Here is a 72,089-nt window from a genome sequence, read left to right as displayed (position 1 = left end):
TACTGACTTGAAGAGCAAAAATCAAAATCCTCTGCTACTACTATTGCTTTTTTCATAGTTTCTTCAAATCCTTCATTTGAACGTCGATTTTGAAGGATATTGATGATAATACCACATAAATTGTGGTTTTCTTGTGATCGCCAATTTTATTCAAATACCAGCCTTTTTTACAGTTCCTTGCGTGTTTCACAAGGTATAATAGCCCCCCTCGCATCCTCAGCTAACATATTTTAAAATTACAATAGATTATACAGCATGCATGTTGACATTTATATTAAAATTAAAGTAAATATACCAGAATACATACAGTGCTAACCCAATAATTCTTGTCAGGTTCTCCAACAAATCTGCATTGTTATTTTAACATGTTTCAGCTGAGGGTGCAACAGGAGTATAAATTAATTTTCCCGCCAGCCGTTCAAAGACCAAATTCCATGAGTGAACATTATTTTCTCAGAAGTTGCCGGCATCGGACTTTGCCGGTGGTGTTGAATTATGTCCACAACTGTTGTAGTAGTTCCTTCTTGAAATTCGACACGTGCAAAGCACTCGTAATATCATAGGTGTTAAAGTTCGCTGAGTCTATTCGAGTCATGGTGTGTATCCCTGCCTATCACTTGGAGACGGGTAGCTTTTTTACACTCAGATTCCAATCTTCAATGCTTTGTGTGAGAGCTTACATAACTTTCAGTTTCTCACATTTTCTGACGACTATTCCAAAGGGGCACCCTGTCAATTCCGAATACTTTTCAAAAAACTGCCTGCATGTTTGATTATTGTCATTTAATTTCGAAAAAGTTCAATATTGATCATAACTAAAGAAAATAATGATCACGAACAAAAAAGGGATAAAGATGCGAGTCGATCTTGAATCACAGCTGGGTGACACGGGCTTCTGTTCTGATATGGCTGTATGAGAAACAGGAGGAATCGCCAATCTCCTATAGAACATGAGTTGAATCAGGAGTGAGACATTTCGTATACTCGTGCATATGTCAACGCCTGACCTACATCGTAAAACTAACATTAAGTTGTCAGAGATGTTCATTTATATACAAACAAGAGACAGACCAAGTAATAATTCTACATTAGTTCAGGTGGGTAAACCTGAACTAACTAACTAATAAACCTATTAATAATTCTACATTAACGTGTCCTACACTGATCAGACTAATTGACATGGTCTGATTCAGAGCCTGTGCAGTTCGTGCTAATTACAACAAGGACAGTTCTGAACCCTCATCACCGAACTGAGCACAAGTTCAGCTGTTCTCCAGTTTTGTTACGCATGGTTTTTCATTGCAATTGAGTTCAGAGCTGGAGCTGAACTCCAGACAGTACAGTGTTTTGGGTAAGTTGTCGAAATTCACATGAGGCTGCAGACAACTTACCTAAAGTGTTTTCTATAGCTTTCAGGTGCAGTTCATTTATATAAAAGAATGTAAGTGGTATAAACTCAACAAGCCAGACGGCAGTCGAACCTATAATTTTCTGACACGAGGCCTGACGCATTATTCATTACGTCACTGACCCTAAAAAAACACGTTTTCTACATTTTTGTCTGTTTAAAAATCACTCTCTAAAAAAGACGAAGGGTTTGTGTGTCACGCTAAAATTCCGCTTCATTTCGAATGCAAATAAAAACCATTTTGTTCCAAGAAATCATAAATTTGTCACATCCTTCATACTACTAATAAGTATACGAATAAATACTCGGAAGAAGCCGCTCAGGTATTAGAGAGATTTAAAATCGGATCGGAGGATTTAGAGTCCAGACTGCAAACCAACAGCTGACACAGGTCTTTTATAGAACCGTTTTGATTTCCTCTACTTTGTCCCCGTGACGTCATTGTCCTGCTCACAGCCGAGCCCGAAACACATCTGGTTTCTGTCGCTGGGCGCACACACTGCGGTCCATGCGGGTCCTAATACCCCAGTACAATGACGGGGACACTAAACTGTAAACAGGTGCCGTCCTTCGGCTGAGACGTAAAACCGAGGTCTTGTGATCATTCAGGAGAATGGTGGTGGTGGAGGGGAGTCCCCATTACCTGTAAAGCGCATTGAGTGGAGTATCCAGAACAGCACTATATAAGTGTAAGCAATAATGATGATGATGATTATTATTATTATAATGTAAAATGCAATAAAAAAAATCAAACTTTGATTCAAAATAGATTAATGTAAAAACTGATAAAACTTATGCTTTTTTCAGGACTATATCTACTTTTTTTTTTAAAGCGAAGTCTGTTGCGATTGTGAGAGTTAGAGAATGTGTTCCAGCGGGTGCCTTCATATCATGAGCTTCAGTCTCGCCCGTAGCTGCGAGAAGGTTAAAAGCGCACAAGTGATCTGTAGACGATGTTCGGGGAAGAAATAATTCTGTTTTCAGCACAGGGAGTGAGAATGAGCTCAGCCCGGCTCCCAGCAGAATCCATTCTGGTTTGGTTATTGTTAGACTGTGCGTCTGAGGCTCTTTGGATCGCAACGTAAAAAAAACAATTGCTCACATCGTGTGACTTCCACGACATGAAGAAAAGATATCACTTTAAAAAATCAGAACTGAAGATTTGGATCCTGGGCCTCAACTTAAAAATAAACAGAGTTTAACGACAGGAAATTGATTCCAGTTGTCAGATCACGTATACGCATACCTTAGCTTTGTGCAACAACCTGAAACTTTCAGGTACCATAAATAATATTATTGCTAAACATATGCCATTCTAATCTGCAATCGACCAGAATATAGAATACAAATTTTTGTATAAAAATGCATTAAGTCCTGTTCTACACCTGCATGCTTTGGAAGCACTGGCCTACCTGTATCAAAATATCGGATTGTGTTTCTGCAACATTTCGTGCATAGTACGCCATTTTATCTAAAACAGTCACAACGAGGGCTTTACATGCAGTCTGGGGTATTTTCCCCTTTTATATTTTTGCCACTTTATATCGAACCTGTTATACTCCCAGAAGTGCACAGTAGCTTGTACTTAATAAAAATGTACAATTCACCACTGGTATAAACAGATGTGTGCTGTATTTGCCTTTGTAAGCATTTGTTTAAAAAATAAGTTCACAATACGATAAAAACACAGAAAGCACAAACTTTATAATACAACAATACAAAATCAATACCAAATCAATATGCCAATTAAGAAACTATCCTTTGAAAACAGAGAACACCTTCGTATCTACAAAAAACTTGACATTTGTATGTATTTTTGAATTAAAAAGCAGACAGTGTAGTCGCTTAATTCAAAGATCAGATCTTGGCCAAAACAAGACAATCAGACGTGGGCTGAATTCGGAACAGGAGCCTTTGCTTAGTCGATTATTGAGCTTTTGATCAATGTCTGAATGAAACAGATTCGCTTTTTTAACTCTAAAAGCACCTTCTATAAAGCTGGAATCGAACCCGCGACCTAAGGATTCCCTGCTGACTCCACTACTCCGCTCTATCAACTGAGCTATCGAAGGGATCTTGTGGCATTGCTCTCTGGCACATACTGCCCAATGAAGTAAAATGTGAAATGGGTGATTTAAATCCCACTTCGACATCAAGTTTCCAACTCATTTCCTTAGTCTCATTTACCTTGAATTTAAGCCACGAACCAGGATTCTACTGTATAAACTTCCAGGGATATTAGAAAATGTTTGATGGGGCATCAATCATTCCAGGCGGAAATTGATTCCTTTTTTTTCTCGAGGGATCATATTAAACATTTCATTAGTATCGAGAGGAGGATCACCGTGAGACACAAAACAAACAGTTTATTTCTGTCTTTATTAGAAAGTAGTGTTTGTGCTACATTAATAATATTTTTGTGGAAATAAAGAAGTTGTAAATTTTAAAAATTTATATTTGAATCGAAATGTGGTTTTGAGTTAAATATTAGCTTGTTCATGTAATTAGTTTGTGTTTGTCATTACTATATATATTGCCATGCTACTAGAATTTGTAACTGAAGTTTACTAGTTGTGTTTTTATGATGATTAGCCATTTGTTGATTACAATATTGTATATAATGTGTAGCGGCAATGCTTGTTAATAAGACAGAATTAAGTGTTGGTATGCTCCTAAAAGAGGCCCCATCTCACCCTCCATCTCTGTGGTGCAGCCACAGAGAAAGAATTCATGCAAGCTGATTTAAGATGTTTTCTTGTGATAAGAAACCAGCTCCCAAAGGGGGATGCACTTAGCTAAGCCTGGCTATCATGATCAATGGTCAGCCATTGGCGCCTATCTGTCTAGGGAGTGCGAGTTGGACATCTGGATTGCATTCCTAAGTGTCAGGACTAAGTGACTCATATCTCACCTTGACCAACCAATCAGGGACTGGCAGGGCGTGGTAATACCACGTGGGTCTACAATGCCCGCCAAACTCTCAACCAATCAGCACACATCTGGGTCTTGATCAAAAAGGGAGCGCAAGCTCAGTTCTGGGCTCTCCTTGGCCATTTTCGCGCATCCTCAGAGACAATCACGTGACAACTGCTGTTGTCTGCAAAAGGACTTGGACTTTGTTCAAAGCGCGAGGCCGAGGATCCCGTACGTACTCAGAATTCTACCAACGTGAATGCTCCGCTTGATCAACGGCAGCCTACAGTTGGACCCTCGTCGACAACCTGAATAGCTTATTCAGAAGCAGCGCTGGACCGGGAACGAACCAGTTTCTTCCCAGGCAAAAGAGTGACTTGTGAGGACTCGCGGTCACACTCTGTGCATAGAGACTTTCTACTAGCCAGCCGGACTGCTGGTAGATCCCCTCGGAGCAACGACTGCCCTGCGCGCCGCAGTTAGATTCCTCCGCCCGTCCTACTCCGAGCTGCACCTCGACTGGTTGGCCGGTAGCCAGAGGACGCCGTCACAACGCCCATTGGACAACCGCTGCAACAGAGGCTGCAACAGAGCCTGTCAGCTGGTTTGGTGTTCGTGCCGGGAATTCCAAATCCCAACACAGTGGATAAGTAAACCCCATGTTCTACATTGCGTCTCGAGAATTCAATTGTACCTCAACACAAGTTGTTATCAATTTAATTCATGAGTAATGTATTTACTTCCGAGTCTAGAGTAACAGTGGGTAATAACACTGATTAGCGATTTGGTAACCGAACGATATATATTGACATATATTCTCTGTTGTGTATCTCTTTGTGTTTGCATCTCTTCGAGATTATATACCTTGTATATTGATAACCCTCACCGTAAGGTCTGCCGCTCGTATCCAGGCAGACTAGTATATGTTTGTTGCACAGTTATATTAATAAATGTATCCCGTGTATTGAACCCGTGTGTGTGCGTTGTTAGTTGTTCTGACGATTGATTTTCTAAAAGCCCCGACGAACAACCTCGTGATTACTGCTACAATTAATAATTGTCTTAGTAAACCCATCAAAACCACTACATTTGTATAATTTGAACTACATATTGTTCAGGTGTGAATAATTGTATATTTTAAGAATACATTTCTAAAACAAATCATTGGCTTTATTTACTAGTTTCTACACCTATAAAAATCTTTCTTTGATGTATAATAGACATCAAAGAAAGATGTCTATTATACATCAAAGATGAGCAGTGTGTGTCGTGTTCACAGCTGATAACTAGAAGATGTCTGGAAGAGGCAAAGGCGGGAAGGGACTAGGGAAAGGAGGCGCTAAGCGTCACCGTAAGGTTCTCTGCGACAACATCCAGGGAATCACCAAGCTCGCCATCTGCCGCCTGGCTCGCCGTGGGGGAGTGAAGCAGATATCCGGGCTGAACTACGAAGAGACCCGCGGGGTGCTGAAGGTGTTCCTGGAGAACGTCACCTGCATCGAGCACGCCAAGCACGCCAAGAGGAAGACCGTCACTGCCATGGACGTGGTGTACGCGCTGAAGCGCCAGGGCCGCACCCTGTATGGCTTCGGAGGCTAAACAGGAGCGGAGCTTCACTACCGGACCCCGACGTATAAACCCAAGTGACCCAGTGACATTTGTCACTGCTGAAGTTGCTTTATGAGTCTATTTTCTATACTGTGCTGATCAATTTGAAATCAAATGGCAAAAAAGACCCGTTCCCACACCTAAGGTCAAATATTAGGAATCAAAACTGCTCGAGTTTATGGAAGGACACAGCTTTATCAAGATTTCCAAGTGCAAGATCTTTTTATTCATAAAAGACCCTATTTATGTTGTATGAGAAATATTAATATTAATACAGAATCTTTTTTCACCAAATAAATGGGCTTCCTGACTTCAGAAAGCCTTCTAAGAAATACTAAAAGAGAATACTAAAATTCAATTTGGTAAATGAAATGAAAACACATACCCGACCAAACCTTGAGTACAGGCCATTCAGGATGATAATACAAAACCATTTATAATTCAACAAATAAAACCTGTAAACTGGTAATCATCACTTATCATAAAAAAATAAGTAGCAATACACAGTAGGGGACTCTTGTGTGCAAGTTAAATCCATGCAAGAAGGGGTTTAGTGTTATATTTCCAAATCAGATATGCAAATGAGAGATCTGGCCCAGCCAATCTCAAAGCTCCCTTGGTCTGGAATGGAGCTGCTCCCCTCTTCTAGTTATTCACACTGGAGTTAGGTTACATATTAGCACATTTCATCTAACAGTTGCTCCAGAAACAAAAAACGTAAACAAATGACCTGGAATGTGACCACACCTATGAGAATGTAGTTCAACAGATAACTTGTAAACCTTGTCATAAGATTTTTTTTGTTCTACAAAATATACTTTATTCCGCAAAAAAAACATCTCAAAAGGAACATCTCACACATATTAACACTCCATGTAATAAAAAACAACGGCGGAGCGGAGATTGATTGTCCGTTATCAATCTTTGCAAGTGGGGGCGGATTTGTGCAATTAAGAGAGTCCCTCCAAACCTACCACTCGCTATTGTCTTTTAATCCCTGTATAGGGCCCAAAGTTCTTTCCAGCGCTCCCTCACCGTGGGGAAACCCCATTTGCCGACGTTGCGCTTCGTCTTCCTCCTGAGGTCCACCAGGATCCTCTCCTGCATCTCCCTCGCCCCCCACTTTATGTTGTGCCAGATGAGAGTGTTCCTCGCCTTCCACAGTCCTTGTTTTGTGAGGGACAGCAGCAGCCCCCGCAGGTCCTGTGTCCCCTTGTCCTGTCCGGTGGGTGCCACCCCCCAGCAGAATGTACTGGTAACTGAGCACCGCACCCGTTCCCAGGAGTTGCATAATGTTGGCGAAGAGGCAGCTCCAGAACACGTGTTCCTGAGTCTCCTCGACAAAACACGTGTCCCGGGGGCAATGTGGATTCCTGGAGATCGAGTGTCTGTAGATGACCTTTCTGGTAGCCAGTCTCTTGTGTACAGCCATCCAGTTGAGGTCCTTCAGTTGGTTGTCAAGTTCTTTGGGCTGTGTCCTTTCCCAGAGTTGTCTGGGAACCTGCAGCCTTTCGTCAGCGACCAATGCCCCCTCACCTCTTTGTACAGGGCTCTGTAGTTGGTGCAGAGCTCTGGCTGTCTCGTGGCCTCGTACCTCCTGCTCCACTTGACAGCGTGGATGTAGAACTCCAGTTGCATCTCTGCCTTGGGCCCAGTGTTTGACCACTGGACCAAGTGCCTCATTGGGACGGAGAGCCACAGCCTGACAAAGTACTGGTACTTGTGGCCGATGGGCTCCCGCAGCGCCCGACAGAGCTTGTAGTAGACGATGCAGTCGAGTTTCAGGGGGAAATGTGGGACATCTCGACCCCCTTCCTCGACCGGCTGACACATCCGGTTTCTCGTGATGTACTCGTACTTGCTGCCCCAGACGAAGCCAAAGATCATCCCTTGCAGCGCTCGTCTGAGTCTGGCCGGCAGCGGGTACACAACCGCCAGGTAAACCAAAGCCGGCAGGATGTCTGCTTTCAACACCATCACTTTCCCTGTGTAGGACAGCGACCACGTTTTCCATAGACCCAGCTTCGCGTTCACCTTGGCGATCCTTTTGGTCCAGTTGTTGGTCTCGTTGTCCTGGCTCTGGAAGGAAACCCCCAGTATTTTGAGGGGCTCCGTGCGGAGCTCAAGACCTTCCGGCGCCGTCGTCCTGTGCTTCCAGGGCCCGAAGAACTTCAGTTTGCTCTTTCGGCGGTTGAGTTCCGACCCCAAGGCTCTGGAGTATTGCTCCATGACCTGCAGGGCCCTCCTCAACCCCCTGTCCGACCTCAGGAACAGTGTCGTGTCGTCGGCGTACTGGGAGATCTTCAGGGTTTCCCCCGTGCCTCCCGGTATCTCCAGGGTCCTGTCTCACCGTCTCTGCTAAGGGCTCTTGAAGAGCAGGGAGATGACGCCCTCCCTCATGGTGTCTCCGAGTTTCCCCCGGCGGAAGATCTCCTGCGCCACTTCCACCAGATCTGCCGCCAGGGTGTCCCAGAAGCAGGTGTAGAATTCCTTGGGGAGTCCGTCAGGCCCTGGCACCTTGCCATTCTCCATGGACAAGAGTGCCGCCTTCAGCTCCTCGGCTGCGATCGGACCCTCCAAGTCCTCCCTCACCTCCTCCGGTACTCGTGCCTTCAGCTCCTCCAGAAAAGCATCGCCTGCCTCCACCTCCATCTGCTTTTCTGAAAAGAGCTCTGTGTAGAAAGCTGTGGCCGCTTCTACCTTGTCGCTGTCATCCAGCACTTCCTCTCCATCTCCCCGTCTCAGGCCGTGGATCACCCTCTTTTTCTGGGCTCCTCGGACCTGATTGAGTTTGCGGAGCCTCTCCTTCAGGTCCCGTGCCCGGGCTGAATTGAAGGCTCCTCCCCCGTTAGCCGAGCTGTACTCCTCCTCTAGTTCTCTCTGGAGTCGTGTAGCTTCCTTCCTCTCCCTGGCCGCCTTCCGTCTGCAGTACGTCTGCACCAGGGTTCGGGTCCTGTCTTTCACCGACTCCCACCATTCCACCATGGAGCTGTAGCCATCTCTCAGATCGACCCAGCTCACGTAGTCTTTAAGGAACAGTGCCTTGAAGTCGTCTTCCTCCAGTATCTCCCGGTTCAGCTTCCAGTACCCACGACCAAATGCCGGCAGGTTGGTGTTAGTCACCACCGTCAAGCGCTCGTGGTTGGAATACCACTCCGGGGACACCGTCGCCGACTCCAGGGAGCAGGTTGTGTGCAGAAAGATGTAGTCCAGGCGGCTGCACACTCCCCAGGCGGCTGCACACTCCATGTCGTTCCGGCGTCGTTAGGGTGGCACCGTCTGAAACCGTCTACCAGGGAGAACTGCTTGAGTAGCGACTCCTGCTTGAGTAGCATCGCTCCCCTTCTCCCGGTCGACGTTGAAGTCCCTGCCAAGCACCACCTGTCTGTTGGTGGTGCAGCAGCTGGCCAGGTCAGCAAACACTTCCTTCAGGATAGAGGGTTCTGTTGGAGCATAGACGTTAATTGCTCTCAACTTCTGCCCCCTCCAGTCGATGTCTGCGACCAGGATCCGGCCCTGCACCACCGAGAAGGAGGAAACCAGCGTCATCTCTGGGTTTCCGAGGAGGATTCCCACTCCGGAAGAGTGGACCCCTCCTACACTCCAGCATGATTCTCCCTTCGTCCATTCCCTGGTGAATGTCAGCTTGTCGCTTTCATCCTTCAGGTGGACCTCCTGTAAGAAACAAACTGAGAAAAACTTTGAGGACAGATCATGAAAGACTCCCTGTCTTTTTAACGGGTCTATTAGCCCTCTCACGTTAGTTGTTAGAAAGGTAAGTTTCACAATCATTATTAAACAAGTGAAAGTTGAACCTCCTCTATTTGTGCTTACAGTGGAAAACTTGGGAGTCTACATCTGGGTACTGTTTAGCCTAGATGTAACTCCTCTCGTTCGGGTCCTGGGGGGAATATGCTGGGCTCCCTCCAGGTCTCGCAGGGGACTGAAAGGTAAACATGCTGGACAGGTCCAGCCCTACCATCAGTCCCGGCTCCAGGGCAGCTTCAAAGTAATCCTCGTCTTCCTTGAGGATACTCTCCACCACCGCTTCGGGAAGGCTTTTTTCTTCCCTTTCTCCAGGAGTTTCGGGGACCTCCAGTTGTTCCTGGGCCTCGGGGGAAGAAAGTTCCGTTTCCTCTAGGACTAGGAAACGGTTCTCCCTTACCACTCTTTTCTTTTGTCCTTCCGAAGGTGGATCCGCCCTGCATCTCTTCTCCCGCTTTCTCTTTCCCTTCTTGCTGGGAGTTATTAGGGCCCTTTCTCCGGTCAGCCATTTTGTCCGTCGTCCTGGCAGCCATCTTGTGGCACTGGTGCAGCTGGGAGTGTGGCCTCTGCAGTTTCGGTTCTCTGCGGGGGAGGTGCGGGTTCTTTGTTCTCACCTCTCTCCCTTTGTCTTGAGACCGGTTTCTGCCCGCCGGCTTCCACCACCTGCGCAAACGAAGGTTTGCTTACCTTGCATTGGTGAAGGAGGTGTCCCTCGGCGCCGCATCCGTCGCACTTTTTGGCTGCCCGGCAGGTTTTTGCCAGGTGCCCCTCTTTGTTACAGTTGTGACATCTGACGATGTCAAACGTGTTCTCCTTGTGGCATCCTGGGGTAGTAAAGGTACCCCCTGTCGGCTCCGATGTTGAAGCGGGCGGGGGGGTGCTGGAAACCGTCGACGCCCTCTGGGTCCTCTTTCAGGAGGACTCGGTACTGGCGTTTGCCGTACCAGACGCCGCAACTGTCCCTGATCTCCGTCGGTTTGCCCACCACAGTTACATACCTCCCTAGGTACGCTGTTACCAGTTCCATTGGTTAGTAGGGGTTGTATGTGAGGACTGTGATGGTCCTCTGGTTTGTCTTCCTCATAGGCTCCGGCCTGAAATCAGAGAAACCGGGGTGCTTACCTTTTTCTCTGATCATTTTCGTTGCCTTTTCATATGAGACGTCTGAGGACATGTTGGCCTCCATGTATCTCTCTGCCTTGTTGTCTTGCAGGCAGTAGAGATCTCCGGCCATCTCCGGCAGGATCCCTCTCAGGAAGGTAATGAAAAAGGATTTCGCAGTTGGCATCGTCTCTGTTTTCTTGGTCCAGTGGAACCGGATCAGTGTCTTCTTGTCTGCCATCTGGAAAGGAGAAAAAAGAAAAAAGGAGAGAAAGAGAGAGAGCAAGGTCCTGTGGAGAGGAGGCGCAAGAGGAGAGAGAGAGAGGGAGCGGTCTCGAGGAAGAAAGTAAGCACTGCGGGCAGGCCACGAGTACCTACTCCCAGCCAAGAGGCCAAGGAGGCGGAGCAAGAGAAAGGGGGAGGGGAGAGGAGAGAGCAGGATCCCACCCAGCTCAGCTGCTGCTTGGCCTTAACCCCGTAGGCTCAACCTAGGGCGATACCAGCTCAAGCACTCTTCAGGATCTTCGATCGCCTTCTAGAACTTTGGAAAGACAGGAACTGCGGGCATGCCACTTGAACTTGATCTTAGCCAAAAGGCCGATAAAATTGGATTCCAGCTCACTGGCCCTGCAAAACTTAGTTCAAGACTTTAAACTCTCAGACACATATAGATGTATATATCCCACAACAGCAGGATATACATGGTCAGGGAGGAATAGCAGCTCCAGATTTGACTATTGCTTTGTCTCAGAGAGCGTGAAAGTTGTTGGGGTCACTCTTCAGCCTGTTTTCTTCTCAGATCACCAAGCTTTAGGGTGTAGAGTGGAACTCCAGGGCGGGACTGTCTTTGGCCCAGGCCTCTGGAAACTCAACACAAAGCTGCTAGAGAACGAGGGGGTAGTATCCCGCTACAAGGAGAAACTATCACAGTGGCTGTCCTTGCAGTGTCTGTACGGGTCAGTAGGAGAGTGGTGGGAGGAGGTGAAGGTGAGGACAAAGGCCTTTTTCATGGCTGAGGGAAGGAAGGCTGCTGCCAGACGGAGAGGAGTGCTAGCCAGGAAACAGAGGCAGCTGCAGCGTCTCTACACGATGCTGCACAGTGGCTTCAATGTGCTCGAGGATATCACCCTTTTAAAAAAGGACATCCGGAGCATAGCGGAAGAAAGCAGTCGAGGAGTGCTGTTAAGAAGCAGAGTGCAGTTCTTGGAAGAAAATGACAAGTGTACTCGCTTCTTTTTCAGGAAAGTGGTAGGCTCCAAGTCTGTCATGGAAAGTGTAGTTGATGAGGAGGCTGAGTGCTATCCTCTCCTGCATCGAGGCCTTCTTGTCACGGACGTCCAAAGGGACTAACCGTGGGGAGCAGGAGGGCAGAAAAAGACCCATATGCGTAGCGGCGAGACGGGAAAAAGGCCCGGGCTCATTAGTGCAAAGAGTTCAGGAATGCCGTATAGATACCTGTGCCCTCAGGGAGCGGACGTGGGGCGCCCTGGTGCTAGGCAGGTCTCAGGACATCCGAACGTCAGTGCTGAGCGAGGACAGAGTGCAAGACCCGGAAATATATAGCCCAAGGGAAAGAGAGGGACAGGAAGGACAGCAGACCAGAAACTAGGGACAGGACAGAGAAGGACCGCCCTCTGGCTGCAGAGGGCGTGACACTTCTACTCAAGACTGTACAGCTCTACAGAGGTAAAGGATGAAGAAATTCATTTTTTTACCTCAAAGCTAGAAAACGTTTTGAGTGAAGAAGATAGGGAAGTACTTGAGGGGGATTTGACAGTAGAAGAGCTGAGAGGCTATGGAGAGCTTACAGAAGGGGAAAACTCCGGGTGCTGATAGGCTCCCTAAAGGGGCGTCTGCTTTTACTACTTGCACGAATGAAGGCAAAAAAAAGCCAATCGATGTGAATGAACGGCACTTTACAGAGGAGTACTGCCTGACTGGATGGTTGATGAACGACAGAGGCCACTCCAAGCTCTTCTCGGTTTTCTTCAATGACTTACTAAGGATCTTCTTCACATTCGCCCATGCAGGCGAAGCCAGTTACACCAAAGCAAACGCAGGAAAGTGCAATTCAAGCAGAGACCAGGAGGGACTTGTTTACACCGAGAGTGGTCGGAGAATGGAACAATGCGCCCAGCCCTGTTGCTGGAGCCGATTCTTGATGAGATCTTGGGCTCACTAAGAAGCCCCCGCTGGATGCTAATCTTTCTGTTGTTCTTGCAGGTCCTGCGCTGCTTTTGAGCCGACAGAGCTCGTCCTGGTCTGTGGGCACAGCCCAATTGCAAATGATCGGCTCCGGTTACAGAAGAAACGTGCGTTTGGTACTGTTGTAACAGAAGGAATAAGGTTCTTGATCCCAAGATGAAGTAAAACAGATGAGTTTATTGCATGCAAGGAACAATATAGCCGAAGTCTTGTTTCCCGCAAGAAACAACAAAACCGAAGTATTGTTCGATGTGCCGATACAAACTTTTAGGTTATATAGTCCTTGCTTGCTGCTTCAGACGTCATTCGATGTTATGGTAAGGGGGGGGGGGTCATGATATTTGGCCAGTTAAGAGGCCCTGGCCAAATGGTCAGTTTAAGATTATGCCCCCATGGGGTTCCTTGTTCGCATCTGGAATCCTTATCAGTTAACCCCCTTTCCTGCCATAAACCCCTGTTGCTTAGAAGTCTAATTTTCAGGCAGAACTGACTTAAGTTAACCCTTTTTACATCTTATCTCTTACTTCATTCCCCCCTTATAAAATATGGCATACGTCAGGACTGCCTATTTTTACACATACAATGTCAGGGCAGATCTTTCCTTTTTAGATGTACAGGCATGCATTACCATGACATTGTGCGTTCCACGGTTACAACAAGATGTTATTGATGTTTTTGTACAAGTGATAGTTACAATTATACATATAAAACAACCCTAATCCTACAAATACATAAAGTCCTACTCCAGGACCCAAACACAGACCTCAGCCATGTGGAGATCTATCGTCAGGATCTTGGAACAGCAATATTGACCCAACTCCGATTATAATTTTTTGGCTGACAGATATGCCAACACCCGGAATGTATTGATACCATATCCCCAGTAATGCTCCTCAGGCCTAACAAGCACACTGTTGGTCTTAGGAAGCATCAGACACAGAAATGGTAACAACATCCTTCTTTCTGTTCACTCAGTCTCTGGTGCCGTGGGTCGGTGCAAGTGCGATGCGCGGATCCAGCGATCTCATCCTGTCATTCAGATGGCACAATCAGTAGTTGGTGGCACTTGATATGGTCCCTCCCAGCAGGATTGCAACGTCTGGCAGGGTATCTCTTCTTCACCTACACCCACTCGCCAGGTATACAGTCGTGTCTCCCCTCTACTGGAGGTCCCCAAGCGTCCGGCATCTGTTCACGAGCCCTGTGCACCGCTTCAGTTAACAAACCTACAATACTTTAATAGAGAGTTAGTTAATTCATCAGTGCGTTAGCCAAACTTGGCCTCCAGGGAGTTTCTTTGGGTGCCCGTGATGATCTCAAATGGGCTCAGTCTCACAGTTCTGTTTGCTCCAGCCCGCAAACCGCACAGGACTGCAGGTAGACCATCTACCCACGGTGTTCCTTCAGTTGATATTTCCTTAGTTGGTCTTTCAGACTGTGGGTGATGGGAGCAATGTGACTTCTAACTTACCCCTAGTGAGGCAATTACAGCCTGGCACACCTTCCCAGTGTAGTATGCCCCTAGATCAGTATCCAAGGGGCAGGGCAGTCCGTACCACGGGATAATCTTTGTCATACACTTGGGTATGTGCCAGCCCACATCCCATCATTATACAACCCCACATTCTTTACACATTTGTTCTAACCACTATTAAACATCTATTAAAGCCCTCAACCTGAATTCTCCCCTTTCCCCAGTAGAGGTTTCACAGGGGTCTCAGACTCCTGCTCTCCCTGTGGCGCTCGTCTGGCATCTGCATCTGCATGGTTGTTACCTTGAGTTACTGGAATTCTTTATTTATTGTGTTATTTACACCTTCCTCAAGCTGCTTCTGTCAGCAGCTGTAAAACTACAAATCAGTTCAGAAACAAGCCCAGTATTCTTAACTGGAGTCCCTGCCGTTGTGAGAGAATCCTATTTCTCCATAGCCATTCAGAATTGTGGCCTACATGCAACAAATACATACAGATGCAGCCATTCAAAGTGAGTGGTACAGACACGTACCAGAGGTAATTGGCTGCGGTGTCGCGCATCATGACGCAAGATGACGCGGGGTACCGCGGTACGTGATTGGTTGACCGACAGGGGCACTTGTGGTCCGTTGGTCTGTCGTAGAAAGATTTACAGTACAGTAAACGTCTTTACTGTGCCCGTTGTAGATATTGAATTTTACCACTGAAGGGAAATCTTAGTAGCTGAGCATAAAAAGAACAGGAGCATACTGTAACGCGTGTGAAGACCATAAACGATATTAATTTTGGAACATAAACATACAGTACTGTATATGGCTGGTCTTGGTACTTTAAAGTAAAAAATACACACCAGTATTCCATTTCTCCCTAAACATTTTAAGCATCGAAGTCTTTAACTAAAGAGATACCGGAGTCAACAAGCATACTTTTAGAATTTGATTAATAGGGAATATAATATGGAATCGCGTATCTAAAGAATTTAATAACGGTATGATTATATTCGTGTACTGCGACAGGGCTGTGTAGGGCTGTTTCGCCTCCCTGTTCATGTGACTTCCCCTGTAGCCTACTGGTCTACGTGCCTGACCAACAACTCACAGATTGGGTGTTCAAATCCAGCTGGTGCTGTACTTTCCTTTTAACAAACATTACTTCGAAAAAATAGAATAGCGATATTATGGACAATCAATTGACTTTTATATTTCAAAATATCACAACATGATCAATTTTAAGTCATTTTTGATAACAATGAATAGTCACCTTCTTCCCTTCTGACAACGGTCCCTGCTTCTGCTTCCTGCTTCTATTGTGTGTGTGTGTGCAATAGAATACATTTTTATAGAGAAATGGAGGCTGGACAGTATGCGTTACAATATAAACATTTATATTGATTTAAATCGTGTTCTGATTTAAATCGTAAACGCATGTTTAATTATATGTGTTTTTTAATCATAATCAGGCTAATGCAACATAAATTGATACAGTATCTTTGTCTTCTAAGTATCTTAATAAACTTTCAGCATAAAAGTGGCATCTCAAAGCAATACAGTAGATCGAAAAACAGTTAAAAGGGACCAAAGTAAATACCAGACAAACACAAACGCGTTTTTAATAAAATGCTTTTATTCATTCAGCAGAGAGTGAGAGGGACATCCAGCAGAGAGAGACACAAACACCGGTTTCCATTGACAAAATTGTTTTTTTTTCAATTCTTCTTGTCTAACAGGAATGTTTTGTTTGTGGACAGACTGTTAAACTAGAGGAATCGGAGATTCTCAACCCTCTCAACATTATCGACAGACAATGTACAGTGTGTACTATTCTTGTGTTACGGTACATTAATATAAATCTTTATTGATTTCTTTAGATACGCGATTCCATATTATATTCCCTTTTAATCAAATTCTAAAAGTATGCTTGTTGACTCCGGTATCACATTAGTTAAAGACTTCGATGCTTAAAATGTTTAGGGAGAAATGGAATACTGTTGTGTATTTTTTCTTTAAAGTACCAAGACCAGCCATATACTCTATATTTATGTTCCAAAATTAATATCGTTTATGGCCTTCACACGTGTTACAGTATGCTCCTATTCTTTTTATGCTCAGCTACTAAGATTTCCCTTCAGTGGTAAAATTCAATATCTACAACGGGCACAGTAAAGACGTTTACTGTAAGTCTTTCTACGACAGACCAACGGACCACGAGTGCCCCTGTCGGTCAACCAATCACGTACCGCGGTACCCCGCGTCATCCTGCGTCACGATGCGCGACGCTGTAGCCAATTACCTCCGGTACGTGTCTGTACCGCGCACTTTGAATGGCTGCATCTGTACATCCCTCTTAAATCCCAGAAACACAGAAACTCCGGGGTGTTTCTGTGAGTCAGTACTGGGTTTCTCTGTTCGAGGTTACAAGCAGAAACAATAAAAGCGCTGAAAGCAGGAAGTTATTTCTGCTCGTAGGCATAAACGTGTAAAAATACATTTTCTGATTCCTAAAACCTCATAAAATCCATGTAAGTCTCCCTTTTGTTCCCAATGCATATAACTGAATATAAACCAGTCAAGTTCAGGTACTTTTCTGATGTACAGTATATGAATACACTAGTTCTGGTGCAGCTGTTACAACAAAGATACTTACGAACTTTTTTTTCATACGAGCTCTTGCCGTTTTTAAATTGAATATTTTTTTCATTTCGGTAAATCACACCAAACACCAGCAACACTCATCGTAAGCATCTGACCAATCATATTCCTGAATGTTAAACCCATTAAGTACTTATTTTTAACTTGTTTTAATTATTTTTTAAAAACAATTACACTCCTGTTTTAAGTATTCTTGCCATTTTTAGCATATTGTAAGTGGATTTTTTGCAAACATTTTATTTTTTAAATCATATGAAACACAATCAACCCATTGTAACTTCACATTGATAATTCCTGAGCTTTATAACTGTGTATTATTTCTTTTTACCTTGTTTTAATATTTCTTTTATTATCTTTGCATTTTACAGAGCTTTTTAATATATTGTGAGCATTTTAGTGTCATTTTAAAATAGGACTATCAATGCTCCTGACTTTTAAACCTGTATTTATTCTGACATTATTCTCTCCACCTGCAGATGAGGGAGGTATTTGATTTTAAATTTGTTGATTTGGGGGGGAAATATACATTCATTTCCTTGTATGTATCACCAGTGGGAAGCTTGGCATTTTTGGATGAATTGCAATCTTTACTGCAAGGCCTTCAGACTGTTATAGAAATGACTGTAGATTTAAATGACACATTTGATAAATCAGACAGGAACAGCATAACATCTAAAATGGCAGAACCCTCTAAAGTACTGAAAAATTTCTGGCACATTCATAATAAATACAATTTATTTAATTTAAAGCATAAAATTTGCTTTAAAAAGAAAACCACAATTTGTACGATATCATATTTCAATATTGACGTTCAGATGAAGAATTTGAGGATTTGAATATCAATGGAGAGTACATTGATTTTGGGACAATGTTTGCATCTGAATAATCCTTCCTCCTGGAAAGAAGGAAAAAAAAAGTTTTGAGTCTCAGTCTTCAGGATCCCCCCCAAAAAACGTGCAAATTTGTTTCCGATGTATTTTGGATAAAGATATAACTCTCATAGAAGATACATTTTATCAGTTGAATGCAGTCGATACTTTCAACTTTTTATATGATGATAGGACCTACATTTAGGGCTCAGTACTGATAACACTGCTGCTATTGATGGAGTAGAAATAACTGATGTACTGGCAGTTTTTTTTTTCTGAGGCAAGAAGTCCTAGAACACCTCCTAAAAATGTTAAGATTCAGAGCAAGAAATATTTTTCCACCTCACCTAATGCTATTGCATTAACGAGGCTGAAGTTGGCTTCTTATTCGCCAGCTGCTGCTTTGCGTTTTTCGTTCCATCTTAAATGCTGCTGCTGTGATGTTATGTCGTCTTTCGCCTGTAGATGGCTCTCTACAGTCATTTTTAAAAATACTTATCCGGATGTATTACTGGACATTTCCTCGGTAAAGGGGAATATGTAAGTAGAGACTGTCCAAATTGCATTTTTGTATGAAACACATTTCAGAAACACAACTCACAATAAAACAAACTGGCATGTTATACCACGAGTAAATAAGACAAAGGCAAAACGTAAATTCACTTTCTGCATTTTTTCCACGACCTTGCCTTCTGATCATAAAAAGTCTCAAACTCTTGCATTTTACAAGAAATTTTAATATAGTAGTTTTAAATGGAACATTTAGAACATGGCATATGAGACTATATGGTTAACTGAGGATGAGCAGAGGGTGATCGAACCTACCTCCTGGTTATAAAAATGTCTAAAAATTCTGACACAGATGTGTGAGAGACAATGGAAAAGACTATCAAAATCCTGAACTTCAGGACATTGTACTGTACCGTTTTTTAAATACGACCCTCTGAGCATGGCATGTGAGAAAATGGCATGTGAGAATGCATTGGGAAAAAGTGAATGCAATTTCTGCTGAATTGCTATGGCCCACCCTCCTGATTACAAACTCGTCTCACAATTCTGACACTGAGGTGTGAGACACAATGTAACAGACACTATTAAATTGTGAAGTACAAGAGATTATACTGTTACATTTTTTTTATATTGACCCTCTGGCATGTGAGGACTTGTAGTCAACAAAATAGCACACATTCTGCCAATTTGCTTTGTCCCTCCTTCCTCGTTACCAAAACATCTTAGTATACCGACACTAAGGTGAATGTCTCTAAATCCTGAATTAAGTTGTCAAAGTATATCGGAGTCAATCGATACTGATCAGGTTCTGCTGATGCTGAGCCCGCAGCCTTCACCATAAGGTCCAATTCCCCAAGCCTGCTGACCTTATATGTCCATCCCTTCTCGTCAAAATTCGTATTTTCACAGGGTACCTTTCAGAAATTGCAGTATAGAATGAAAAAAACTCCAATAGATATCGGCCACTGTTGGTGATTTTCCTTTAAGATAGATAGATAATACTTTATTAATCCCGTAGGGAAATTGACAAATGATTCTCCAGAAATTTTACCGAGTGTATCACTTTCACTGAGACTGAGAAGTGTTAAGCTGTACGTGAGTCTTTGTGGTTTGGTTGTTAACCAAAAGGGTGGTGGTTTGAGACCTCCCAGGGACGCTATGAGCCTTTTAATGAACACACCCTCTTCACTTCATTTCTCCATGGCCGGTCTTGTACCGCAATCAAATACAGAGCCCGTAGGGGGCAGTAGGCCCGCATATATAGCTCACTGTGTATATAATGAAGAAGCGGAGGTTAGTTTCTCATCTGCATGTTGCAGAGCCTTACACAACTCGTACCAACAGTTGGGGTTTGATCCCTGCACGGGCTATTAGTTGAAAGACCATTGTAAATGACGTGTAACAGATTTATCCAGCTGGCTTTTATGTTTCATACTAAATTGCTATCTTGAAACCAAAATAATTAGAAATATGGAACACAACTGTTGTTCCCCATGAAGGAAAGCTGTTTTACACTGACGTCACTCCTTTTTATTTAATCCAGATTTTAAAAACAACTCCGCCCTATCAAAGGAAAATGTTACACAAAAGTTGGAAAGCACACTCTGAATCCATCTGTGTATTTGATTTACGCAAACCGTTCAAGGCTGCCTATGTTAATCGTAAGTGTATAGATGAAACATTTAATATATTGATCAGTTTAAATCAAAATGCTTTACTACTACAAGAGAGAAGTATAGTATGGAGGATGCGACAAATGTGTGATTTCTTGGAAGAAAACTACTTTTCTTTGCGTTCGAAATTAAGTGAAACAGTTGACACACAAACCCTTTGTCTTTTTTAAAGAGATTATATCTTTAAACAGACAAATGTATAAAATGTGTTTTTTTTTACCTAGAGATTTTGGACAGGGGCGATGTATTACTAGTAGAGGCTGCTGACTAATTAACACTGTACTGTCTGGAGATCAGCTCCATTTGCAATAAAAAAAACGTGCGTAACAAAGCTGGAGAGCAGCTGAACTTGTGCTCAGTAGTCAGTATGGTGCTGAGGGTTCAATACTGGCGTTGTTGTAGTAGCACGAGCTGCACAGGCTCTGAATCAGACCATTTCAATTAGTCTGATCAGTGCAGGACAAGTCAATGTAGAATTATTGCTTTGTCTGTCTCTTGTTTGTATATAAATGAATGTCTCTGACAACTTAATGTTAGTTTTTAATTTAGTTTTAGTTTTACGATGTAAGTCATGCGTTGATATATGACATGTCTCATTCCTGATTCAGCTCATGCTCCATAGGAGAGAAGAGATTCCTCCTGTTTCTTGTACTTATCCCTATCAGAACAGAAGCCCATGTCACCCAGCTCTGATTCAAGATCGAGTTGCATCTTCAACATTTTCTTTTTGTTTCTGATCATAATTTTCTTTAGTTATGATCAATATTGAACTTTTTCTAAATAAAACAAAACTAATCAAACATGCAGGCAGATTTTTGAAAAGTATTAGGAGTTGACAGGGCCCTCCTTTGGAATAGTCGTCAGAAAATGTGAGAAAAGGAAAGTTACGTAAACTCTCACACACAGCATTAAAGACTGGAATCTGATCATAAAAAAACTAGCTGTCTCCCCGTTGGTAATCAAACCCCGGTTTCCCGCGTGACAGGCAGGGACACAAACAACTTTACTTACTAGGAGCACTTGCTAGCTATTAGTACGCTGGGCAAACGTTCCGAGGTCAAATTCTTCCAGCACGGGGGTACCTTTAAAGCGGAGACGACGGCACCGAAATTTTTTGGCGCGCCTTCTCTTTAAAGGCCCTGGCCAAATATGAAGACAGTACGTACAGTTATAATTCAAACGGAATTAAAAACTACACATCCCAGTTACCATGGTGGTGCTTGTGATCATTGCGTTTAACCAACGAAACAGGGCGAAAAATCAGTCACATGACTTTGGGGCAGAGTTTCGAAAGCTTAACCTATCAGCAACAAAGCGAAATTTACACGATAGGCTACCTCAAACTGTCAGTTACACGACTGTGTATGTCGCTTAAGCCACTCCTATTTGGCATTTTAGTTATGGAGGCGAGAAGATGCCCCCCCCCCCCTCTCTGGGTGTCTGATTTGCCGCCATCTTTAACCGCTTCGTGTCCGAATGGTAGTAGCTACGCGTACGAAATAAAGTTCATCCCAGCTACAAAACATATATATTTTTGTGGTAAGAGGGAGCAAAACATCAGTATTTACTGCTATTAATTAGTGTACGATTTATAGTTGAAATCTGAGCCTAAATATAAAGTTAAAATCTCGACAAAGCAATGTAGGAAATACAGAGAAAAGAAATCCTTTCTGACATCTAAAATCAGTTTCGATCAAGGTCTCTAAAACGAACAAGAAAAAGAGGATTTTCGGAGGGCATACGCTGTATTTATATAGGATAAGTGATTTATGAGCAATCTAATTTCTTGTTCGTTTAAAACAGTGAAATGTCAGCTGCAAAAGATCACACCAGAAACAGCACTCTCTCTGCCTGTCATAGACGTTCAGGAAAGGCTGAATGAAGTCATGTCAGGTACAATAATTCGGTGATCAATAATAACAGTTATAGGACAAGAAACAAAAGATAGTAAAAACTTAAGATTTTTAAGGCTAAAACTCAAATTCATTCTACAAATTAAGGCAAATGAAAATTCAGAACGTGAAAGTGCTAGAGGTGTAAAACAATACAAAAATGCACATGAGCAAAACATTTTAGAAATGGAGCAAACAGAAAAAAAGCCATGCCTATAGTGCAGAAGAGGGATGCAGGAACACTTGCTTAGATATACAAAAAAATCACAAAAAGGTGTGTTACAAAAGAACATGCAAACATGCTCATCATGTACATGAACATGTACATCAATTTCCCTTCGCGATCAATAAAGTCTTATCTATAAACATGAAACAGAGTGAGGAATCAGAAAATTAGCATGCATAAAAAACAGCAATTCTGTCAATGAGCCCTAAATGAATTAATAGCAACCATGGTTTCATGGAGGGCTTCTCAGATAGTTGGGCATTCAGGTAGATTGCCAGGTGAAATGATTTGTAAACATACTTTGTTAAAGCAAGTCAGTTTTTTCCGCAACACATAAAATACATTTTTCCAAGAAAGTTTAGCCTTTGTCACTAATGAAACCACTAAATAAAGACATAAATATAGAAATCATAAGATTTTTTTTTATTCAATGTTGGTAGCAGGATGAACTGTGCTAAGTGTATATTTTGTCGCAGATTTGCTGCAAGATGTTAACAGTGAAAAAAGGTATTTAGAAATGAGTTATTTCAAGAAGAAAATTTTCAGAATAATTGCAAATCTAGCAGGATAGAGAAAGCACAGAAAACAGGCAGTTAGATTGATCAGATTAGTATGAAAAGTCATTTAGCAAAGGGAATGAGAAGAGTGACAAACTAGTATACTTTAGATCTTTTTTTTCTGAACCAGGGAAAATCTGATCATGTTTCTCTAATTTCTGAACCAGGGAAAATCTGATCATGTTTCTCTATAACAATAATAAAAAAACTTTATTTTATATATCACCTTTAAAAGTGGCATCTCAAAGCAATACAGTAGATATAAAAACAGATAAAAGGACCACAGATTACAAAGTAAATACATATAAGAAAGACAAGCAGTTAGAGGTGCTACCAAAATTAGAAAATGAAGCAGATACAGACACTAAGTCTTCTGAAAAGAAAGGTTCTGAGGTTAGATTTAAATGCACTCAGGGTACGTGACTGATATCACTGGGAATACAAATTGAGAGCTCTGGGGTGCAGCTAGAGAAGACCCTGTCACCCACAGAATGTAGATGTTCTTGAGGACAGCTAGAAGACCAGAGTCAGACGGACAAAGGTGGGGAGTAGACAGATAATAAGCCATATACTGTAGGTACTGAATGAGGATGAGGATTTTGAAGTTGACTCGAAACCTGATAGATAACCAATGCAAGGACTTGAAAACGGGTGTAATGCATCCCTGATAGGATTCTCGCTGTCATATTCTGAACATATTGAAGATTGCTCAGTGTGGATTTAATTTCCCCAGTGAACAGGATGTGCATTTATTAATTCTAGAAAAAAAAAGCCTTTCTTGATTTCTCTAGTTCTTAGTTTCTCTAGTTCCCTTTAAAATAAACTATTATTCCACAATGCAGAGTATTACATGGCCAGTATTTACACATGATATTTGTGATTTCAAGAAATTAACACAAGCAGCTTTTGGGGATTTAAGTGTTGGCTGAGTTATTGCAGGATAAAAGACTAGAGATGTTGATAAGAAGAAGATAATTTTGGGATAGCTGAGGAATACACAGATAACAAGAACACTTCCTAATGGGGTAAGGCATACTTTTGATGAAGATGATGAAGTTAAAAGACTGTATGTTTACATAGATACTGAAATGAGGATTGTATTTTAGATTTTGTGTAGTTGCTAGCGTTGAACTGTGTGTTGGATGCACATGAATTGAAGGAATGGGAATTGAGCTGATGTGGATCCACAGAGCCAGCATATTAAGATGTTTATAATTAAGGCAATTTGTTTAAATAACTAGGTATGGATACTGATGTGCAAGAGAGGTGGAAAGGCTGTTTCCTTAAGCCAGCACTATAAAATATTTTATTCTCAGTGAGATGCTGCCATTTCATAGTGGGTTTCTAACACTGTGTATAGTTCCATCCACACAGTGCCTTTACTTCCATCCATTTCTAATCTCTCTATCCAGTACAGAGGATTTGGAGCCTATCCCAGTAAGCGACGGACACAAGGCAGAATACACCCTGGACATAGCGCCAGTCCATCACAGGACAGACAGACACAAACACACACACACACCAGGGCCAGTTTTCCCATAAACCAATTAACTTACCAGTATGTTTTGGAGTGCGAGAGGGAGTCATATCACACATATGGAGAAAAACCATCTAACCTAGAGAGAACATGCAAACCCCACACACACAGGATGGCAGGAATTGAACCTAGGACCCCAGTGCTCCAAGATAGCAATGCTAACCACTTTGCCACCATTATAAATGGATGGATATCTTAGTTATCTTTCTAGTTCACAGGTTTGCATGCATAATTTAATTTTGAAAGCCACTGAGACATCAGGTACTACTGTTGTATTTACGAAAAAGAAACAAAAAAAAGCATACTAACAACTGTGCCATCCTACTCTTTAGTTAATACAATTTATTATTTATAAACAGTTAACATTGTTAGTAAAATATTTTGAATTATATTTAACCCTATTTTTTCTTTAGTTTTGTATTTAACTTAATATATGATAGTCAGATTTAATGTATATTTGAACAATGAAAATATATTTTTACAAGATGCGGGGGGAAACTGCAACAACTTATTACAGTGCTAAATTTAATATTATTGCTAATAGTTTATGCTAACACCTAACTTTCTTAATTAGATTTATTTAAAACAGTGAACTAAGTGTAACATACCATTCAGAAATACAATCGAGAATAGTTTTGTGGTGTTTGTATGGATGAAACGTTTCTAAAATGTATAACGTAACAAAATTAAAGACGATTAAAATCTGTAATCTTTCCACTTGTAATGTCATTAGACAGAACAAGAAGTTTCTGCTTTGTCTAAGGATGGTATCAAAAAGTAGTCTAAGTGGTGAGAAAGCTGTGCTTAATGATAATTAAGTGACTTAAAAGTAAAAAGAGATGGTTCATATTGCTTGATTAATTTTAAAAACTAAGTTATAAATGCAGACGCGATCGCTGCCATAAGCGCTCCAGGCAGTAGAACGTTCGTTCTGTACTGCTGAGCTCCGCGCCTCCTCCCTCTCTCGGTGCCGCGCCCCTCTCTGACGGAGCGCAGTGGGCGGTACGCTATTTTCAGAGCCTCTGATTGGGAAAAAAAGACCTGCTGATCAGTTTCACACACCAGGAAGAGAAAAGAATGGGATTTTTTCTCTTCGAAACGTGTGTTGTCTTTATGAAATTCGTGTATTTTAAACGTTTAATTAAGAAGTAAAAACCTTACAGCGTACACAAAGATTCTGAGCTGATCACAAGGAAGAAAAATCACCCATTTTCCGCACATAAAAAGTGGTTTTTAACTCTCGAAACCTGTTTTTATATGTTTTAAAGTCGTGCAATGTCTAAGTTAAGCAGGAACACATCATTATATCTCATTTTTTATTTATTTTAAAAAAAAATTAAAAATCGTTTGCCCAGCCTACTATTAGGAGGCATTTACTCTTAAATATGTTACTGTTTTGGATTTCGACTTTAATTTTCCTGATACCAGTTTTTTACAAAAGTAAAGGCACACGGCACATGTGTGGCACATCACGTCCGAGTTTAGTGACAACTACTTCAGAGATTGTAAGATGGGTAGTTTCAGATCACTTTTTTTTAAAGGTTCAAGCAAACCCGAATACCTTTGCAAGAGACATTTCAGAATCCCAGTCAAATCCAGTACGATTGCTGGATCCCTCGAATTCGACTGAACTATAGCACAGATCTGCAGTCCACCATTAGAATACTGTGGGTGTGTTGTATAAGCCATTCCGCCCAAAATAGTTCTAAAACAGGAGATGCATCCTCGTTTAGGAAGGTGGTATAAAGTGAAATGGTCTGGGAAGAGTCCTACGTTTGAACAGTTCAAAATAGACGTAAAGGGGTATTTACGGACTCTTTCGAAATGTAAGAACAAGCTGTGCGGACCTTATCTTTATTTACCTTGTGTAATCGTTTTTCATAAAATGTAATTGTATTATAGCATGTGCCCCTGACGATTTTCTTGATACCATATATCTGCTCTTATTTGTGTTGTATGTAGTTTTGTTGTTCAAATAAAACGGAAAAGACACAACTTTCCGGATGCGGCTGCTGTAAAAATAAAATGACATCAAGGGTGCTGTACGCAGAGGTCTGGAACCTGCTCCACAGAAGATCTTTATCCAGAGGTGTTAAAGAAGTCGAGATCTCGCCATGAGAGGGGAAGCATCTCAGAAAAAGCAGGTGCAGTCGGTTCCACGGTCATAACGCCACTAAGTCAGGCGACAAGAGCAAAACCCACCCGGCTTCCTCCGGGCAAGTAATAAGACAAAGAGACAGTGCACAGCGGGTAGCATGGCCGAGCGGTCTAAGGCACTGGATTAAGGCTCCAGTCTCTTTGGGGGCGTGGGTTCGAATCCCACCACTGCCAGGTGCTTCTGTCGAGACCCCCCTTTCAGCTGGCTTCAGACGAAAGGGAGGGAACTACTTTTTGGCAGTCTCTCAATAAACTAAGCAAAGTGTTTAAAGATACTTTCTCAGCTTGACATCAAGGCACAAAACAAAAACCTTCTTGCGTCCTCTCAACCCAAAAGCGCTTTGCCACTTTTTGCGTTATGGAGGGAACGACGTCTGCCCAGATCACTTTTGTGTCAATGCAAATCGTAGTGTGCCCTCCGTTTTAATGTTGGCTGTGCTGGCGTGCTGCTTCTGTCTGTGAAACTTGAATGTTCTGCTTCTTCACACCGAATCGTCGGCGGGGGTTGAGCTTGTTAAATCTTTGCGCATAGCGCTCCTTTGGAAGTACTTTGTCCAAGTTCAAAAGCGATCGTGGTATTTACTTCATGCGTTCAAAAAGCATGCTTCGCACGACAGATTTAAATGGGGAATGGAGCCTGCTTCTTGCTGTTTTCCCTGTGGTTGCAGTTACAAAGTTGATAGTGCTTTCACATTCTGTTAACAGTATTCACTGGCTGAGCTTTATCAGTTGGTTCGTAAAGGAATCTCTGCTTCGGTTCCAGAAAAGTCATCTGTAGTGTGTTTTTTTCCGTGCCCATGGCAGTCTTTTAAAGCTGGTAGTAATGGCGGCGAAGGTAATTTTTTATCCTCTTTAAAAGAATAAGGAAGGGCTGGGGCAAGCTCCATTTACCACTTTTTCAGCTAACCCCTGAACTCGTGAGCTGATTACACTGCAGAGCCACAGGCGCCTCACTTTTCTCCATTCTCTGGGTTAGGGTGAAAAAAAACTTTGCTGGTATTAGCTGGCCTGCTGGGAGTACCTCTTCTTCAATAATAAGCAAGATTTGTGTTTCATCTTTCGCAAGCTGTATAGATTTCTTTCAAAACAAGTTGTTCCAGAAAGGAAACGAACACTTGCATTCACCTGAATTAAAAGGCATGGGATTTGCCCATAAGGATAAATTCTGTACAGTAAGACAGGAAGAAAGGCACCGCTGGGAATCAGACCCAGGATCTCCTATTTACTAGACAGGCGCTTTAGCCAACTAAGCCACTGTGCCGGCAAAGTGCTGTCCTTTGACAGCCACTTGGACACGTCTCAACTGCTCTGAGACATCTGCGTTTGGTGTGCACCGAGCCTGCTCGCCTTGCAAGTTGCCTCATTTACATGCGATAGCTCCACCACTAAGAGAAAGGATGAGAAATGGCTTTTATCTGGCACTTTTCATGTCAGAGGATCTCAATCTGCTTTCCGTGTACAAGAGGATGTCCAACTCATGTAGCTAAAGACGTAGACGACAGTGCTCCACTGAAATCTTGATCTCACAACCCTCGGCACACCGCTGTGTTCTGCTTTAGACAAAGGGGGGAAAAGACTTCTTTCATCACACGTTTTGCACTGTTTACAGTGTTTGCAGTGCTCTTTCTTAAATGAAAACCAGGAATCGGCACCATATGAGGTGAGACTAGATAATATTGGAACAAGTAGCCTCGCCATTCCATGCGTGACGTGAGCAAAGTGTAATTCCTGTCTTTATAGTGTGCTTGTTAGAGACATAGCTGGCACCCAGAGCGCTTTAAATCCGGGAGTCAGCAGCCCAAGACAAGAGACCTTCCTTTGTCTATGTTTTTTGCGTGAAGGGGGAAACCATGCATGTGCTGCAAACGATCTTAGTATCGAAGTGCCGTCCCACATAACCGATCCGAACAATCTGCTTTACAGAGGAGCACTGCCGGAGCTTATCGTTGGCAAACTGAAGCCCAGGCTGACCTCTTCTGTGACTCTTGAACACTGAGTCTCAAGGTTATGAATTCAAGCTCCACGCTGGCGGGAAATTCCATAGGTAATGATCACATTTTCTTGCATGCTAATCAAAAGAAATATTAAGAAACTTTTCCCGATACCAGTTTTTTACAAAAGTAAAGGCACACAGCACATGTGTGCCACATCACGTCCGAATTTAGTGACAACTACCTCAGAGATTGTCAGCTGGGTAGTTTCAGGTCAGATCACTTTTTTTATCAAAGGTTCAAGCAAACCCGAATACTTTTGCAAGAGACATTTCAGAATCCCAGTCAAATCCAGTACGATTGCTGGATCCTTTGAATTCGACTGAACTATAGCACAGATCTGCAGTCCACCATTAGAATACTGTGGGTGTGCTGTATAAGCCATACCGCCCAAAATAGTTCTAAAACAGGAGAAGCATCCTCGTTTAGGAATGTGGTATAAAGTGAAATGGTCTGGGAAGAGTCCTACGTTTGAACAGTTCAAAATAGACGTAAAGGGGTATTTACGGACTCTTTCGAAATGTAAGAACAAGCTGTGCGGACCTTATCTTTATTTACCTTGTGTAATCGTTTTTCATAAAGTGTAATTGTATTATAACATGTGCCCCTGACAATTTTCTTGATATGTTATATGTGCTCTTGTTTGTATTGTATATAGTTTTGTTGTTCAAATAAAACGTAAAAGACACAACTTTCCGGATGCGGCTGCTGTAAAAATAAAATGACATCAAGGGTGCTGTACGCAGAGGTCTGAAACCTGCTCCACAGAAGACCTTTATCCAGAGGTGTTAAAGAAGTCGAGAACTCGCCATGAGAGCGGAAGCATCTCAGAAAAAGCAGGTGCAGTCGGTTCCACGGACATAACGCCACTAAGCCGGGTGACAAGCAAAACCCACCCGGCTTCCTTCGGGCAAGTAATGAGACAAAGAGACAGCACACAGCGGGTAGCGTGGCCGAGCGGTCTAAGGTGCTGGATTAAGGCTCCAGTCTCTTTGGGGGCGTGGGTTCGAATCCCACCGCTGCCAGGTGCTTCTGTTGAGACCTCCTTTCAGCTGGCTTCAGATGAAAGGGAGGGAACTACTTTTTGGCAGTCTCTCGAGAAACTAAGCAAAGTGTTTAAAGATACTTTCTCAGCTTGACATCAAGGCACAAAACAAAAACCTTCTTGCGTCCTCTCAACCCAAAAGCGCTTTGCCACTTTTTGCGTTATGCACGGAACGACGTCTGCCCAGATCACTTTTGTGTCAATGCAAATCGTAGTGTGCCCTCCGTTTTAATGTCGGCTGTGCTGGCGTGCTGCTTCTGTCTGTGAAACTTGAATGTTCTGCTTCTTCACACCGAATCGTCGGCGGGGGTTGAGCTTGTTAAATCTTTGTGCATAGCGCTCTTTTGGAAGTACTTTGTCCAAGTTCAAAAGCGATCGTGGGATTTACTTCATGCGTGCAAAAAGCATGCCTCGCACGACAGATTTAAATGGGGAATGGAGCCTGCTTCTTGCTGTTTTTCCTGTGGTTGCAGTTACAAAGTTGATCGTGCTTTCACATTCTGTTAACAGTATTCACTGGCTGAGCTTTATCAGTTGGTTCGTAAAGGAATCTCTGCTTCGGTTCCAGAAAAGTCATCTGTAGTCTATTTTTTTCCGTGCCCATGCCAGTCTTTTAAAGCTGGTACAGATGCAGCCATTCAAAGTGCGCGGTACAGACAACGCGGTACAGATACCGCAGGTATGATGACACGGGGTACCGCGGTGCGTGATTGGTTGACCGACAGGCACTCTTGGTCCGTTGGTCTGTCGTAGAAAGACTTACTGTAAACGTCTTTAGTGTGCCCGTTGTAGATATTGAATTTTACCACTGAAGGGAAATCTTAGTAGCTGAGCATAAAAAGAATAGGAGCATACTGTAACGCGTGTGAAGGCCATAAACGATATTAATTTTGGAACGTAAACATACAGTATATAGCTGGTCTTGGTACTTTAAAGAAAAAAATACACACCGGTATTCCATTTCTCCCTAAACATTGTAAGCTTCGAAGTCTTTAACTAACGTGATACCGGAGTCAACAAGCATACTTTAAGAATTTGATTAAAAGGGAATATAATATGGAATCGCGTATCTAAAGAATTTAATAACGGTATGATTATATCCGTGCACTGCGGCAGGGCTGTGTAGGGCTGTTTCGCCTGCCTGGTCACGTGAGCTGTCTTGTAGCCTACTGGTCTAGGTGCGTGACTACCAACTGGCAGGTTGTGTGTTTGAATCCAGCTGGTGCTGGACTTTTCATTTTTATTTATTTATTTTTTAATCGCGTAACATAAACATATTACCGTATGCAAACTGTACTGTATACAGTATGTATATGTATATTTAATGTCTTAACTGTGCCCGTTTAATTGAATTAAAAAAAATATTTAACACGAACATTAAGCTGTTTACATCTTCCGCCTGAGAACAGTCACCCGTTGCTACCCAACGCAGAATGGTGATTGGCTGACACTATCTGACACCCCTCTGATTGGAGAAAAAAGACGTGCTGGTCTGCTATACACACTGTGCCAGGAAGAGGATTTCTTTCTATTCAAAACGTGTATTTTAAAAGTTTAAGAAGTAAAAACCTTACAGCGTACACAGATTTCTAAACTGATCAGGATCGTTATCTTTGTCTTATGCATAATAATGTTCACCGCTCTGTCCAGCAAATTAATAATAAACTTTATTTTATATAGCGTTTTAAACGAATAAGTAATTAGATTGCTCATAAACCTAATCACTTGCTTTTTCTTTTTATTTAGGCTCAGATTTCAACTATAGATCGTATTATTAATAACCATAATAACAACCAACCAACAAAAACAACCATATAAACATAATGGTGGTGCTGGACCTTCCAGTTTTATTTATTTATTTTTTAATCGCGTAACATAAACATATTACTGTATGCAAACTGTACTGTATACAATATGTATATGTATATTTAATGTCTTAACTGTGCCCGTTTAAGTATTGAATATTCATATCTAATTTTACCACTGAATGGAAATCTTAACATTAACATACGTTATATGGCTGGTCTCGGTACTTTAAAGAAAAAAATACACACCGGTATTCCATTTCTCCCTAAACATTGTAAGCTTCGAGTCAACAAGCATACTTTTAGAATTTGATTAAAAGGGAATATAATATGGAATCGCGTATCTCAAGAATTTAAAGACCAGACAATCGCAAACTCGTTTTCAATAAAATTATTTTATTCATTCAGCAGTTTGTGAGAGGGACATCCAGCAGGGAGAGACACACACATCGGTTTTCATTGACAAAATTGTTTTTTTTTCAATTCCTCTTGTCTAACAGGAATGTTTTGTTTTTGGACAGACTGTTAGACAAGAGGAAAAGACCGCCTCCTCCTACGAAGCATTTCGTTGATCCGATCACGAATTCTTTTCCAGTCATACGCAGCAAGGGTTGAGAATCTCCGATTCACCATCGTACTAATGGTTTCCCAGAGATTGCAAGGCAAGGCACTTTTGCCTCTGGACCCATCGAAATTTACAGACGTGGTCCACCCCCAGTAAATTTCAAAAGTCACAAGATTTCGAAACACGAGGGCGGCGTAGCGGTCGGCTCTTGCTTTCCCGTCTATGCCGATGCACTGCAAGTACAACCCCCCCTCCATCTCCTGGGTGATGGGTAGCAGTTGGACATCTGGGAGAATTATTCGTCCCACTGGCATCTGTGAATTCCGCTGTGCTTCCTGGGGGGAGATAGCCGGCGGGGACAGCATCAACAGATTCCTGCGCGGTGGTGAACTGAGAGGCCGGGATGGAGTGTCCTGAGGCGGTGTGTGCTCTGCGGGGGGCAGAGCTTCCGCCAGGCATTGCAACCTGCGCGGCGGGGAGAGGCACTTTTCGGGAGACAGCTGCTCAACTGTTTGACTGCTGGAACTCTAGCCTCCCAATCCTCCCCAGTAATGCATCTTAATGCTCCCGCTGCTGCCGAAATGTCTCCATACAGGTGCTGCTTCTACAGGTTGGCACCCTGGCCAGTGGCCGAGAGCAGAGACCCACGGCTTGTGGCAAAATAACATAATTCATGTAAGAAATAAAGTCACACAGTAGTATACATCAGTCGCGGAACAGAAGTCAAAATAAACTTTTCTTTTTTTCCGTCTTACCGCTTTCTTTTTTACTGTCCTGGTGGTAGATCGTTTCGCCCGTGCGGTGTTTTCTTGAAGAACAGGCTACGAAGAAATAATTATAATTGAATTTAAAATTCAAAACGGCAATAATACCTTGTAATATGCGCTGTAATCGCGTATTTCAGATGAAGTCTGCTGTATTTGCTTACCCTTCGCTCTTTGGAAGCTGGGGCGGCAGAAGCACCCCGTCTCTTCCCGTAAAACGCCTTGGTCTCCATACTGTACTATGGTCGCTGTAGTGCAGGTTCGCAGTTTTTTTTTTTGTGATGGGAGCTCACCCAATCCCTTGGTGTCTTTTATGTGTCACACATACTGTATTTCAGCGCCATATATTTTATGGATATTATGGAATATAATGGATGGATATCTTAGTTATCTTTCTAGTTCACAGGTTTGCATGCATAATTTAATTTTGAAAGCCACTGAGACATCAGGTACTACTGTTGCATTTATGAAAAAGAAACAAAACAAAAAACATACTAACAACAGTGCCATCCTACTCCTTAGTTAATACATTTTATTATTCATAAACAGTTAACATTGTTAGCAAAATATTTTGAATTATATTTAACCCTATTTTTTCTTTAGTTTTGTATTTAACTTATTTTATGATAGTCAGACTTAATGTATATTTGAACAATGAAAATATATTTTTACAAGATTTTACATTAAGCACTTAAAATTAATATGGTTAATAATAGTAAATTGTAACATGCTGTAACAAGATCAGTTAAACTGCGAAGAAAATGCTTTCAGAGAAAATGTTTCAGGTGTGAAGAACATAGATCAATGCAATTTCAACCAAACCTGTTCCCACACACCCCGCCCCCACTACCATTATATACACAAACATTTTAGCGTTTCATTCTGAGCAGAAGACCCTCACACCTGAAGAGTGCTGGCTGTGACGAATTAAACCGGTTTTACAGGTTTCAATCACAGACCATGTGACATGGGACTCAGTAAACTACAGTAACACCGTATTTGATAACGCTTTAAAAACGCTATAAAATAATGTGACTTGGCACAGAACAAGTCACATCAAGTCAATTTAAACACAAGCTGTCTTTAGCCCTCTAAGCTGGTTCATACAGAAATGTAGAGATCCAGGCTCAGAACACACAGCTTCATTAGTGAATACATATACAGGACAACTAGAGAAGACGTTTTACAGAGGATGGATTTTTAGAAACATCCCATCAGACATCCCATCATATTCACAACGTGAAATCTAGAAAATAATATTACGTAACCAAAATCCGCAATTTGGAAACAGAACCTGTGTAATTGTTGATAGATGATGTACTCATGATGTAACATTTTTTCAAGACGAACTACAACATTTAAAAAATGACTTGTATGTACTTGATATCTCTAATCAATCCACGGGTCCCAGCACAAAACGAAAGTAAAACGCATACCGTTTCGCGCTTCTTATTAGTTGCTCAAAAGTAATTTGACCGTATGAAATGCATAATATAAACCTAGAAACATATACGTGAGCAGTACTTAAGCACTGTAGTATCGGTGTTAAGACATACCTCTCAAATACTGTAAATCAAGTTAAAAATATCTCAAGACCGATTCTGGTTGTAATGAAACCATGCAAGGGAGTTTTTATGTCCGTTGCAGTTCTTTTGCAACATGAATATAATTATATCATTATTAATTTCTTGAGATACGCGATTCCATATTATATTCCCTTTTAATCAAATTCTAAAAGTATGCTTGTTGACTCCGGTATCACGTTAGTTAAAGACTTCGAAGCTTACAATGTTTAGGGAGAAATGGAATACCGGTGTGTATTGTTTTCTTTAAAGTACCGAGACCAGCCATATACCGTATGTTTATGTTAAGATTTCCCTTCAGTGGTAAAATTAGATATGAATATTCAATACTTAAACGGGCACAGTTAAGACATTAAATATACATATACATATTGTATACAGTACAGTTTGCATACGGTAATATGTTTATGTTACGCGATTAAAAAATAAATAAATAAAACTGGAAGGTCCAGCACCACCATTATGTTTATATGGTTGTTTTTGTTGGTTGGTTGTTATTATGGTTATTAATAATACGATCTATAGTTGAAATCTGAGCCTAAATAAAAAGAAAAAGCAAGTGATTAGGTTTATGAGCAATCTAATTACTTATTCGTTTAAAACGCTATATAAAATAAAGTTTATTATTAATTTGCTGGACAGAGCGGTGAACATTATTATGCATAAGACAAAGATAACGATCCTGATCAGTTTAGAAATCTGTGTACGCTGTAAGGTTTTTACTTCTTAAACTTTTAAAATACACGTTTTGAATAGAAAGAAATCCTCTTCCTGGCACAGTGTGTTTTGCAGACCAGCACGTCTTTTTTCTCCAATCAGAGGGGTGTCAGATAGTGTCAGCCAATCACCATTCTGCGTTGGGTAGCAACGGGTGACTGTTCTCAGGCGGAAGATGTAAACAGCTTAATGTTCGTGTTAAATAATTTTTTTTAATTCAATTAAATGGGCACAGTTAAGACATTAAATATACATATACATACTGTATACAGTACAGTTTGCATACGGTAATATGTTTATGTTACACTATTAAAAAATAAATAAATAAAAATGAAAAGTCCAGCACCAGCTGGAATCAAACACACAAGCTGCTAGTTGGTAGTCACACACCTAGACCAGTAGGCTACAAGACAGCTCACGTGATCAGGCAGGTGAAACAGCCCGACATAGCCCTGCCGCAGTACACGGATATAATCATACCGTTATTAAATTCTTTAGATACGCGATTCCATATTATATTCCCTTTTAATCAAATTCTAAAAGTATGCTTGTTGACTCCGGTATCACGTTAGTTAAAGACTTCGAAGCTTACAATGTTTAGGGAGAAATGGAATACCAGTGTGTATTTTTCCTTGTGATATTTTAAGCTCTAGTTGAATGATAGGTGTCGCATTTTAAATCATTTTTGTAGCTAGAAATTATGAAACGCCCTGTTAAAAGCAAGGAAGTTTTTATGCCCGTTGAAGTAAAACAAAATGCCTGACAAAGTATGGCTTGGACAGATTCCAAGTGCTTGTACAAATGTGCTAAAGAAATTATACTTTGAGTATACAGCTTGTCCAAAGTCATCCATTATTAATTATTAAGTAATATCTTCAGTAAAGGCTTTGATGCATAAATATTTCTGATAAAGGTAGGTTGTGTACTTTTGTCCAACTGAGCAATCTTGCTTTCATAAAATATACCAACATTTTAATGACTGATGATTAACATGCTATAATACACAGTTCAAAATTAAAGGCTCAAATGCTGTACATGAGAGGTTAAGCTCCCCCTGGCGGTTTTACAAGGCGACGCCGGATAGTTAGTCACGTGACACACGTGAAATGCGTGATACCGCGTGATGCCGTGACACGCCCACCGGGGTATGCCGTGAAATACCTCACCCATTTTGAATGGCTGCATCTGTAGTAATGGCGGCGAAGTTCATTTTTTATCCTCTAAAAGAATAAGGACGGGCTGGGGCGAGCTCCATTTACCACTCTTTCAGCTAACCACCGAACTCGCGAACTGATTACACTGCAGAGCCACAGGCGCCTCGCTTTTCTCCATTCTCTGGGTAAGGGTGAAAAAAAAACTTTGCTGGTATTAGCTGGCCTGCTGGGAGTACCTCTTCTTCACTGATAAGCACGATTTGTGTTTCATCTTTCGCAAGCTGTATAGATTTCTTTCAAAACAAGTTGTTCCAGAAAGGAAACGAACACTTGCATTCACCTGAATTAAAAGGCATGGGATTTGCCCGTAAGGATAAATTGTGTACAGTAAGACAGGAAGAAAGGCACCGCTGGGAATCGGACCCAGGATCTCTTGTTTACTAGATAGGCACTTTCGCCAACTATTCACAGTGCCAGCAAAGTGCTGTCCTTTGACAGCCACTTGGACACTTCTCAACTGTGGGAAGTTCCATAGTTAATGATCAAATTCACTTGCATCCTAATCAAAAGAAATATTAAGAAACTTTTTCTGATACCAGTTTCATAGTGACTTTGTAGGTGACATGTTCTTTATGAGAATAATGTTTTGTATGCGATCAATAACAGCACCAGAAAAAGATACCGGAAAGAAATGATCTGTCACTAAGGAAATTCATTAAATGAAGCCAAGACATAATCAGAAAATCTATATCAAGGAAATGTTAATCACTTTACATGTTCTTTAGCGTTTATATATATACATACTGATAGACTGTCACGATTATAGTCCCCCCTCCTTAAGGGTGCTACATCCCTTTCACTTGTCTTTATTCTGTGCACCTGCTCCCTATCCCCAGCCCACCTTAAAAGCCAGGTGCTGACGCTCATCCGGGCTCTGCTCTGATTTCCATATCGTGCGAGTCCGGGACCAGGAAGCGCCTGGTCCCGTTAAGGTTTTAACCTCTGTTCCCGTTCCTGTTCCCCGTCCGCCGAAAGCCTTCGTGGTTTTTAATCCTTCTTCTGATGGATCTCCTGGTTTTGGACTTACCCTTGTGTTTTGGATTTTCCCTAAGGAGTACTCTCGGATTGTTTGCCTCGGCCACACCTCCCCCGTGCACCAGCGCACCTTGGACACGCCCCCTTGTCTTCAGCCCCGTTTTCCTGCATGACGTTTTCCCTAGTGTCTCCCCATTCCGTCGGACTGTCCTCCGCATAGGGTCCGGAAAGAACTGTTCGTTACATAGACATTCAAGGCATTCTAGTCGCTGTACTCTAAATGAAATCACAGTACAGTACAGGACATGCAGTGAGGAGCTCACGCAACGAATACTCTTGAACGCAACAAAAGTAATGGCACACGGCACATCACGTCCGAGTTTAGTGACAACTACCTCAGAGATTGAAAGCTGGGTAGTTTCAGATCACTTTCGATCTTAGTATCGAAGTGCCGTCTCCCACATAACCGATCCACAGAAGAACTGTATCCAGAGGTGTTAAAGAAGTCGAGATCTCACCATGAGAGGGGAAGCATCTCAGGAAAAGCAGGTGCAGTCGGTTCCATAGTCATAGCGCCACTGTCGGACAAGAGCAAAAGCCACCCGGCTTCCTCTGGGAAAGTAATGAGACAAAGAGACAGGGCATAGTGGGTTGTGTGGCTGAGTGGTCTAAGGTGCTGGATTAAGGCTCCAGTCTCGTTGGAGGTGTGGGTTTGAATCCCACTGCTGCTAGAAGTTTTTGTGTTACAACCACCAAGTGGAGCAATGTGTTAAAAGCTACTTTATCAGCTTAACATCAAAGCAGGGAGAAAAAAGTGTTTCTTCTTCTCAACACAAATTCTTGTTTCCACCTTCAGCAGGGAAGTTTGTCTACCAAGATCACTTTTGAGTCAGTGCAAATCACAATGCGCCCTCAATTTTAATGTCGGTTGTGCTCCTATTATCTGTGAAACGTTAATGTTCTGCATTTTCAAGTCGAGTCATCCTCAGGGGTAGAGCTGATTAAGTCTTTCCGCATAGCGCTCCATCAGAAATAACTTGTCTAAGTTCCAAAGAGATTGTGGGTTTCACTTCAAGCAATCACAAAGCATACCTCACATGTCAGATCTAAATGGGGAATTTGTTGGTTACAAAGCTGAACGTTTTTCCATGTTCTGCTAGAGTATCCACTGGCTTGCATTTATCAGCTGTCTTGGAAAGATAAGCTGTGCTTCGTCTCAGGAAAAATCATTAGTACTGTCATTTTATTCTGTGCATATGGCCGATATTTAAAGTATATAAAAATCACGAGTTCATAGATTTATCCAAATATCAACGGCACCTTGTAAACCTGTGATAAGAATTCCTTCAATCCAATAGTTTCACTCCAGGGAAAAGGCAGGGAAACATAGAGAATTCTTATTTAAAGACAACATCCGTATTGGATTGCATGTCAGCAGGCATCACTCAGAATTCCTAATATGATTTTGAATTCAGTTTTGCAGTTCTTTAGTGTTTTACTACTTTCAGAGAGTCCTTTATTGACCTTGCTGAAGCAAAGAAGCGACATAATCACAAATGTGACCAGTTTTTCTGCTGTTTCTGGTTAATAATGATTATTATTTTGTATTTTGATTAGTATTTTTCATAGCGTTCTTCCTCAGCTTTTAAGTTATTTGGTGAGCAAGAACCACTGCGAACGAGTCTGAATCAATCAAGAACACATACGGTACTGCTGTCCTGTGTACAACTGCTTCGTCCTAATTGAGCTTTTCAGTGTTGAAGAAGACGTTTCCAATTTCGATTGCTGGTTTCAGAGGATGTGCTACAAGATCACAGATTCATTTGAAAAGATTTGGAGATGTATTGGCTGGGATTCAAACCTGGCTCAATTGCATGAAGGCACCTATACTCAGCAACGAGAGGAAAGGAGAAGGGGCCAGAGGTAGTGTGGCTGAATTGTCTAATATGCTTGATTTTAGGCTCCACTCTCTCAGGGGCGTGGGTTTAAATCCCACTACTGCCCAATGTTTTAAGACCTTACTTCCTGTGATTTGTAATATGGTCAGTAAAAGCACTTTATGTAAGTATTTCTTATGTCAGCGTTACAAGTCACTTACTGCTCCACAGGTCCGGGGTTCAATCCCTGGCATCTTCAGGTGTTTTATATTACTGTACTCACATCGCAATCTTCTGTTGAGTGAGAACTCTTTGCTCGTGTTCATAGAGAGCCAGGTTTACCTTTTGAATCTCACCCGGGATTTCCTGAGAGATCATTCAGCGAGCGAGCCCTCCCTCTGGATTCCGCACTGAGCTGAAAGCTGCACGAATTCCTCACTGCGTGTCCTCTACTGATACAGGTGGTCCAGCGTAAATGTGCAGCACAGTGATATGAACAACTTGAACTTTTTCTGTATGTGAAGAAAAATGCAAAAGAGCATGTAAAGTATTGATCATATAAAATATCCACGGTACAACTTGAGAAAAAACTGAAGCACAAAACAACGACTTTTGATGATTACAAGAGATTCAAGAAACACAACCGTCCACAGATGGGTTCGGATCCTGAACGCATAAGTCAAAAGAAAAAAAGCGAAGTAAACTCTCTTCATTGTCTTATAGTTTATGTAATAAAACATTTTTTCTCTTTCTTTATAATTTCTTACTGTTGATAGACGATTTATTGAATTTTAACAGAATCACAACTACAAACATTTGGGGTTAAACTGTTATTCACATACTCTAACAAAGAGAAACGTTAGTCTCTTCCAGTGTGTGAGCCAATTTCTAAAAAAATTAAAAATAAGTTATAGAAATTGAATTGTTCTACTTTTTAGGCTTGCATAGTCTTATTCATATTTCAGTTAAGCCTTTTCTTCTGTAGTAATTTCATTTGATGTTAAAATTAGTCCTGATTTACAAGAATTTTGTAATAAGTTTCAATTTAGAAAAATCGTGCCCAGAAGCTACCAAAACTGGTAATGTTCACATAATGTGTAATGCCAAAGCAGCAGTTGGGGTGGGAAACAAAAGGCATTTCTTGGTATGAATCCTAAAACTTCATAGATGGCGTTCTAGGACTTCTCGCTTCAGATAAAGCTGTTAATACATCATAAATTTCTACTCAATCAATATCTGCAGTGTTATCACTACCAAACGCTAAATATAGATCCTGGCAATAATTCATGAGTTGTTCGTTAGAAAATTGTTTATGTTTTTTTTTTAACATATTTTCAATACCAGACAAAAAGTCGAAAGTTTCAATTTCATGCAACTGATGAAATCTCTCTTCGATGGAAGTTATAAGTACAGTACATCCAAAATACTGCGGAATCAATCAGATTTACATGTTTCTTGTGGATCCAGAAGATCATTTTGAGATTTAAAACATGCCTGTCTTTTCTTTTTTCGAGGACGAAGAAGTAGCAGCAGTAGTAGAAGTTATGGCAAGAACGTGTTTAGAGTTCAGCACTTCTCATTTCTAATGCAGAGCCATCGACTCGGAAAGCACCGCCCGTGATAAAAGAAATTGCAGAATTGGTCTGTTCATGCTGCCTACACGCTTTGAATTGCTGGCATTTTCTGCAAGCGTTCCTTTTTGAGGGTTCATGAAATTCCTCACATTTGAGCCAACACTAAAATATTTCATTCGGGGTCGCCTAATTCATAGTGCAAACCGAATCTACAGGGGAAAGCTGTGCCACATGAAGCCGTTTGTTATTCTGTTGTGAGGTGTGAGGGGCGGAATGCAAATCGAGTTGGTGAATAGAAAATGAAACAGGAGTCACTTCTTGAGCTACGAATTCCAAAAAGTATGAAAACCTGTGCATTTTAACAGTGCAGAATACTCACAAATTGCACTGAGTTGCTTGCTTTCTTCTGCTGCTTTTATATTTCAGTCATTCACTGTCAGCTAGCACTGGAACAATTCAAGAGAGGTAAAAATGGAAGCTGTCAGGAGTGGGATTTGAACCCACGCCTCCATTTGGAGACCAGAACACCCAAGCCAGCTGGAAAGACACATGTCCTTGAGTCTGGCACCTTAGACCACTTGGCCACCCTGACAAGTGAAAGCAAGTGGTGTGCTGAATGCACCAGTAGTTGACTAAACTGAGTTTCTTCCCTGAAATTATTTGCTTGCGAAGAGCCAAGTTGCCTTGAATGGATCTTGGAAATCAAATATACGGATGGATTGTTATTCGGTTGTGAGTTTTGAGGGGCGTATTATAAATTGAGTTTGTGAAAAGGCGCTTTTTGTTAGTCTGTCGGGAGGCTGCACAAGGTGTTTAGAGGGAGAACTTCTAAAAGGCAGGCTCTCTATGTTTAACATCAAGAAAGATTTTTTTTTCTCAATGGAAATGCTCTTTGGCGCTTTCAGCTTTACGTAGGGAACGTCTGCCGAGACCACTTTTGAGCCAGTGCAAATGGTAATGTGCCACCAAGTACATTTAATATTGGCTGTGGTAGCGAGCTGCTTTTGTTTGTGAAGCTTTTACTTCTTTAAGCTGAATCATCGGCAGGAGTAGCTTATTAAATCTTTGCTCATTGCGCTCCATCAGAAATACCTTGTCCATGTTCAAAAGAGATCAGGGGATTTACTTCATGCTTTCACATGGCATACCTTACACGAAAGATTTAAATGGGGAATTGATTGTGCTTCTTGATGTTGTTCCTGTGGTTCCCTTGGTTACAATGGTGAACGTTCTTCCACGTTCTGCTAGAGTATCCACTGGGTGGGCTTTATCAATTGGCTCGGATAGGTCATCAGTGCTCCGTCTCCAGGAAAATAATCAGCACTGTCTTTTTTCTGTGCGCATGACCGTCTTTTAAAACATATAAAATCACGAGTTCATTGATTTCTCCAAATAACAACAATACATTTTAACCCTTCAATCCAATAGTTTTACTCCAAGTAAAAAGCAGCGCAATATATAGAGAGATGACATTCAAAGATTTCAACGTTCTTATTGGATTGCCTGTATGCAGATATCGCTCAGAATTGCTAATATGATTTTAATTCAGTTTTTCTCTACTACTTTCAGAGTCTTTTATTGACCTTGCTGAAGCAGAGAAGTGACATAATCACAAATGCAACCAGTTGTGCAGCTGTTTCTGGTTAATAATGATTAATGCGAAAAAAAAACAGCTCCTTGCATTAAGAGTCCTCCCTCTGGATTCCTCTGAAAGCTACGCGAATTACTCACTGCGTGTCCTGTACTGTGTAGCACAGTGACAAGAACGCCTTGAGTTTTTTTCCGTATGTGAAGGAAAATGCAAAAGAGCATGAAAAGTATCGATGGTATAAAATATCCATGGTACAACTCGAGAAAGAACTGAAGGACAAAACAATGACATTTGATGATTACAAGAGAAACACAACCATCCGAACATGGGCTTGGATCCTGACCGCTTGTGTTAAAAGACAAAGCAAAGGATATAACCTGTAAATGTCTTCATGTCTTACAGTTTATGAAATAAGACAATTTCTTACTTTCTTGATAATTTCTTACTATTGATAGATGCTTTTTTTAATTTTAACAGAATCACAATTACAAACAAATGGGGTTAAACTGTTATTCACATACTCTAACGAAGAGAAACGTTAGTGTCTTCCGGTGTGTGAGCCCATCTCTCAAAAAATAAAAAAATAAGTTCTATAAATTGAATTGTTCTATTTTTCAGGCTTGCATAGTCTTATTCATATTTCAGTTAAGCCTTTTCCTCTGTAGTAATTTCATTTGATATTAAAATTAGTCCTGATTTACAATTTTGGACATGGTTCATCTTAAAGAATTTTGTAATAAGTTTCAGTTTAGGAAAATCGAGCCCAGAAGCTACCAAAACTGGTAATGTTCACATAATGTGTAATGCAAAAGCAGCAGTTGGGGTGGGAAACAAAAGGCATTTCTTGGTATGAATCCTTAAACTTCATAGATGGCGTTCTAGGACTTCTCGCTTCAGATAAAGCTGTCAATACATCATAGATTTCTACTCAATCAATATCAGCAGTGTTATCACTACCGAACGCTAAATATAGATCCTGGCAATAATTCATGAGTTGTTTGTTAGAAAATTGTTTATGTTTTTTTTAAACATATTTTCAATACCAGACAAAAAGTCGAAAGTTTCAATTTCATGCAACTGATGAAATCTCTCTTTGATGGAAGTTATAAGTACAGTACATCCAAAATACTGCGGAATCAATCAGATTTACATGTTTCTTGTGGATCCAGAAGATCATTTTGAGATTTAAAACATGCCTGTCTTTTCTTTTTTCGAGGACGAAGAAGTAGCAGCAGTAGTAGAAGTTATGGCAAGAACGTGTTTAGAGTTCAGCACTTCTCATTTCTAATGCAGAGCCATCGAAAAGCACCGCCAGTGATAAAAGAAATTGCAGAATTGGTCTGTTCATGGTGCCTACACGCTTTGAATTGCTGGCATTTTCTGCAAGCGTTCATTTTTGAGGGTTCATGAAATTCCTCACATTTGAGCCAACACTAAAATATTTCATTCGGGGTCGCCTAATTCATAGTGCAAACCGAATCTACAGGGGAATGCTGTGGCACATGAAGCCGTTTGTTATTCTGTTGTGAGGTGTGAGGGGCGGAATGCAAATCGAGTTGGTGAATAGAAAATGAAACAGGAGTCACTTCTTGAGCTACGAATTCCAAAAAGTATGAAAACCTGTGCATTTTAACAGTGCAGAATACTCACAAATTGCACTGAGTTGCTTGCTTTCTTCTGCTGCTTTTATATTTCAGTCATTCACTGTCAGCTAGCACTGGAACAATTCAAGAGAGGTAAAAATGGAAGCTGTCAGGAGTGGGATTTGAACCCACGCCTCCATTGGGAGACCAGAACACCCAAGCCAGCTGGAAAGACACATGTCCTTGAGTCTGGCGCCTTAGACCACTCGGCCACCCTGACAAGTGAAAGTAAGTGGTGTGCTGAATGCACCAGTAGTTGACTAAACGGAGTTTCTTCCCTGAAATTATTTGCTTGCGAAGAGCCAAGTTGCCTTGAACGGATCTTGGAAATCAAATATACGGATGGATTGTTATTCGGTTGTGAGTTTTGAGGGGCGTATTATAAATTGAGTTTGTGAAAAGGCGCTTTTTGTTAGTCTGTCGGGAGGCTGCACAAGGTGTTTAGAGGGAGAACTTCTAAAAGGCAGGCTCTCTATGTTTAACATCAAGAAAGATTTTTTTTTCTCAATGGAAATGCTCTTTGGCGCTTTCAGCTTTACGTAGGGAACGTCTGCCGAGACCACTTTTGAGCCAGTGCAAATGGTAATGTGCCACCAAGTACATTTAATATTGGCTGTGGTAGCGAGCTGCTTTTGTTTGTGAAGCTTTTACTTCTTTAAGCTGAATCATCGGCAGGAGTAGCTTATTAAATCTTTGCTCATTGCGCTCCATCAGAAATACCTTGTCCATGTTCAAAAGAGATCAGGGGATTTACTTCATGCTTTCACATGGCATACCTTACACGAAAGATTTAAATGGGGAATTGATTGTGCTTCTTGATGTTGTTCCTGTGGTTGCCTTGGTTACAATGGTGAACGTTCTTCCAGAGTATCCACTGGGTGGGCTTTATCAATTGGCTCGGATAGGTCATCAGTGCTCCGTCTCCAGAAAAATAATCAGCACTGTCTTTTTTCTGTGCGCATGACCGTCTTTTAAAACATGTAAAATCACGAGTTCATTGATTTCTCCAAATAACAACAATACATTTTAACCCTTCAATCCAATAGTTTTACTCCAAGTAAAAAGCAGCGCAACATATAGAGAGATGATATTCAAAGATTTCAACGTTCTTATTGGATTGCCTGTATGCAGATATCGCTCAGAATTGCTAATATGATTTTAATTCAGTTTTTCTCTACTACTTTCAGAGTCTTTTATTGACCTTGCTGAAGCAGAGAAGTGACATAATCACAAATGCAACCAGTTGTGCAGCTGTTTCTGGTTAATAATGATTAATGCGACAAAAAAAACCCAGCTCCTTGCATTAAGAGTCCTCCCTCTGGATTCCTCTGAAAGCTGCGCGAATTACTCACTGCGTGTCCTGTACTGTGTAGCACAGTGACAAGAACGCCTTGAGTTTTTTTCCATATGTGAAGGAAAATGCAAAAGAGCATGAAAAGTATTGATGGTATAAAATATCCATGGTACAACTCGAGAAAGAACTGAAGGACAAAACAATGACATTTGATGATTACAAGAGAAACACATCCGTCCGAACATGGGCTTGAATCACATACTCTAACGAAGAGGAACTTTAGTGTCTTCCGGTGTGTGAGCCCATCTCTCAAAAAATAAAAAAATAAGTTCTATAAATTGAATTGTTCTATTTTTCAGGCTTGCATAGTATTATTCATATTTCAGTTAAGCCTTTTCCTCTGTAGTAATTTCATTTGATATTAAAATTAGTCCTGATTTACAATTTTGGACATGGTTCATCTTAATGAATTTTGTAATAAGTTTCAGTTTAGGAAAATCGTGCCCAGAAGCTACCAAAACTGGTAATGTTCACATAATGTGTAATGCAAAAGCAGCAGTTGGGGTGGGAAACAAAAGGCATTTCTTGGTATGAATCCTTAAACTTCATAGATGGCGTTCTAGGACTTCTCGCTTCAGATAAAGCTGTCAATACATCATAGATTTCTACTCAATCAATATCAGCAGTGTTATCACTACTGAACGCTAAATATAGATCCTGGCAATAATTTATGAGTTGTTTGTTAGAAAATTGTTTATGGTTTTTTTTAAACATATTTTCAATACCAGACAAAAAGTCGAAAGTTTCAATTTCATGCAACTGATGAAATCTCTCTTCGATGGAAGTTATAAGTACAGTACATCCAAAATACTGCGGAATCAATCAAATGTACATGTTTCTTGTGGATCCAGAAGATCATTTTGAGACTCAAAACATGCCTGTCTTTTCTTTTTTCGAGGACGAAGGAGTAGCAGCAGGAGTAGCAGTAATGGCAAGAACGTGTTTAGAGTTCAGCACTTCTCATTTCTAATGCAGAGCCATCGACTCGGAAAGCACTGCCCGCAATAAAAGAAATTGCAGAATTGGTCTGTTCATGCTTCCTACACGCTTTGAATTGCTGGCATTTTCTGCAAGCGTTTGAAGTGGAAATCTAATAAGTAAATTGATTCTTAAAATGTAGAGAGTTTAGAAAAAAATATATTGGTGCTTTTAGAAAATATATTTCAAGGATGTAATTGCTGTGTTACAGTACGTGCAGAATTTTAGAAAACAGTGCGTCAACAAAGTACACTGTTTAGGTTACTTTAGAAGACAAAGTACCAAAACAATATATGCTGTCTGGGTCGTTAGAATTAGCTGAAAGTAACTGATTAGCTTTGAATAACAAATCTATTGCTTCTTCTCTCGCTCTATGATGTAATCTGTTTTGTCTCAGGGAAAGGGGAAGTTTTTGATGGGACAAAGCACTGAGCTTTTTCACAGCGCAACGTCTTATAAAAACCCTGTACTGCTTGTAACAAAATGAGTCTCTGGTTGCACTTTGCAGAGTGGCAACAGGGCTCCCAATATTGCAATATTGAAATTAAGACCTTACTCAGGTGAGAACTCTCTCTTGTGGCTTCCTTGATAGTTATATTTCCATGACAATTTGGGGGCTCGTCCGGGATCACAAACCTGAACGCGAACGGCTGCTGAAACTCCATCCGGACCCGGACAATTTTAGCAAATTGGTCGAACCTCGGAGGATAAACTGTTTATCCTTCCAGAGACGCGTCTGGAGAATTGGCAGCTGTCTGATGTCAGTAAGTGATCCTTAAAAATTAATAGTTTGAGAAGCGAGCCACAGTGGTGTTCTCACGCGGGTTTGATGAGTCTGGGACTCATATAAAGAACTTATCTTAACACAGACGTGTGGTTTTTGCTCTGCGGAGTAGTTAATGTGATAAGGTTCTAAGTAAGGCACCGATCGGTAAAAATGGGAAATTAAAATTCAAAGACGAAAATGGGACCGAGCAGTCCAGCAAAAGTACATGTACGACAAATTCAGAGAAACAATTATAGCCTGTGTTAGAGTAAAAAAAAAAATTATGTTCATGAACTGTAAAGCTAGGGTAATAGGTGTAAGGGAACTTGCACATAATTTATATATGATAATTAGGGGCCCATAACTATGAAGGATCTTTGTAAGTGAATCAGAATGGACAGAGGAAAGTTGAATTAGGAAAAAGAAGTTTCCTGAAGAAGGGGAAACTTAGAAGAGAAGGAGAAGAAAGGAAAGAAAGTGAATTGGAAAACTTATGTAATGGAAAGAAGAATCACAGAAATAATGGGAAGCTTCAAAAAAGACTAGTCTTGAAACTAAAGAACAGCAAGCTGCAGCTAAAGTCATGGCCATGCCTTCTAAAAAGAAAAAGTCTCCACCGAAACTAGAAAGCGGTCAGGAGCCAAAGCCTTTTCACTTGTTCATGAAATGCCAATGTGCACTTTGACAGGTCCAGAAGGAACATTGACATTGGTCTCCTAGTGAATTATTTGCATTAGTTAAGACTTTTCCTAAATTGCCTGATGACCGTAAAGAATTTCGAAGAAAGGCAAGCCTTGTTCTTGATTGTCTTAAGCCTAATTACAGTTACATAACCTTGTTGCTAGATTATATTGTTCCTAAAGGTTTACAACGTCCTCTAAAAAGGAGGAGGCAGATTGGCGGATACGTGACCCAAATGATGAAGAAGTATCCATCTAAATTAAACCACACGGACATGGAGAGGAAAAGTTAGGCGGCCGCTTCTAAAAAGAGGTAAGGACTCCTCTTTTCTAAAAAGTCCCTTGTCCTCTCCATGTTGCTGTGGTGCTGAAGCAAGTACAACAGAAAAATGAGTTAATGGTGTATGTGTTTTTAGATGCCTGTTTTGTGAAGGTGGGGTAGAAAAAAAGGGATTGCTGAAGGAATAGCATCTCGCCCTGCCCGTGCGAAACAATCCAGGTGTTGCATCCTGGTACACGACTGCAGTACGGCTGAAGGTAGTAACTAGAACTGTACTCGCAGAAGAGCCGAAAATGGTAACTCGATTCAACTGTGTGTTTAAAGCCAGGATTTGGAACCTGGTCTGTGTTCCCGAATTTTGATAGTTCGTCAGTTTGTCTCGACTGGGGGGCTCCACGGGGCACGTGGGAGAGGTGAAAATGGTTTAGTGTGAAGAAAAAAAAAAGTTTGATTAATCCAAAGTGAAACTTAAAAGAAATATGTCAGACGGAATTTAGGCTGAACAGAAATGTAGAAAAGTGTATGAACATTTGGATAAAAATAAACAATATTTAGAGGAATATTTGAGAATTCAACAGAATATCATAGATGAGACGCAAAAATCTATGATGGAAAAGCTAAAAGCAATGGCTGAACGAAACGAAGTTATATATGCAGAAAAAGAAACAGCAAAAGAAGAAATAGAAGAGAGAATCAAGGAGAAGGGTGGGAATTAGTGTGGAGATTTTTTAAAGAGCATTACCCACCGAAATCTGATTAGAGAAAAGTAACAGCATGTCAGCAGAAGGAAGTGAGGATGTTTCAGATTTTACAGAAAGGTTTATAGCTTTATGGATAGTATACTCGGGGTTAGCCGATGAGAAGGAAGTGAATGAAGATACTTCCACAGTAATAAAACAAATTTACTTGAGTGGGTTAAAACCTGATGTTGCCAAGAATGTACAACTATGCTTTCCTGATATTACGGACAGCGGAGACAGATTTGATTTAATAACTCGCGAAGCATGCATGCAGAAGTGCAAGCGCTGCAAATGGGAGGTAAAAAGACTCCCAAGGAGGAGAAAAGGGAGCCGCCAGTTTGTCGAAATTATTGTGCGACTTTAATGTTATACCGAGATATAAAACCCCAAAGACAAAACTACTAATAAGCTGGTGTGCAGTTACTAAAAAAAATGTGTTTTTTGGAGAAATTGTAAGAAAGAGGCTTGATTTCACAATTAAAGAACATGTCAGAAGCTGAAACGAGAGCTGTGCGTGAACTAATAGTTTTAATCTAGTAAACCCCTCTGTAGCCTTCCTAAATTTATCTCAGGATTTAAATAAAAGTGAAATAATCTTACAGTGTGCAGTAACTGGGGGACACAGGAGCACATCTGTCCTGTTTTTAGACTAAAACAGTATAAAGATGTGATATAAAGTTTTCTAACGGGTAACAGGAGGCTACAGGAGAAGGGGTGCAAGGGTTGTGTTTAAAGCAAATATAAGCTGTCACAGTCTGCTTGGGAAAAGATGTACAGTTTCAACTACTGATGTGGGTGGGGGACACCCCAGACCTGTTTTAGGCCCAGACTGCAGCATTTTATAAGGAATTACTGCATGAAATAGCATTTATGTAAACCTAACTCAATAGAAACCGTTTTTGATGTTTTGAAACAAGCTTTTTTGCAGACACTGGCCCTGGACTGTATTCCCTCAGACGGATCATCTGTATGTAATCTGTCTGTAAGTGAAAGAAATGGGTTTTGAGCCATTGTGCTGGTGCAGGAGCATGGAGATAGGCATCGTCTGGTGGGTTATTATTATTCAGGACCCCTTGATGCGGTGGCCAAGGGGCCGTGTTTATATGTTGTGCAGACTACCTGCCTGGCTGTATAAACTGTGAATAATCTGGTGTAGAACTAGCAGACCGAATGAAAATATTTAATTGAAACTTGTAAATATGCTAAATGGAAAATTGTAGCAATTTATATAGACTGTATATATACATTTGGTGTATGCCACAATTTTGGATGGCAGTGAAGGAATAGGGATTTCCCCAACATGGAAGGGACTCCAGTCAAGAATGCTGGGTTTGTCTCTGAACTGTTAGAAGCTTTGCAGCTACTGACTGAAGTAGCTGTGGTAAAGTTTTGTTGTAACAGAAGAAATAAGGTTCTTGATCCCGAGATGAAGTAAAACAGATGAGTTTATTGCATGCAAGGAACAATAAAGCCGAAGTATTGTTTCCCGCAAGAAACAACAAAACCGAAGTATTGTTCCCCGTATTGTTACAAACTTTTGGGTTATATACAGTTTTCTTCTCCGTTTCTGACGTCACTCGGTCTGATGGTAAAGAGGGGGGTTCATGGTATGTGGCCAGTTTATGATGTTCTGGGCAAATGGTCAGTTTAACATTACACCCAGGGGGGTTCCTAGCTGGCATCTGCAATCCTTATCAGTTAACCCCCTTTCCTGCCATAAACCCCCTGCTTGTGACTTGGAAGTCTAAACCCCCTACAGAAAAGATTAAATTCAAACCCCCGTCTTCACATCTTTCTTCAGTATAAATCACATAATAAAGAAATGTTTCCAGTAACTCGAGGGAACAACTTTGCAGATGTAGCTGTCAGGTGCACAGTCCTGGTAGAACAGGAGTCTGAGACCCCTGTGAGACCTCTGTTGGTGAAAAGGGGACAGCTACAGGATATTCAGGCTGAGGCCTCTAAAGCAGAGAAAAGGACATGGTTAGAAAAGAGTGTGGTGCTGCCAGCACACTGGACGCTCTGCATGCCCTCACAGCCTAATGCCCTTTGTAGCTCGACTAATGCACTCTGTCGGACACCTGGGTGTGAGTCAAATGGTGTGCCGGTTACCCAAACCTGGGTGGGGACCGTGTTTGAAGCAGTAGCCACTTATGTGGTATCTCAATGTGATGCTTATCAAAGGAACTCAACTACAGTTCAGGTGCAGGTGCTACAGCTCAAAAGGCCTGCTCCTGAGAAACCTTTCATGCAGTAGCAAATGTTTACAACCTTGGCTCTTATAATCTGTTTTCCCAGTGGGTTGCTGTCACTGCCTCTGTGTCTACCAAACACTTGATGATGGAGATAAGCCCTTGGTGGGCACTGCCCTACCGCTTGTATTATGATCAAGGGACAAGCTGTGGCTGGATTATTCGGGGTGAGATGGACTGAGATCACCCTCAGTCTGCTGGAACAGTGGAATGAAGGAACAGAAAAGATTGACTAGACATCAGACTGAAGGAACACCATGGGATGCGGGCTGGATCAAACAGAACTGTGTAATAGAGCCTGTTTGATATCATCACAGGCCAATCAACGAAACTTCCTGGAGGGATGAATTTGGCTAATGGATTGTTGAATTTGCTAATTCTCTATTGTAGTATTGTAGGTTGTTAATTGAAGTGGTGCACGGGGCTGGTGAACAGGTGCTGGACGCTTGGAGACCTCCAGTAGAGGGAAGACACGATCTGATACCTGGTGAGTGGGTGTGGGTGAGGAAGATATACCCTGCCAGATGTTGCAACCCTGCTGGGAAGGACCATATCAAGTGCAACTGACTACCGACTCTGCCATCTGAGTGACAGGATGAGATCGCTGGATCTACGCATTGCGCTGACACCGAACCACTGCACCAGAGACTGAGTGAACATGATTATATTGTCACTGTTTCTGTGTTTGTTGAGCTTCCTGAGGGGGGGTGACAGTGTACCTGTTAAGTGTAAGGAGTTTTACTTTTATAAATGGGGATATGGAATCAATACTTTATCAGTCAGCCACAAATAATAATCAGAGCTCCTGATGGGATTGTATTGCTATAAAAGATGCTCATGGGAGTAATCCCCTTTGATAGAGGTGATTATTTAGGTTTATTGGCATGGGTAAATAGCCCTGCTTTTAGTCTGAGTGTAACTCAGATGTATTAGAATGGAAATAACTGTATGCTCCTCGCTATAATCACAGTTTTAGGCCATTCTCTATTAGGGTGATAGACAGCTGTTTAGGTGAGCAAAGACTAAACAGTACTTGTATTCTAGACAATTATTAGCAAATTAATGACTTAGCAAAGCACATCTATGATGAAGAAAAATATATATCATAATTATAATCCAGATGATTGGGGCATTGGTGCATGGCTACAGTATGTGCTAGGAACCTGGAGAGGGTCTCTGGTTCAATACATATTTGTGTGTCTGGTATTATTCGTTATAATCATACTGTTAATATCCTGCTTGAAAAACATGTGGACTAAAGCTGCTGCTTCTGTGCTAATTGTACGCCCTGAAGGGATCATAAAGGTCAAAAAATGACTTCATGGGAAAGGTTCTCTTATCTAGTGGCAGAACCTGATGGATAGAACAATATGGTTTTAAGGGGGGGTTACCCTTGGGAGTGATTCCCCTAGATGCAAATTATTATTATGATTTGTTTGTTCATAATAAGATGTTTTGCAGGAACGGGCCAATGAGAAATGGCACAGCTGAGGCAGTGGAACAATGTGTAGATTTTTCTAAGAGTTATTACTCTTTTGGTGAAAGACTTCAGGAAAAAGAAGTGGTGTTCACTCAGGTGGAGGGGGCCGTACCAAGGCTGCTGACCACTGCCACTGCTGTGAAAGTCACGGAAAGGGTGCCCTGAATTCATGCTTCCCACTGTAAAAAGGTCACAAACGAACTGAGCAAAGCGCAGGAGTGATGTCTCCACAGGGATAGATGGGGATCACATGCTTGGGACTGATGTGCCCAGCCTTTTTCCTTTTTATGTGGAAGCCTGTCACCACCCAGAAAGAGGAAGAATCTAAATGCGAAGCCTCTTTGTATACAAACTGGCTGAATGAAACTGATAATGAGGGGGATATGAGTAATTTGTGGTATAAACTTATAAATCATACTGTAAAGTTAAATAAATTTAATGCATCTTGTTATGTATGTGCTTTAATGCCTCATTCTACATCCTCACCCATTTCTCTCCTGGTTAGAATCACTGTTTGGGCCAGGACGAATGTTTTTCTTTAAGTTACTAACACCGATTATCGTAGCTGTGATACTTGTCTTCCTGTTTTTGTGTTGCTGTACGACATATATTATTCCAATGCTTTGAAATATGGTAATGAATATGTTTGCGCATCAGTATGTCCTGATAAGAACGCAAGAATCCGAAGTATGGGAGCCTCCTGGGAGTCCATATTGTAACGCCCTCGCCTGGTGGTGAGGAGGAAGCGCCCCTAGGCGCTCATAGTACCGCTGGGCATGCTGGGAGTGGTAGCCGGGGACAGTCTGAGGGTCAGCACGATGACCAGCGGCTGACCCTACCTGTTTAAATAATGTCCTAGTAATTCTAGTGCCCTGTGTAGTCCTGTAAAAGTGTAGTGTGTTGTTAGGTAATTACCACCCTAACTATGTGTACGTGTTCCGTCAGTCTCCTCATGTGTGTGTAGATCCTGTGTTTGGTTTTGTGTGGTTGTAAACGAATAAAGCTAATGCTTGTTTGTTAATTGTGTCTCCACTTGTCCTTGTTCTGAAAAGAACCTGCAAACGCTATATTGGTGTCAGAAGCGGGCAGAATGGACAACCCGTGGCAGACATGACCCGATTCTGTTAAGCGCCGGCTGACGCTGGAAGAAACAGAACCTATTGGCAGTGCACATAGGGAGCCTGAGCAACTCCTGGGTGCGACAGGTGGCCACAGCCCTTACCAGGGCTATTCAATAGTGGTTCCGCTGGTAGAATTGGGGCGACTGGCCGCTACTCCTGGTCAGATAGAGGATACTCTCCCTGCCAGAGCCGATCAGCGATTCCCACACCCATCGGCGCGGGTGAGACCAGGTCGCTACGATGGGGAAGCGCTGTGGGAAATCTACGAGGCGCAGTTCCAGCTCGCGGCCCGGACGAATGGCTGGAGCCGGGCAGAGATGGTCGGCCACCTGGCGGTGGCGCTGGAAGGAGTGGCCTGCCAGGCGCTCCTGGACGTCCTGGAGGAGGACAGAGGCGAATACACGGCGCTGGCGGCGGCTCTCGGTGTAGAGGAGGCGCCGGACTTGATGCGGGAGAGGCTGGCTCTGCAGCGGCGCCAACCAGGAGAGCGACTGGGCCCGGTTGCCGCTGATGTCGCGTTCCTCGCCCGCCGAGGATACCCAACTTTTCCCCGGGAGGCGCAGCGGGAGATGGCTCTCCAGGCTTTTCTCAAGGCCCTCTCACCCGAGGAGCTGCGGGGCCAACATTGCTGGAGCAGGCCTTGGCCCTTGCTACACGGGCTGAGGCCGTGTTCGGGGTGGCTGGAAGTGCCAGCAGACGCAGTGCGCCCTGCCGGCTGACCGAGGCGGCGACGGAGGAATCCAGCGAGGGGGAAGAGGAGCCAGCCTGGGCAGCAACCCCCGCGGAACAGCCCCGCATGCATGGGGAAGGCCACCCCTCGAACACCTCAACCCCCGCTCCGGAGAGCGCTGTTAAGACCGGCGCCCCTCACGCCACCGTGGGGCGAGTCGGCTGTAGCCGGGGCCTGTACCTCCACTGCAAAATCGAGGACCAACCCTGCCTGGCCCTACTCGACACCGGTTCATCGGTAACCCTACACCGGCCGGGCGTCCTCCCCGACACCGAGGGCACCAACCCCCCAGGATGGGAGGCCTCCAGCCTGCGGCTATGGACCGTGACGGGACAGCTCGCCGCAGTCCGGGGGAAACGGGTGCTTGCCTTCCGTCTAGGTGCAGCGACGGTCCGCCACCCCTGCTACCTTGCACCCATCCAGGAGGACTGCATTCTGGGGCTGGACGTACTGCAGCGACTGGGGGCCAGTTTGGACTTGAGCTGGCAGGAGTTGGTGTGGCAGGGGGAGCGACTTCACCTGGTGGAGGGCAGGCCCGGCGAAGGCCGAGGGACGCGGGCTTGCCGGAGCCGGGAGAAAAAGAGGCAGCGGCGGCGGCAGTCGCCGGGGCAGACCAGGCCTGTGAGCCGGGGAGCGAGCGTGCTGGATCCTGCTCCCGAGTCAGCCGGGGGGCCAGACAAGGCGGCGGCGGCAGGAGCCGAGCGTTGCGTGGAAGCGAGGCGCGCCGTTGAGGATCTCTACCAGCGGAGCTGCGAGGGCCTCGATCAGGACCAGCGGCAGCGGCTCCAGGCACTACTCGCCCAGAACGAGGATCTCTTTGCGGCGATAGATGAGGACTGCACCCGCACTGCCCTGGTCCAACACGAGATCAACACCGGCGACGCTCGGCCCATCCGCATCCCACCGGGACGCATGGTTCAACCCAAGCGGACCGCCGCCGAGGAAAAGATCCAGGAGATGGCCGCAGCGGGGGTGATTGAGCCCTCCGCGAGCCCGTGGTCGGCGCCAGCTGTACTGGTAAAAAAAAAAGATGGCTCGTGGAGGTTCTGCGTCAACTACCGCAAGGTGAACGAGGTCACCCGGAAAGATTCCTACCCCCTGCCGAGGATAGATGACGCCCTAGACTACATCACCGGGTCGACCTGGTTCAGCTCCCTGGACCTCCGCTGCGGCTACTGGCAGGTACCGCTTGCTCCCGATGCTCGCCCGAAGACGGCCTTTTCTATCGGCCAGGGCCTCTGGCAGTTTACTGTCATTCCTTTTGGCCTGTGCAATGCCCCGGCGACGTTCGAGAGGCTGATGGAAAGGGTGCTGGCATCTGTCCCGCGGAACCAGTGTGTGCTGTATCTGGACGATCTGCTGGTTCATGCCCGGGGCTTCGACCAGGCCTTGACGAACCTCCAGGCGGTGCTGGACTGCATCCGCCGTGCTGGCCTGAGGCTCAACCCCTCACCGACAAGGGCCGCCGTTTCGACTGGGACTCGGGCTGTGAGACTGGTTGCGTGAAGCTCTGGTGGGGGCCCCCGTGCTGGCCTACCCCGACCCGCGATTGCCGTATGTTCTTGATACCGACGCGAGTGACTCGGGGGTGGGCGCGGTGTTGGCGCAGGAGGGGCCGGATGGGGAGCGCGTAGTGGCCTACTATAGTCGGGCTTTGACTAGGGCTGAACGGAACTACTGCGTGACCCCTCGCGAGCTGCTGGCGGTGATGGCGGCGGTCCACCACTTCAGGCCGTACCTGTTCGGGACCCGGTTCCGGCTGAGGACCGACCATGCGTCCCTCACCTGGCTGCTCCACTAAAAGGAGCCGGAGGGGCAGATGGCGCGATGGATAAAGATCCTGCAGGAGTACGACTTCACTGTTGTGCACTGTGCGGGGTCTCGCCATCTCAATGCCGACGCTCTCTCGCGGCGCCCCTGCGAGGCCGCGGACTGCCATCACTGCGCCCGGCGGGAGCAGCGTGAGGTGGCTGTCCACACCGTGGCGGGGGTGGGCACTGCGGCCACGGCCCGGGAGGGGCCGCTGGGGGTGGGCCTGCCAGACCTGGCGCAGCGTCAGGCAGCTGATCCTGACGTGGGGCCGGTGCTCCGCTGGAGGGCAGCAGGGGTGCGGCCTACGCGAGAGAAGTTCGCCCCACACCCGAAGTCCGTCAAGGCCCTCTGCGCCCTGTGGGAGGCCTTGGAGGTAAAGGACGGGGTGCTGCACCGGGGGTGGCGGGTACCCTCCAGTGGTGAGGTACGGTGGCAGCTGGTGGTGCCTCAGTTGCTCCGCGGGGCGGTGCTCCGAGCGGTGCACGGCCAGCCGGGCATGGGGCACTTCGGCGGTAAGAAAACCCTGCAGCGTCTCCGAGGCCATTTTTATTAGGGTCTTTGCCACCGGGACATGCAGAGGTACTGCCGAACGTGTGCGGTGTGCGTGGCGCAGAAGGGTCCCCCCGAGCGCTCTCGGGCCCCCCTCCAACAACACCAGGTGGGGGCTCCTATGGAGCGGGTAGGGGTGGACGTTTTTGGCCCGTTTCCGCACACCGAGGCTGGGAACCGCTACGTCTTGGTGGCCATGGATTATTTTACGAAGTGGCCAGAGGCCTACACCCTCCCGGACCAGAGTGCCCCCACGGTGGCCGATGCACCGCTGGAGGGGATATTTGCCAGGCTGGGGGTGCCGGAGGAGTTACACAGTGACCAGGGGCGTAACTTCGAGGTCTTCGCCAGAGTGTGCCAGCGCCTGGGGATCACTAAGACGCGGACCACACCGCTGCATCCCCAGAGCGACGGGTTGGTGGAGCGGTTTAATCGGACGTTCGCCACCCAGCTGGCCACCCTGGTGTCCCGGCACCAACGGGACTGGGACCGCCACCTCCCCATTGCGCTCTGGGCGTACAGGACCGCGGTCCAGGAATCCACCGGGTTTACCCCGGCCTCGCTCATGCTGGGCCGGGAAATGCGAACCCTGGTGGACCTGGTCTTCGGCCCGCCGCCCGGAGACGGGTCGGCACCGCCAGCTGGACTGGACTACGAGTGGGACCTGTGGCAGCGGATGCAGCGGGTGCACAGCTTTGCACGGACCCACCTGACACAGGCGGGGATCCGGCAGAAGCGGTACTACGACCTGCGCTGCAGGGGGCCTGCCTTCCAGCCCGAGGACTCGGTTTGTGTGTACAACCCGCGCCGCTGCAAAGGCCTCAACCCTAAGCTGGCGCCGTCGTGGGAGGGGCCCGCTGAGGTACTCGGGGTGGTGGGCGAGGTCTGCTACCGTGTCCGGTTGCGAACACAGGGGAGAGTGGTGGTCCTGTACCGAGACCGCCTGGCCCCCTACCAGGCCCGGGAGGAGGAGCCGTGTGAGGAGGCTCCAGAGGAGCAGCCGGGGCCGGAGCCGGCCGATAGTGGGGCGTCCGCAGCAGTTGGCCGAATACGAGTACAGCCTGAGGGGGGTGTTCGACGTCGGCGAGACGCCAGATGCTTCAGGTGGGGGCAGTGTAACTGGTGGTGAGGAGGAAGCGCCCCTAGGCGCTCGTAGTACCGCTGGGCATGCTGGGAGTGGTAGGCGGGAAGAGTCTGAGGGTCAGCACGATGACCAGCGGCTGACCCTACCTGTGTAAATAATGTCCTAGTAATTCTAGTGCCCTGTGTAGTCCTGTAAAAGTAGAGTGTGTTGTTAGGTAATTACCACCCTAAATGTGTGTACGTGTTCGTCAGTCTCCTCATGTGTGTGTAGATCCTGTGTTTGGTTTTGGTGTGGTTGTTAAATAAAGTCAGTGCTTGGTTAATCGCGTCTCCACTGTTCTTTAGTTCTGAAAAAGAACCTGCTAATGCTACAATACAATGCGTGCTCAAAAACCGTTACTTATTAGCTTAAGAAGCGGCAGTGTTTTGACAAAGTGTGGTATTCGAACAGAAAATGCTGAAGTGTTTAATACTTGCTTGTGAGCACATCTCCCTCGATTTAGACAAACTCTTGTTCGGCTGATGATTTCAGATCAAAATCTGAATCAAGTGGAAAGAATGCTGAATTTCGCTGGGTACTGGGTATCACTGTTACGCCATCAGGTCATGCTAGGAGGATTGGGGGGATCAAATTGACACAGAGGGACCCAATGTGGGGGCTGAACCCACAGTTCTGATATTAAGAGATTCATGCTCTATGGACTGTGCCTACATTATATAACTCTGGTGCTCCAGCAGTAATGTTTCTGGGTGTGGATGAACATGACATAATAAGTTGACAGCAGGAACATGTGGCCCACAGGCAGTGACAGTATCTCTATCACATTTGGCTGCAGTATATTGTGTTGAGAGCAGCAATAACGTTCCTGCAGAGATGGGAGTGCCTTTAATACAGCTCTTTCAATCGGACAGAGTAACAGGAACTGACCTAAAGTTTCGGCTGTGGATCCATCTCCACTTGGGGGAAAGAGACAGTAAAATTGCGATGAAGAAACAGAAAGATTTGTGCTCGCTGCAAAGTAGGAAAGAGGAGGTCAGACACATAGAACAGCTTGGTGATAATTTGCAGCGACAGTTTTATGTTATTTAGTACACGGATTTCTCTTCATGTTCCTTAAGATGTGTAATTTGTATGTTGGTTGTATGAGAACATGTTCTTCTAAAGTCCTGTCAATTGACAGTGGAGAGCTAGCTGGTGCAGTCAAACAAATCCGTGTCATGTTTTTAAAATAGTTTAGCTAATGAGCACCGAGAGTATAAATGAATTCTCCCACCCTCCATTCGAAGATAAAACTCCATGTGCAAGTCTAAGTTTCCTTGAAGCTACTGATGTTCGTCATTATTGGACATTCCCGGTGATATTGACTAAGGAGCTCAATTTTTACTTGTTGTAGTTCAACATGTGCAATACATTCGTATCCCCTGCAAATATCAGCAAGGTCAGTGATATTCTCAACAATTTGTGCCATTGCAATTCGTGCAATTCGTGCCATACTTTTTCGAAATGTATTCTGACATGCCAGGATCATATTTAAAAAACTGGTGCCTTAAAATTTCTTGCACTTCAGGATTTTGATAGTCTGTTACATTGTCTTTCACACGTCGGTGTCAGAACTGTGAGACATTTTCATAATCGGGGGGAAGGCCGTAGCAATAAGCAGAAAGTGCATTCACCTTTTCTCAGTGTAAGTCCGTGTTGTGGTGAGTTTTTAACATTGGTTTGCGATTTTCTGAAATATATTCCATACAAAAATATAATTTGGACAGTCGCTATTTATTTGGATACAAAGGAACAAGTAATAGGTTTATTCCATGCTGAAAAAAAGAAGAAAGAGAACACAACGTTTTGGCCGTGGAGCCTTCTTCAGGTGTGAGAGAGACAGGGCAGTAGGCAAAGGTAAAGTAGCGGGAGAACAAAGGTTGAGAGGGAGGGGGAGTGAGAGGCGGGAGCAGGGGACAGAAAGAGAGGCCAATCAAGAGGTGTGAAGTCAGAATGTGTGCAGAGAGGTGTGAAATGAAACTTCCAATGAATGGAGAAAAGTTAAAAGAACAGTAATCTTTTGTTAAGGGAAGGGAGAATGTGTGATCCTAGCTGCAGAATAATTTTAGTTTCGGTGGTCTTTCTGATGTATGAGTTCGGAAAACCGTCTTTGAGAACACAGACGGAGAGATTAGAGTGGTCGTGGCCGTCAGAGGTGAAATGAGAAACAATGGAGAGATCTTCAATCTTCACAGCCCTGATGTGTTCTCTGATTATTTACACGTGTATAATAAATATAGTAAATATAATAAATTAATTACTGCGAAAATAATTTACTTTGTACACTGGGCAGAATGCCGTATACTCCTAGTTGCGGCACACACGATACATACAGTAAAAAGCCTCAGGCACTGTGTTAGATGTGTTTTCGACGTTATATATGCGTTTATTCATGTCGTCGATTTAACGGTTGCAATTCGACGTTGATTATACGTCGAGGCGACGTATATATATGTATAGCCGTATTTTCGCCGTAAATATACGTATATTCGACGAATCAATGCCCACAGCTTGGCATACAAGGGTTTTGCAGAGGGGGTCTTGCCACCTGCCTGAAAAAAAACAGTAAAATGTTTGAGTGCCTATAGAGTTTCTATTTTTATTTTCTTGACAAAAGTTGATACCATTTCCTGGACACCCCGTCCCCCATCAGTGCGCGGTGCCCGGGGAAAAATCTGTAGGGGGGCATCTGAAATTCTGAGGGGGGAGTGATATTTTGGTTGAAACGGAACTGTACGGTGCAGCTACCCAAATGAAATCTCGCAGCTATGCCATTGATTAGTGCTTCATGATAGAAGATAACGACTAGCAATCTGGTATTTGCGATGAAGTTCAGTTTCACATTTTTCGTCACTCTCACGGTTTGTATTGCCTGGAGCGAAAAGTACCAAAAGCGTTTATTTTTGCAGCTACATGGACGTTCTGAATCGTTAAGAAAAAAATGTTGTAAAACCAACAGAAAGCACAGACTGCTATAACTAGTCCTAGTTATATAACGATTTTAAGTATAATGATAAACTACTGCAAGGAATCGGTCCACCTGAGCAAACAGGATCGTAATGTTGACACTCAATAACGACACTGATATGTGCAGTTCCTGGACGGATAGCCCTCCTGCCCATCAAACAGACTGAGTGACTGTTCGTGTCATTTAGTGTTGTCTGACCATTGACAAAGTACAACTATTTTTTTAGGGCGCAAATTAAGTTAGGTAAATCTTTTTGCCCAAAACTGAAGGGGCGACATTCCCCCCTCCCCCCGTGATGCCAGGCCTGTCCCCATCCTATTCCATAATGTCATTATATATAATACCATACAACAGTGACCGATCCTTACTAACTGCATGTGTTAAAATTGCACATCAGCTCATAGCAGGGGGCACATAGCCGCGATGTATTATCAATGTTAAATTTCAACCATAATATCGACGACATTAATAAACGCATACGTTGAGAAAATATCGAAACCAGCATATTTTCCGGTTATATACCACAATGCATTGCTAGTATTCGTTGGTCACCATTTTGGACACGTTTTTCAAACGTAGAAGTATATCCGCAAATATCTCAGCAATCCTCTTTTGACGAGTAAGTATGAACAATAATAATACTATCTGAATACATACAGATCTTTCTTAATATTATTTTGATTAAAATAGTACGTGAATAAGCAAAAAAATGGCACATAAAATACTGTGAATGGGGAAGATGACACAAAATCGTTTTGCCGTTTCTCTTATTCTTTTTCTATGTTGTACTTTCAAACTTTGGGTACTCTTTAAATAGGACAGACTTTATTGCTCAACTGCTATGATGCAAGCCAAATTTTATACATTTATTTCAGCTTTGAGCTTAGAAAACCGTTCATTTTTTAGATTATACTAAAGAAGATATTAATCATCATTTATTTGGGAAGTAATATTTTATAATTTTCTCCTAGCTGCGGTGCTGAAGTCCCACCCTACATCAACAGAAAAAGAAATAAAGGAGCACGCAATGTGTTACTTGAAGAATGCATATGCAAGGCAGGGGGCCAGGAGATCTGGACTCTGAAAATAATAGATTTTTGGTTCTAACTGTTATGACAATTAGACAGGGTTTGCAAATAGTGGACAAAAATCGACTTAACTTCCATTGAAATATTTTTTTTTCTTGGAAATATAGAAGTTGTACATTTTAAAATGTATATTTGAATCAAAATGTGGTTTTGAGTTAGTGTGTTAATGTTATTAGTTTTGTGTTTGTCATTACTATACTGTATATTGCCATGTTACCAGAATTTGTAGCTGAAGTTTAAGACTAGTTGTGTTTTTTATGATTATTGCCCATATGTTGATTGTTGATTGATTGATTGTATACAAGTATAATTTGAAATACATATGTTTCAGGTGTGAATGTGTATTTTCAGAATAAATTTCTAAACCTAATCATTGGCTTGGTTTACTTGTTTCTACACCTATAAAATCTATCTTTGATGTATAATAGACCTCTACCCATATACGTATAATAGACCTCTAAAGTTATCCGTATAATAGACCTCTAACCATATACGTATAATAGACCTCTAAAGTTATACGTATAATAGACCTCTAACCATATACGTATAATAGACATCTAAAGTTATACGTATAATAGACCTCTAACCATATACGTATAATAGTCCTCTAAAGTTATCCGGAACTCTAACCATATATGTATAATAGTCCTCTAAATTTATCCGTATAATAGAACTCCAACCATTTATTTATAATGAACGTCTAAACATAGACGTATAATTGACGTATAACTTTAGACGTATATTAGAATTTCATTCTAGACGCATTGTAGACCACATTTAGACGTCTAAGGTATGCAATTAATAGACGTATATTATACGTCTTTTGCCCACTGGGATACTAATTGAACAATGCAGATTTATGCAGCATTCGTACTGGATTTGAGTGGGATTCTGAAATACTTCTTGCAAAGGTATTCAGACTTTCTTGAACCTATAATAAAAACACAGACCTGAAACTCCCTAGCTTCCAATCCCTGATGTTACTGTCCTTAAACTCGGACATGATGTTCTGCAGACGTGTGCATAATGTCCTGTTTTCTTACAGTGTAGACATCTTGCTGTTCACGCTCCGGATTCATCTGCTTTGTGCATTGTTAGTCCGCACCTGTAACAAGTAATGTCAGCCGTCCCCTGTTCTTCTATATCTCTAGCATGACTGCGTCCTGCTGCTCGGCTTTTGTTTGTAAACTTTGTAAAGTTCAGTGTCACTTTGTCACTGTGGTCAGAAAGCATTCTTGATTCTGCTTGAGCTGCTTCATGAATTCTAGCGACTGTAAGAGCTCTTTCTAATGTCAGCCCTTCCTCCTGCAGCAATTTATAGTCTCTTACAGTATGTGCACATTTTTCCATAAGTTGATCTCTTAACATGTCAGTTTCCAATACTCCAAAGTCACAAGATTTAGCCAGTTCTCTTAGTGCAGTCACAAAAGCATCAACAGATTCGTCCTGAGACTAAGTTCTCTGCCTAAATGTATGCAGTTCCAAAACCACTTTTCTCCGCGGTGTAAAGTAAGCGTCTAAGGCAGCTACAGTCTGTTCATATGTACCTTTTTCTCCAGGGAGGTTGGCGAAAATCCGCTGCACGGGAGCCCCGATACAGTGCAGTAATGTAGCACGTCTCACGGCATCCTGAGCTTCTGTAGATCCACTGGCTATTTAACAAAATCTGTACGACTCCATCCATATCTTGTATTCCGTATACAAATCCGGAGCTCCGAGGTTCAGTGGAAGCGGTGGAAAAAAGCTGGGCATAAGCAAAGCTTCTCGGCGCGGCTGCCATATCTTCCATGGCGCAAGCTAAACGAAGTTCGTTTCTACCAGCAAGAGAACTAAAATCTGCACTGCACTCGCTTTGAGTCCGTCAAGCACTCATCTCTCGTCGCCTTCAATGTTGTGTATCTTAATAAAGAGACGTTTTTATATTATTTTAACTATTTTATTAACTACACAGATCACGCCCTTACACCATATATTCCTGCCTTCTACTCTCTCGTTCTGTTGTCTGGCGATGTCTACTCACTATACTACATTTAGCATGACTTCTTGTTGCAGTTGAGCTCAAAGCTGGAGATGATCTCCATATTCTAACGCACTATCTAGTCCGAAACGTAGTACACAGTACATACTTTTTTAAGTGAAGTCAGGTTGTTAAAACATTAAACCAGCGCCCTGTCACAGAAATGTACCCCAGTCTCCCGCGCAACAAGCGGGGGTACTCAGCACTATGCTAACGAGGAGCGCTTGTCTGCAGCTGAGCGTCAGCTCTGTTTACTGTCAGCAGTCATTGCCTCATTTCCAAAGACTTTTTCACCTGCTCTCAGCTTTTAAAGACAGTCATAAACGCTCAAGAAGTAATTCATGTCAGTTGGAAGTCTGTTTCTGTTGTCTCAGCTCTTGATAAAGAAAAGCCGTGCGTGGGAGACTCCCTCTCTGAAGAAGTTTGCCGTCACCCTGCGAGGGAGAAGAGCCATCAATCACCGAGGCAACCACTGAGACAGTTAACATTAAACACGTGAAATGCGAGATGTTGTGATTTTTTCCCCGCTTAAGGCTTCTATTGTTTCTACTCTAACGAGAAAGACCTCTTTATTAGAAGTGAGATTTTAACAAACGTCTCCAGGGTTAACTGCGACCTGAACGCAACGCCTTAGACCACCAGCCATCTTGCCTGTGGTACTTAGAGCAGCGCTCAATAAAAATGATCAGAACCCGAAAGCGCTTCTTATGCGGATCAGTATATTCCGATTCCACTGGTTCTGCAGAAGAAATAAGAAAAGCCGAACTCAAAGCACTGTGTTGCCATTACGGGTACCCTGCAGCTGCTTTAAGATCTACTCACACCGTGTTGCCATTAAGGCTACCTAGTTAAAAAAAAAAACTTATCGTCACCTTTTTGAACGTGATTATTAGACACCCGTTAAATCTCAACCGAGGTTTCTTGAGAGATCTTCAGCGAGCGAGTATTAAAAAACTACGTCGCTTCCAACCTCTGCTGTCACTGTAAACTCGGACGTGATGTTCTGCAGAGTTGCAGTGTGCCTTTCCTCTTGTCGTATTCAAGAGTACTCACTGTGTGAGCTCCTCACTGCGTGTCCTGTACTCTACTGTGATTTAATTTAGATAATTACGTGGAGTAGAGTGACAAGATCTACTTGAACATTTTCGGTTTGTGAAATGAAACACTAAATACACTACTGTAAATACAAGTAATGGACATTTAAAATAACCACAGTACAGCTAGAAGAGTGAAAGATAAAAGACTATTTAGAATGACATTAACAATAGACTTATGAATAGCACATCCGCCCGAACAGGGACTTGAACCCTGGGCCCTCAGATTAAAAGTCTGATGCTCTACCGACTGAGCTATCCGGGCTCTGAAACAAAGTCAACACTGTCGGGATCCTCGCAAGTCACGTGTCTCTTGTGCGGAAGAGCAGTCATACCTGACCCGTCTGGAATGACCACTGACAGACTATCTAGAAGCGACGCTACCATTCCCAGTAGAATGAGTGAGAAATACAGCATGACATGGGTAGTAAAGGGGCTCCAACAATCCATCATTCCTCACATAACTGATTTTTTTCAATAGCATTTTGACCTTTTTTCACATTCAGATTTTTTTCACATTTAATAAAATCTTTTAATCAACAACATTAAAAAGAAAACAAATGGAACATTTTTCGGAACAATAATTTAAAAAAAAACTTTCAATGCCTTGGTTGTATACGTGTGCACACCCTTTATAAAGGGAGTTGCAACAGTGCTGAAATTTAAAGAGCATTTCTGTAGAGAAAACAGCCTTGATGTTAAGCTTAGGGAGCCTGTCTTTTAGAAATTCTATTTCTTAACACGTTGCACAGCCTCCCGCCAGACTAACAAATATTTTTTTGGAGAAATTGACTCACACACCGGAAGACACTAACGTTTATTTACGTTAGAGTATGTGAATAACAGTTTAACCGAAAAAGTTTGTAATTGTGATTTTGTTAAAATTCAATAAATCGTCTATCAACAGTTAGAATTTATTAAGACATTGTTTTATTTCATAAACTATAAGACAATTAAGAGAGTTTATAGGTCATATCCGTCGCTTATGTTCTTTTAACTCTAGAGTTCAGGATTCAAACCCAGGTGCGGGTGATTGTGTTTCTTGAATCTCTTGTAATCATCAAAAGTCGATGTGTAGTCCTTCAGTACTTTCTCGAGTTGTGCTATGGATATTTTATACAATCAATAATTGTCATGCTCTTTTGCATTTTCCTTAAACGTAAAAATCTACACGAGAGCAGTACAGGACACAGAGTGAGGAGTTCGTGAAGCTTTCAGTTTAGTGCGGAGTTCAGAAGGAGGATTCGCTCGCTGAATGATCTCTCAGGAAATCCCGGGTGAGATTCAACAGGTGTTTTCTTCAACAGCCACGACAAGTGTGAAGCAATCTCTGGATTTCCTGAATTTGAACTAAATTATTAGTTCAAATAATTTAGGATTTAACAGAACTAAATGAGGTACATTTAAAACAGCAGCGCAACTCTGCAGCATGTCGAGTGTGTCTGCATTTAATTTTGTAAACCTGGCTCTCTCTGAACTCGAGCAAAGAGTTCTCACTCAACAGAAGATTGCGATGTGAGTACTATAACATAAAGCACCAGGAGATGCCAAGAACTGAACCCAGGACCTCATACATGCAAAGCATGCGCTCTACCACTGAGCTACATCCCCAATGGAAAAGGTTATGGAACAGACTTAGAGATGTGCAAATGCTCACTGATCGCACCACTCACGAAGAATGCCTGCAGTTTCCCACTTTCGCGTTTCTTCTACTACAGAGTAAATTCATAGGAATGAAGAATTAAGGAAGGAAAAATAATCGCATCGATGCTTAAAGAGATTGGGCACAAATTAATCTGTTATTTTTGTATCCAGTTACATGGGCGACGGTGGTTGATTCCCAGACGGGGGAGTGCTTTTTTTCTACCTCCTTACTCGACTGTCTTTCAATTCTATTTTATTTGAAAGCTTTTTGCATCTTTTAAGTGCTCTTGATTAAACTATGCATAGAAAAACAGCAGTACTGATTATTTAACGTAAAAGGGTGAAACAACGCCCCAACCACAGGAATGGTAACAGGAAGGATCGTGTTCTTATTTAATATGTCCTTTTGAGATGTCTTGTCAATGCACACAGGCGGTAGAGCTGAATAATTTACTTTTAGTGGTGTTTTTAAACAAAGATGGAACACGTTTTTTCTATACCAGGAAGAAAGGAGCAGACTTTAACTTTAAGAGGCAAAAATGACACCTTGTCAAAGCTAATATTAATTAAAATGACATCACAACAAAAGAGTGGAGCCTTGAGTGAATAAAGCCTTGAGTGGAGCCTTGAGCTTTCATTGGACGTCTGTGTCTCCATAACTTTGTAGGTGAGAGAGAGGATTGTGATAATTTGCAGGTGCTTCTCGGAAGTGCATTGGTGGTACAGGCGCCTTCCAAATAATTGAGTCAGGTTTGAATCCCAGCCAGTGCAAACCTAAATCTTTTCAAGATAATCTGTGGTCCGCTAACACATCTTTTAAAACACTACAACACCCCGTGTGAAACATCATGAGCATCTGTTAAACCTATCTACCTGCCCGTTCCTAGCAGAGACATGACGAGGGTCTAAAGGGACATTTTGAGCCGTAAAAACATTTTATCATTCTGTACTTTCCTGTGCAGTCTGGCCAGTTCCACTTTAACTGCGTCCGACAACGGAGGTCAACGAGAGTAAAGGGACACTGCACGTCTGCAGAACATCACGTCCGAGTTTAAGGACAGCAACATCAGAGATTGGAAGGTAGGGAGTTTCAGGTCTATTTCAGGTCTGTGTTTTTCTTATAGGTGCAAACAAATCTGAATACCTTTTCAAGAAGTATTTCAGAATCCCAGTCAAATCCAGTACGAATGCTGCATAGATCTGCATTGTACAATTAGTATACTGTTTGTCCGTTGAATCAAACATGCCTTATGTAGCATTTCTAAAACAGGAGAGATCATTAGGGAATGCGCTTTCCTGCAAAAATAAAATGACTTCAAGGGCACTATAAGCAGAGGTGCTCTACAGAAGAACTATAGCCAGAGATGCCAAAGAGATCGAGATTTCACCACGTGAGAGAAAGCATCTCGGAAAACGAAGTTGCAGTCGTTTCCACGCCTCATAAAACCACTAGGTCAAACGACAAGAGCTGAAGAGCCGCTGTTGAGAGTAAATAGACTTAAGAACGCTCTAAGGAGCTGGCTTAAACCTCCAGCCTCTTCAGGAGCATCTGTTGGAGTCACACTGCTACAGCGTATCTCCTTGTTAAGTATCCCTTTTGTTGTTGCTACCTCCAGGCGATGTAAACCAGAGTCAGAAAAAAATAATTTGAACAACATTATTCCCATGTTTATTCGAAGGTGCAGTGGCCAAGTGGTAAGGCGTCGGTCTCATAAACCAAAGACTGTGTTATCAAACCCCACCCGTGCCTCTTTCGAAGTCTTCAAAGAAACTTGCAATGTAGGAGTCTCAATAGTAAGAGACCATAACTATCGCCAGTGATTAGTGTTCATGCATATCCTGCCTTGCCTTCTGGTCGACAAAGCTTGTCTCTCTTCACACCCATCTTCTGAATGATCGCCTCAGCATTGGAAAGGAACGTGTGCTTGGTACAGCCCCCCACTCCATGGTCTGATCACAAACAGATCGGGTGAGCTGTCAGTCCAGGTTGGAAGTAACGTTCGAAAGCACTAAAAATCTGACTTAGGAACGAGAAGACCATGTTTCTTTAAACAAGTAAACGATAAAATAATATACTGCCTGCAAGACTGTCAAGTTCAAGTTCAAGTTTAAAGTTCAAGTTTATTGCCATTATACTCATACACAGGTATATGGTATAACGAAATGATATTTAGCTAGCTCTCGGACATAAGTAGTACAAAGAAAAAACACAACAACAATACAATTGTATAACAAAAGAAAGACAGAGACAACAGCCGATGTGCAAAAAACAACAACAGGCAGTGAGCAAAACAACAAAAAGATGACAGGTTATGTGCAAAAACATGCATCAAAAGAATGAAATAAAGGGATAGAAATGATGGGGAGTGAGCTTTTGACATGTATGGTAGAGGTAGATTTTCAATGTGTGTTTGGGTTTTTGGTAAGAAAGAAGGCACTGTGATGTTCAGATCATAGGTGAGAGGTGAGGAGAGAGTGAGAGAGGCTGGGAGTTTAATAGTTTGATAGTGCGGAGGTAAAAACTGTTTCTGAGTCTGGTAGTCCGGACCCGAATGCTCCGGTACCGTTTTCCATGTCATGCTAAACGCCACAAATTGTGTTCGTCCAGTCATATCAATCGTTCTAAAGTTACGGAAAATCGGATGCGACTGGTGCAATCAGCATCCATTTTTTTCAGGATAGTCGAGCGGTTTAAAACAGCAAATTCACAGCTTCGTGTCTTCTAGGCTTTGTGTTTCACTCTCCAAATAGAGGCACGGGTTCAAATCCCACTCCCGACAATCAGGCGTTTTACCCTGTCTTTTTACCTGCCTTTACACTGTTTCAGTCTTGTTGTGGTCGCTGACAATCACAGTACGAGGAAAACGGAGAAACTGCTTAGCAAAAACATAACGGACAGAAAAAAGCTTCGTAAACACGTGAATGTGATTAGCAGCAGTAAGGTATGTATTCAAATGTTTAAGGCTGATTTATAACAGCAGCAGAAGAAAGGTGCAGCCTTTGTGAGAATTCGCGGGTTTTTATGCTGCTTGGACCTCTTTCAAGCCTATGAAGTGACCCCCGTTTTATTTTCATTTTCAAACTTCAGAACCGAATAACAAAAAGGTTTCATGTGTGACAGCATTCGGTTGCAAATACCGTTTCCACGATGCATTCAGCGACGGGAATGAAATATTTTAGTGCTGGCTCAAATGCGAGGAATTTCAGAAAAACCTGGAAAAGCAACGCTTGCAGTAAAGGACAAATTTAAAGCGTGTAGTCAGCATGAACTGAACAACGCAATGCTCTGTAAAAACGATCAGAAGCCGCAATTACTCTTTTATCTCGGACAGTTCATTCCAATACGATGTTTCCGCAGAATAAATGAAATGCCGAACTCCAAACATGTTGTTGCCATTATTGTTACTCCTGCTGCTGTAGTTTTAAGCTTTAATCATTGGGTATGTAATGTTGTAAAGGGGCTGGACTACTTTGTTCAGTCCAAATTCCACTATGTGAATTTATGCTGTTTTAATATAAGCATTAACAATACAATGCGTGCTCAAAAACCGTTACTTATTAGCTTAAGAAGCGGCAGTGTTTTGACAAAGTGTGGTATTCGAACAGAAAATGCTGAAGTGTTTAATACTTGCTTGTGAGCAGATCTCCCTCGATTTAGACAAACTCTTGTTCGGCCGATGATTTCAGATCAAAATCTGATTCAAGTGGAAAGAATGCTGAATTACGCTGGGTACTGGGTATCACTGTTACGCCATCAGGTCATGCTAGGAGGATTGGGGGGATCAAATTGACACAGAGGAACCCAATGTAGGGGCTGAACCCACAGTTCTGAGATTAAGATATTCTTGCTCTATGGACTGTGCCTATATAGCTCTTGTGCTACAGCAGTAATGTTTCTGGGTGTGGATGAACATGACATAATAGACTGACAGCAGGAACACGTGGCCCACAGGCAGTGACAGTATCGTTACTGTATATTTGGCTGCAGTATATTGTGTTGAGAACAGCAATAACTTTCCTGCAGAGATGGGAGTGCCTTTAATACAGCTCTTTCAATCAGACAGAGTAACAGGAACTGACCTAAAGTTTCGGCTGTGGATCCATCTCCACATAGGGGAAGGAGACAGTAGAATAGCGATGAAGAAACAGAAATATTTGTGCTCGCTGCAAAGTAGCAAAGAGGTGGTCAGACACATAAAATAGCTTGGTGATAATTTGCAGCGACAGTTTTATGTTATTTAGTACATGGATTTCTCTTCATGTTCCTTAAGATGTGTAATTTTTATGTTGGTTGTATGAAAACAGTTTCTTCTCAAGTCCTGTCAATTGACAGTGGAGAGCTAGCTGGTGCACATCTTCAAGAAGACTCTCTTTAAGGCGATTACAAGTTTCTCGAACAAATCTGTATCATATTTTTAAAATAGTTTAGCTAATGAGCAACGAGAGTATAAATGAATTCTCCCACCCTCCATTCGAAGATAAAACTCCATGTGCGAGTCTAAGTTTCCTTGAAGCTACTGATGTTCGTCATGTTGGACATTCCCGGTGATATTGACTAAGGAGCTCAATTTTGACTTGTTGTAGTTCAACATGTGCAAAACACTCGTATCCCCTGCAAATATCGGTAAGGTCAGTGATATTCTCAACATTTTGTGCCATTGCAATTCGTGCAGTTCGTGCCATACTTTTTCGAAATGTATTCTGACATGCCAGGATCAGAGGGTCATATTTAAAAAACTGGTACATTAAAGTTTCTTGTACTTCAGGATTTTGATAGTCTGTTACATTGTCTTTCACACGTCGGTGTCAGAACTGTGAGACATTTTCATAATCGGGGGGGAAGGCCGTTGCAATAAGCAGAAAGTGCATTCACCTTTTCCCAGTGTAAGTCCGTGTTGTGGTGAGTTTGTAAAATTGGTTTGCGATTTTCTGAAATATATTACATACAAAAATATAATTTGGACAGTCGCTATTTGGATATTCCCTTTCAGTGAAGATGTCTACAGTATTCCAGCCGGATTAGTACTGATCGAAGAGAGCCATCTACAGGCGAAAGGCGACATAACATCACAGCAGCAGCATTTAAGGTGGAACGAAAAACACGCATAAGAAGCTGGTGAATAAGAAGCTACTGTAACTTCAGCCTTGTAGCAGACCCTGGGAGGCACGCTCAAAATAATCATCTTTCCCATTACTTCAGAGTCATATTTAGATCGCTTTACTCCAATTTTATTTGATTGATGGGAGATGTGAAGCCATCGAGCCTGTACTGCGCTTTCATATTGAAATTGAAGCCATTTCTCATGCTTTCTCTCAGTGTCCGGGCTGCAATTGCCTGTAAAGTAGGCGACTTGAAAATGAAACGTGTAATCACCTTACAGAGGGTCTTCACGACGGGGTGCGTCAGCTTGTTTTCCATTTTTGTCAGTTTACTGGACTTCTGAAGAAACCTATCTACAACGAAGATACAAACTGCACAGTTTAAGGCACATGAAGAGAAATCTGTTTGCTGATTGACTCAAAAAAT

At 42.7% G+C, this 72,089-nt stretch overlaps 1 protein-coding gene, 5 non-coding genes and 1 pseudogene across 6 annotated transcripts; 3 read left to right on the top strand and 4 right to left on the bottom strand.

Annotated features, from left to right (window-relative positions):
- The first annotated feature begins 5,614 nt into the window (after positions 1-5,614).
- LOC148667304 (histone H4-like) lies at positions 5,615-5,920 on the top strand. Its single transcript, XM_088632669.1, has one exon. The coding sequence runs from the start codon at positions 5,615-5,617 to the stop codon at positions 5,918-5,920; it is 306 nt and encodes a 101-aa protein (XP_088488795.1).
- A 306-nt stretch (positions 5,921-6,226) lies between these two features.
- LOC148667303 (U7 small nuclear RNA) lies at positions 6,227-6,279 on the bottom strand (annotated as a pseudogene).
- Positions 6,280-26,634: 20,355 nt separating this feature from the next.
- On the top strand, positions 26,635-26,716 carry trnal-aag (transfer RNA leucine (anticodon AAG)). Its single transcript has one exon. It is a non-coding gene; the product is annotated as a tRNA-Leu (tRNA).
- A 2,760-nt stretch (positions 26,717-29,476) lies between these two features.
- trnal-aag (transfer RNA leucine (anticodon AAG)) lies at positions 29,477-29,558 on the top strand. Its single transcript has one exon. It is a non-coding gene; the product is annotated as a tRNA-Leu (tRNA).
- Positions 29,559-41,131: 11,573 nt separating this feature from the next.
- trnal-caa (transfer RNA leucine (anticodon CAA)) lies at positions 41,132-41,244 on the bottom strand. Its single transcript has 2 exons — positions 41,207-41,244; positions 41,132-41,177 (listed from the first exon to the last, which is right to left on the bottom strand). It is a non-coding gene; the product is annotated as a tRNA-Leu (tRNA).
- A 2,749-nt stretch (positions 41,245-43,993) lies between these two features.
- On the bottom strand, positions 43,994-44,106 carry trnal-caa (transfer RNA leucine (anticodon CAA)). Its single transcript has 2 exons — positions 44,069-44,106; positions 43,994-44,039 (listed from the first exon to the last, which is right to left on the bottom strand). It is a non-coding gene; the product is annotated as a tRNA-Leu (tRNA).
- Positions 44,107-65,110: 21,004 nt separating this feature from the next.
- Positions 65,111-65,183, bottom strand: trnak-uuu (transfer RNA lysine (anticodon UUU)). Its single transcript has one exon. It is a non-coding gene; the product is annotated as a tRNA-Lys (tRNA).
- Positions 65,184-72,089: the final 6,906 nt, after the last annotated feature.

This window comes from Lepisosteus platostomus, chromosome 5 (genome assembly GCF_059453375.1).
Source record: "Lepisosteus platostomus isolate fLepPlt1 chromosome 5, fLepPlt1.hap1, whole genome shotgun sequence".
Classification (NCBI taxonomy): domain Eukaryota; kingdom Metazoa; phylum Chordata; class Actinopteri; order Semionotiformes; family Lepisosteidae; genus Lepisosteus; species Lepisosteus platostomus.
This window is presented reverse-complemented; position numbering and strand designations above follow the sequence as displayed.

Excerpts from the sequence above, each read along its gene's own strand:
- LOC148667304 (XM_088632669.1), top strand. The coding sequence starts at position 5,615 with ATGTCTGGAAGAGGCAAAGGCGGGAAGGGACTAGGGAAAGGAGGCGCT.